This window comes from Pipistrellus hanaki (genome assembly GCF_964339955.1).
Source record: "Pipistrellus hanaki genome assembly, chromosome: 11".
In the NCBI taxonomy this organism is placed as follows: Eukaryota; Metazoa; Chordata; class Mammalia; order Chiroptera; family Vespertilionidae; genus Pipistrellus; species Pipistrellus hanaki.
In genome coordinates, this window is record NC_140513.1 from 70331641 (window position 1) to 70401800 (window position 70160).

The 70160-nt window shown below is 51.4% G+C and overlaps 1 protein-coding gene across 3 annotated transcripts; it reads left to right on the forward strand.

The window, feature by feature from the left end:
- Positions 1-4604: 4604 nt before the first annotated feature.
- On the forward strand, positions 4605-37023 carry DIRAS2 (DIRAS family GTPase 2). Of its 3 annotated transcripts, XM_084899052.1 has the most exons (4): positions 4605-5049; positions 24122-24291; positions 24458-24610; positions 33651-37023. In XM_084899052.1, the coding sequence occupies exon 4, from the start codon at positions 33682-33684 to the stop codon at positions 34279-34281; it is 600 nt and encodes a 199-aa protein (XP_084755178.1). In that variant the 5' UTR covers positions 4605-5049; positions 24122-24291; positions 24458-24610; positions 33651-33681; the 3' UTR covers positions 34282-37023. The 3 variants fall into 3 exon arrangements, with proteins under 3 accessions (XP_084755178.1, XP_084755179.1, XP_084755177.1); XM_084899053.1 differs by lacking the exon at positions 24458-24610; XM_084899051.1 differs by lacking the exons at positions 24122-24291; positions 24458-24610 and having other exon boundaries at positions 4609-5049.
- Positions 37024-70160: the final 33137 nt, after the last annotated feature.

Here is a 70160-nt window from a genome sequence, read left to right on the forward strand (position 1 = left end):
AGGAACAGAGGTGAGGCAGAGGCGTGGAATGAGCGTGGCCGATGAGCCACAGAGCCGAGGGGAGCACAGCGGAGGAAGCGCTGGTGCACTCAGGGAACCGAGAGAAGGCTAGTCCGGCCGGCTCCTGGGAGCAGAGGGCAGAGGGCGGAGATGGAACAAGAGACACTGCCAGCTGCCACGTCACGAGAGCCCCGTGAGCCAGCACGGAGGCTGGCAGGGTGCTGAGAGCTCTGGGGCGGGACGGAGAAGAGGAGGAAGCGGGCATCTGAAGGGGCGCTCTATCCGCGGGAGAGGACCTCCAGACCCGAAGGATCGGAGGTGGCAGGTGACCCAAAGATGGCAAGATGAAAGTGTTACCCTAATGGCAAGCCGGAGTCCTTATTCCGGGATCTTCTCCCACAAAGTTGAAGAATAAAAATCATGGACTAGAAGATTTTAGGCAAAAGCTTGGACTTTTATTGCAAGCATACACAAACCCCCGCCCAGGGAGGGGCCCCAAATGGTAACCTGTGAAGTCTCTTTGTCTCGGGTTTATAAATGCTGCCGCCTCTTTGTCTGCTCATGCTGCTTTCTGATTGGCCCCTTTCTCGTTTTGTGTCCCCTCGTGCTTTTCCCAATTGGCCGATTTCCCCCTTCCTGCCTGGCGTCAGTTTCAAAGCGTCAAAGCTTCTAGGCCTGCCCAGCACTTCCCCTTTCCTCCCCTGTAGCGTTCTGCTCCTCTGTGCCGGCGAGATAAACATTCTGGTGGTTTGGCGCTGGCTCTGCCCCTCAGGGACCCATTCCTTTCCCAGGGACCTGCCCTCACTGCCTCTCTCATCTCTCAATCCTCTCGGAAAGAAGAACGCGCTGCAAGCCAGCAGGAAGCAGGATGTGTAGCCAGCGGGGAAGGCCTGTCTCAGAAGGGCCAGCTCATTGAGCGGAGGAGTTGGAGGGGCATGAGATGGAAGTCTGCGTGAGATGCTCCCGGAGAAGGAAGGACTGCAGAGGCGGCAGCTTTGCATGTGGCACAAGTGGCGGAGTCTTGCACAAAGAGTCTGGGGCTGAGAGGAAGGTGAAGACAGGCGCGTGTCCCACAGGGCACAGGATGTTTGGGTCTGCGGGGCGGGACCCGGGGCCTGCAGAGCAGAAAGAGCTCACCAAGTTGCATCATAGGGATACAGCACCTGTCTGCATTTGTCCATGTTTTAGTAGAGCAAGGGAACTAGGTCAAGCTTAGATAAAACAGGGATAACATACCTCTCAGATGACAGAAAGCAGCTGGCAGCTCTAGCATCTGTGCGGGCTGCTGAGCTGGAAGATTAAAAGCAGACAGACAGTGTGGCACCCCATCTTTGCGGGGTGCACATGGCATCAAGGATGGGGAGGGAGAAGAGGCACGCCTCTCGGGGCAGCGGGAAGGCCTGAGGGGGGATTTGATGTGCAGAGTCAGAGTCAGAACCAGCGGAGTAACACTCAGCCTGTGTTCTCGCAGGAAGGCCTGCTCTCAGAGTCTTCACTCACGTCAGTCTGATGCCATTCTCTACCAGTCGTCCTCGGCTACTGAGGTGGGTGGGGGGAGCGCTGCACACGGACACGCGTGGGCTGAGTCGCGTGCCCAGTGGCCGTGGCGTTGCTGCTGAAGGCTCTCAGCAGGTGCCCGTCCTGGGCGTGGCACTCAGAGGGCCTGGGGACGGCACCCAGTGGGCGGGCCTGGTGCTGCTCGCAGGCTGGGCATCTCCGAACGCCCAGAACGCCCACCGAACCACAGAGCTCTGATGTGGGGCCAGTGAGCTCGGGGACAAAACCCAAAGACAGACTGCATTTTCTTCTTCCCTTTTGTGGGGGCCCTCTGTTCTGGGGGCTGGGCTTTCTTTTCTCCCAGCAGATGTGAAAGCTTCTTGCATTTCAGGGCCAAGATCTTAGTCTGGAGGGTCTGGCCACCCAGCAATTAGACTAGAGTAGCTCCATGGGGAGAAGACAGAGGCGGGAAGCAGAAGGTCATGGCCAGTCCTGGACATCCTGCTGACAAGACTGCTGGGAAATGGGGTGTCCCCACCGCCGTATGTGATAACTCTAAGAATTTGATTGAATAGACAAGTACTAAGGATGAGAAGCATCTGGTTCACCCTCCCTTGAGCAAATTTTTAAGATGACTCAGCCTTGCACTAATCTCTAGGGAGATACGGTGACATGCATTTGTTAAAAATGAATCTTAAAAAACTAACTTCAATGCAGGGGGTCTTGAGCTCCTTAGCATCACCTAGATTTTTGCTAAAACACAGCTTGCTGAGTCCCTCCTTGAGTTTCTGATTATATAAATCCCAGTGCGATGAGGTTTGCATTTCTAACGACCATCCAGGAGGTGCCGAACCTGCCGGTGCCCACACTCCTGTCTCAGAGGAAACAGACAAAAGGGCGACAGTGAGGCCGGAGGAGATGGGCCCAGGGCGTCTTTCCTGGGCATCTACCCGCTCAGCAGCCGAGCAGGGCTCTCCTGCTTCCTCCGCTCCTGGCCTGGAGGTGGAGTCCCTCTGCCTGTCCCTGGGTGGTGTTGCGGCTCTGGGCCCAGGCGGAGCTGCTGGCTCTCACATGGACCATGCGGACCCGGGAGGAGCAGGGCTGGGTGCTTGGTGATGCCCTTGTGTAACACTCAGGGGTGACCAGCAGAGGGTGACAGAGGGGCGGGTTCCGCAGGTGCCCTCTCACCCGGCTGACCTGGAGGGGCAGTGTCTGACCCAAGAGAGTTCTTTGTACAAAGGGCCCTCTGACCCTCAGACAGGCTCTGGCTTGAGGGGGAGAGAGAGTGATGGGGTTCACCCAAGAGGGTCCTTTTTCTAATTTGCACAGAGACCATGTGTAAGCTTGCAGAACCCTAGGTCACGAGAGCAAAGTGGGAATGCAGGTGAGAGGCTCCTTTTATGGTCTCCCCCCAAGATTGTGGGCACATGTGTGAGTCTGAGAAGGACACAGCCTCTTCGGAATGAAGGACGCCGGACTGGCTGAGTCCGGTGCAGTCGGCTTTGGAATATACAGGAATGCTGTGCCCCTCCCCGCTCACGTTAGCCCAGGAGCCAGTCTGCACCCGGTGGCCAGCTCAGTGCCGCCGCGGCAGCCTCAGCAGGACCTCGGCCGGAGTGTGACAAGCCGGCGGGTGGTTCTGCATCAGGGCAGAGTGTGAGGCTGGCCTGGAGCGTCTCACCCCGCAGGCCTCGGCATGTCCTGGGGTCTTACTCACTCACCTGACGATGTGGTCTCGGAAGCACTCTGCTCCTCTGGCCGATGCAGTCAGGGCTGGGGCAGGCAGTCAGACAGCTCAGTCCATCGCTCCTGTAAATGGGCCCTGGGCTCTGCTTCTCTTTCTAGAACAAATACTCCTCATATTGGCAAAACACAGGCTTCTCCCGCAACGTGTAATTTGCAGAATCGAACTGGTGCCCTTCTCCCGCTCCAGATTCTTGCTCCCTCCTAGATCTGGGCTAGACCTGGCTTTTTGCCTTCGATGTGTTTATTACTTTTTATGTTGTTGAACATTTAACATATTTTTATTGTTGATCATATTATAGATATCTCCATTCTCCCTCTCCCCGCTCCTCCCAGCTCCTTCCCACCCCCCAGCTCAATACTTTTAGCTCTTTAAGCTTTTCACCCTTCTCTGGTTAGTCCTCAACCTCCACTTGGTCATTTAACTGGATAACCTATGTTTTGGGTTGTCACGATGAACATCCTGATTTGTTAGTCTGGACGGTGCTTTCAGAGTCCAGAAATGGCGGCAGGGAGCCCAGAGCCCTCCCAGTGTGCAGACCCTGCTCCGGACGCTTTCCCAGGGCCACCCCGCCCCGGAGAGGAAGAGGAGATGGGCAGGAGAGGCCCCTGCCCCCGGCAGCATCCATGGCTTCGCTGCTGGTGGTCTCAGAGGACAGACAGACGGTGACCTCTTTTCCTCCCGAGGCCCCAGCCACCAGCCAGCACTGGTGAGTCAGTAGCAACATAAAGCTCCTGGTTACTAGTTCCCAGAGTGAGATTTCAAAGACAAGCATTTCCTCCGAGTAACAGGGCAGAAATGTACTTTGGAAATTAACATCAAAGGACAATGCTATTTGTAATGATACAGAAATCCAAAAAACAGTTTTAGAACAGGTAAATGGGCTTTGATGAGCTAAGTCTAATATAAAATCAATAAAATATTAAATATTGCTCAACCCTTAGCAAATTTGGTAGTATTAAAAATAACAAGTTATAACAGGGAGGAAATATTTCCTCAAACCTGTCGTTTACATTTACGGATTAGTGTTACAGGCAAGCATCTTTAAAATGCCGGCACAGAACTGTTAGTCATAAATCTCATTTCTTGCTGATTCACCTGTTTTTGACCAATACTTCTTGGACAAAATTGTTTACCAATGTCGGAAAATAAACGCGGTTATTTCCTTGAAACAGCCATGTGAGACTGCTCAGGGAGAGGGGGATTCTGGCCCGAGGGCCAGTGGCTGTGGCTCCCTCCCGTACAGTTACAACGCCCATTGCACCGCGGCCCGGTGTCCGGTGCCTGGTGTCCGGTGCCCGGTGCCCGGGCGGGCCGGGAAGAAGGGCTTCGCGGTCCGGTGTGGCCGGGAGGGAGGAGAGGCCTCTGGGTGATGGTGATGACGGTAGGGAACTGGAACCGCCTAAAGCGGATCACCTGGCTCACTGTCACTGAAAGCGCAATCCATTGAGACCCGGAGGAGCCAGCCCCGCCGCCATCCCAGCGGCGGGCGGCAGGCGGCGCCGGGGAGCCTCTGGAGGGAGCCTTCGCCATTGACCAGACCAACCTGGCAGCACCGGGACCGGCCTGGCAGCACCGGGACCGGGCGCAGAACCGGGATCTCGGGGGAGGAGGCCGGGCGGGGCGGGACCGCCGCTGGTGGGCGGCGCCGGGGCGCGGGGCGCGGAGAGGGGCCGGGAGCAGCGGACCGGCGTCACGGCTGCGGGGGCGGAGGCCCGCCCGCCCGCCCGGAGGAGCGGATCGCAGGAGCGGGTCGAGGAGCTGCCGGGGAGGCGAGCGGAGCAGCGGAGGGAGCACCCGCTGGTCAGGTAAGGGCTCCCGCGGCGGGGCTCGGGGTGGCCCGGGGTCTCGGGGGGTGGCTCGGGGCGGGTCAGCGGACCCGGGCGGAGGGGCCGGCGCCCTCGGCGGGAGCGCTCTGATACCAGGTTTAAACACGTTCTTTAAAACCCTGCCGTTTCTGGAATTTCTCCCCAGCCGGAGCTGGTGTGGGGGAAAGCCGGCCTGGCTCTGGGGACGCAGTGATTAGGGGTCTATCCAGCCCCGGGAGGACGTGGTCCCCGTGGGAGAAGCGGGCTGGTGGCCGCGGGGTCGCGCTCTCTCCCGGCCGCAGCCTCCGGGCTCGGCGTGGCCGCCTGTGCGTCCTCTCCGGGGAGCCCCCCGCCTGTGCCCCCGCCTGTGCCCCCGCCTGTGCCCCGCCTGTGCCCCCGCCTGTCCCTCCGCTGGCCCAGGTCCCCCCGCTGCCCGCTGTCCCCCTGATGCCCGCCATCCCCCCGCTGCCCGCCTGTGCGTCCTCTCCTGGGGAGCCCCCAGCCTGTGCCCCCGCCCGTCCCCCCGCTGGCCCAGGTCCCCCCCGCTGCCCGCTGTCCCCCTGATGCCCGCCGTCCCCCCGCTGCCCGCCTGTGCGTTCTCTCCTGGGGAGCCCCCCGCTGCTGTCCCCGCTGCCCGTCCCCCCGCTGGCCCTGGTCCCCCCGCTGCCCGCCGGTCCCGGGAGCAGAATGCACTCCCTGTGCAGCCTCCAACCTCCAGCTGGTGGCTGTGGTCCCCCAAGATTCCACAGCTGCTCCTCTAGCCCAGCGCCCAGCTCCCCACTCAGCTCCAAGCTCCCAGCTCCCAGCTCCCAGCTCCCAGCTCAGCTCCCAGCTCCCCACTCAGATTCCAGCTCCCAGCTCAGCTCCCAGCTCCCAGCTCCCAGCTCAGCTCCCAGCTCCCAGCTCCCAGCTCAGCTCCCAGCTCCCAGCTCCCAGCTCAGCTCCCAGCTCCCCACTCAGATTCCAGCTCCCAGCTCAGCTCCCAGCTCCCAGCTTAGCTCCCAGCTCCCAGCTCAGCTCCCAGCTCCCAGCTCCCAGCTCCCAGCTCCCAGCTCCCATCTCCCAGCTCAGCTCCCAGCTCCCAGCTCCCAGCTCCCAGCTCCCAGCTCCCAGCCCAGCTCAGCTCCCAGCTCAGCTCCCAGCTCCCAGCTCCCAGCTCCCAGCTCAGCTCCCAGCTCCCAGCTCCCAGCTCCCCACTCAGCTCCCAGCTCCCAGCTCCCAGCTCCCAGCTCAGCTCAGCTCCCAGCTCCCAGCTCCCAGCTCAGCTCCCAGCTCCCAGCTCCCAGCTCCCCACTCAGCTCCCAGCTCCCAGCTCCCAGCTCCCAGCTCCCAGCTCAGCTCCCAGCTCCCAGCTCCCAGCTCAGCTCCCAGCTCCCCACTCAGCTCCCAGCTCCCAGCTCTCAGGCTCCTTGCAGAGCATCTCGGGCTTCTCCTGGTGGGAGCAGGCCTGAGACCCCGGAAAATGCTGCTTCCCCTTTAAAACTCCAGTTCCCATTCTGCGGGGCTGGGGAGACTTGAACGGGGAGCTCAGTGGACAAGTAGTTCCACCCATTGAGGTGCCAGAGCACCTCAGTGGGACCCCTCAGGGTGCTCAGCTCCCTCCTTAGGAATCGGCATTGTGCGTCCCTGTCAGCCTGTGAACAGCCCGTGCCCTGGGGAAGGTGGAGAGAGCACAGGAAGTCCCTTCTGCTTGGAGCTGAAAACTTAAAATTTTCATGAAGATGCTCTAGATAACAGTCCAGGACCGAGCATGCACATTCCAGATCAATCAAGTGCACTTCGCTCCACGCTCTTGGCTTCCAAGAGGGGGAGGGGAAGAAGGAGGGGAAGGGAGAATAACATTAGAAAAAACTGACCAGATCTGTGGGGTGATGCTGTTCTGTTGGTTGTTGTCTGAAATTGCACATTGTCAACGATTCTGTCACTGGGCAGCGGAGGCCCACAGCCCGTCTTACAGGAATAGAAGCTCGCAGGCCAGGAGGCCCTTCATCCTATCCGACAGCCCTCATGTGTGGTGGGGACAGTGGTCCCGCCTGAAATGGGGGGAGCACAGGGCTCAGCCTCGCTGGTGAGCCTCAGTCCTCTCTGCAGACGGCAATTCTATGAGCATGGTGACTAGAAGCCTCCAGAACCTTTCTTTCTTAGAGCCTCGATAGAGTTGTTACTAAGAAAAGATACAGAGGCCACCTCCGTCAGTGCCCGCTGCGGTGTCCCTCTGAGCTGTGCCGGCAGGCCGGCGCCCTCGGCGTGGGCAGTGGTGCACGGGCCTCCTCACGGATGTCACGTGTGCACACCCTGAAGCCGAGTGTCCAGGGTGGACGCTGCCCCGGCGCTGAGGCTTGACAGCTCACTGAGAAATCAAATTGCAAAAAATGGAGGTTCTTTTCTTAAAAGGAGAGTGAATCCGAGAAAATAAAAACAGTGTACAGTCTTCTGATTTTGTGGCCATCGTTGGTAAATTAGTATGTTGGAAATTAACCTATTGATTTAGACAAAAATAATCATTTACCCCCAAAATAAATAGAGTAAACTTTTGCACTATAAGAATTTCTTGGTTACAGAGAGGAACATTTGGTTGTCTGTGGCGAGATGGCGGCTTGTCAGCTGTTTTAAGTTAAAAAAGCATCCGGTGCCCATCTGTAACTTCCAATTCCGATAAGCGCTGCGCCCATGCTCACGTTTACTGGGTCTCCGTCATCTCTCTATGCACCTGTGCTCTGTCTATGGACCTACCCATCTCTCTGTCTGTCTGGTGTGTGTATTTGCAATGGGCAGATGTCTCTTTAAAAGCTGAACTGATTTCTAGGACATTAGTTATTTTTGGTTATGGTTTTTCGTGGAAAATAGCTGCTTTTCATCAAAAGGGAAGATGATAGTTGTCATGTTGTCACAATTCCTAATGTTCTCTAGCAAGGTAAATGTAGGCATGCACATATATAAGTATTGACTTTATTTTTTAATTGGTTTCAAACAATTCTAGTTTTTATTATGTGGTTTGCAAGTGTCTCCTTTATTGATGAGGAAAGGCTCAGAACAAATGCCTCCTCCTCTGCTCTTGCCACTGGCCAGTTCAGGAAAGAAAGATTCCTTGCTACTCTCTGCTCAGTGCAGTTAAGTCTTTTCCCATAAGTTAGTATCTCCAAGAGAAATAGAATGTGTGAACAACACACATAATTTAAATGTCCCAGTAGTCACATTAGACAAGTAAAATTAATTTTTATATGTTTCCTTTAACCCAATATATAAAAAATGACTGTGTAAAGATATAATCACAAAATTTGTGCATTCAGGGGGGAGAGGAGTTGTCTCTCAGGCCAGTCTGCACCCTTTTCAATCTGAGACCCCTCAGGGGATGTTCGACTGACTGGGTCTAAACCGGCAGTCAGATATCCCCCTCACAATCCGGGACTGCTGGCTCTCAACTGCTCGCCTGCCTGCCTGCTTGCCCCTAACCACTTCCACCTGCCAGTCTGATCATCCCCTAACCACTCCCCTGCCAGCCTGAATGACACTTAACTGCTCCCCTGCTGGCCTTATTGCCTCTAACTGTCCTCCCCTGCAGGCCTGGTTGCTCCCAACTGCCCTCCCCTGCAGGCCTAGTCCCTCCAAACTGCCCCCCTTGTAGGCCTGGTCCCCCCAACTGCCCTCCCCTGGTGGCCTGATTGTCCACAACTGCCCTCCCCTGCCAGCCACCTTGTGTTGGCCATCTTGTGTCCACATGGGGGTGGCCATCTTGTGTGTTGGAGTGATGGTCAATTTGCATATTCCCTCTTTATTATATAGGAAGATACCAAGTACTAATAAGATATATAAGTTTTTCATGCTAAGTCTTACAGAATATCTCAATTTTGATTAGCCACATTTCAAGAGTTCAGTAACCCACATGACTAGTGGCCAGTGTATTGGCCAGCACAACTATAGATTTTTAACCTTTTGACAAAGCAATTTAAAAGCTGAAATATTAAGGGCCATTACATTAAACCAATTGAACACCATCAAAAGTAAATTTACATACAATCTCAAATTGCTCTAATAGTATGATCTTGAACTTTTTATTTACTTCTTTATCAGTAAACAAGAGGGTTGGTCAGGTTCATCCCTGGTTGTACAGACTGTAACCAGTGGACAGACTGGTGGACGGGGCGTTGCGGGCAGCTGCGGTCTGCTGTGCGGAAGCAGGGGCAGGCCTCTGTGTGCAGGGCCCTAGTGCTGTGGGACTAGTTTGCTTCGGGCCAGTCCCTGATCTCAGTATCAGCAGGGAGACCCAGTCCCATAGGGGCCAGCCGGTGTGGCTGTGTCCATCCCTCTCCTGGGCCCTCAGCCGCAGCCCCTGGGAGCAGGCACAGCCTTCGGAGGGATAAGGAGCTTAGGGTCGTATCCTTCGCTGTGAGGCGTGTTTTCACACTTTTGATGTTTGTGTCTGTGTGTGTCCACCATTAGATGAAGCTGGTGACATGTGAATGCGGTATGACCTACCGGGAATACTACTCCTGAAACACGGAGGGACTCCCGCCTTGTGATGGTGCGGTCTCAGCCGGGCGCCTCCTGCTGGTGCTGCCGCAGGGCTCTCGTCCCAGAAACCCGGAGGTGGAGGGACCAGCACTTAGTGTGGAGGAGTTTGTACAGCGTTTTCTGAAGCTGATTCATGTTTGGAAAGTGATTGTTTTTCTGAGAAAGGGAACACACTTTGTAGCAGGCCTTAGTGCGCACGCGCACACACGCACGTGCACACCAGTCCCCTCTCTCTTTCTCCTCCCTTCACCTCTGAAGCGGGGCCCCACCCTCCCCACAGCTGGGTGAGGAGTCCTCGGAGGGCAGCTCTCCTTCGATGGCATCTTTCAGTCTGTTTACTGACAACAGGAAATACAAGGGCCACGGTCACACTATTAGAGCAATGTGAAATCTTGTGTAAGTTTATTTTTGGCGGTGTTTAATGTATCTACCTGTGACTTCCGAGTTTGGAGTTTATCCTCAGATGGGACTGAGCAGGGGGAAAGGAACGTGTCCCGGTCTCTGGACCGGCCCACAGCCAGGCGCTCTCAGTCCTCCGTGGACCCGGCAGCCAGGTGGCGGCATGTTCCTTTTGTGTGCACTTAGCCTCCTCTTCTCAGTCCACCACAGTCCCCCCTCTGGCCACTGCTCACAGGAGGCCCAGGCAGTCCCTGCCTCCTGGCCTGGGAGGGTGCCTGGCTGACAGAAAGAGCGCTCCTCTTTCCAGCCCCTTTGGTCTTCATTGGGTTCTTGACCACAAGAACGAGGGACCACAGAATGCTAACGGGCCTCGCTGTCTTAGGTCCGCCAGCAAAGGAGGGGAGGCTGAATGCTAGAAACGACTGGCAACCTAGATTTGGAAAAGCACCTAAATTTCCCAGGAATCATGACAACCAGTGTCAGTATATTTTTTATTCTCTCCGGTGGGTTTGCAGATGACACTGCATCTCCTGTTTAGTTCTTCCATCTTTTCAATGTTTAAATTTGTAAAAATATACCAACAATTTCAACATGCAGAAATAAATCAGATTAGGATAGCAAATATTTAAACATAAAGAATGAAAATGGAAACAGGAGAATTTTTAATAATCTCAGAGGAGAAAACAATTTTCTAAAGATGATCCCAAACTGGGATACTAAATGGGAGAAGTTTGTTAAATTTGACTGCATAGAAATTTTAAATTTCTGTCCAGAAAAAATAAACAGCATCATCATGAGACAAATGACAGCTGGGAAGGAATATTAGCCACATCTTTTTGATGAGGCTACTTTCCTGAACACAGTGGGACTCAGCTTCTGTGAATGTCTGAATCACACGATGAGCGTGTTAATCCCGGGATGCGGGCTCCAGCCACAGAGAGGGAGTCACATACTGCCGCCTCCGCACCGGGCAAGGCCATCTGCGCAAGCTGATAGGAGCTGAGAGCACGAGCACCAGGCCTCAGCACACAAACACAACGCTTTCCCATGAAAAGATGCTCCGTGTCCTGCAAACTAAACAGCTGCAATTAGATCAATAATGGGAAACGGATTTCTCTCCCCACTGGAGAGGAGTAAAGCATTTGCTAAGACACTGGACTAGGAAAGGTATGAGGAGCCAGCACTCAGACACATTGGGCGCACAATGGTGCCGATTTTCGGGGACAGTTGGCAATCTTTACCATCATTAAAATGCACACACCCTTTGACCCAGCAGTTCCACTTATAAGAGTATATTCTACACATAGTCTGATAAACCAAGATGAGATGTTTGTTTAAGGCTGTTCACTGAGCAAAAAAACATTCAGTGAGAAACAGGTTGGTAAGGGATGCAGTCCTCGCAGTGTTACAAAGCACGGGGTGCACTTCCGCTGGCAATGTGGACAGGTCTGCAGGGAACACTGGGAGACAGTGCTTCTCTCTCTCTCTCTCTCTCTCTCTCTCTCTCTCTCTCTCTCTCTCTCTCTCTTCTCTCTCTCTCTCTCTCTCTTTCTCGTTGACCTGGCACCGTTTTTGTTAACACCTGCTTCCACTCACCTGTGGCTTGGCTTACATGCTCAATGTCTCCTTACCCACCTTCCTTTCCATCTGATTTGTGTTCTTGACTATTACTGGCAATTGAAACAGAAATCACATTAGTCGCTGCTGTGAGTTTATGTGAAAAGTGAGCTCAGTCAAGTCAATGCATCGGAAAGGTATATGAAATGTGGATTTTTGCATTGGTAATTGTTTTGTACTGTTTTCATTCTTACGTGAACATTCTGAGACTTTTTCTCAAAAGATTATCTTTTAGGTCAATTCCAAATTCCATGAAGTCTTCCCACTTCCATTATAGAAACACGGACCCTGTTTGGGGGCTGGGATCTTGCCCTACGGCCCAGAGACAGCCGCTGTCTCTAACACCTAAATTGTAGGATCTGTGCTCGTTTGGAACGTCACTAGTGAGAAATTGTACGTGAGGAACTTTGAGTCTTTATTTTCACTGAACAGTGAAAGGTATGTGAATCCTAACCATTTTCATGTCCTCTGCCTTCTGGGACACGCGAAGATCACAGAGTCACCTTGACTCTGCCTCTGGCCCTGCAGCCGGGGCCCTGGCTGCTCAGCTTGGCATCAGGGTTAGGTGGAAACACTGTTTAAATAGCCAGGGCATTAGTTTATCCCATGTTTCCAGGTGTGTGTTACGATGGCTCAGAGTTCAGCTTTTTTAAAGGCACCTATGGCTTTTTGATGAGTCAGAAAACATACACAGTCACCCATTATTAGCTGCCTAATATCACTATTACATTTTAAAGATAAATTGTAGACACTCTGAAAGTTGCTTGGTAATAGGACATGTTGGTGTAAAGAAAACTTCTCAGCATTGTGGAGGCTGGAGCTCCTTATCCAGCTTTTAGGAATTGGGATTGGCTGAGCTTGCACTGGATCTGCTAACCTTCAGTAGAAGTGCAGGTGCGGCCCCTTAAGAGCTGAGCAATGTGCTGCTACTTAGCCATCTAGACCGGGGGTGGGGAACCCTTTTTCTGCCCAGGGCCGTTCGGATATTTATAACATCACTAAAGGCTCGATGCACGAAGATTCGTGCAAGAATGGGCCTTCCTTTCCCTGGCTGCCGCCTTCGCTTTGTCTGGAGCTTCCTTTCTGCCTTGGCTCCGGCCCAGAACCGCCTTTTTGCCTTACCATGATGCCCAGAGGCCCGGAGCAGCTGGGGCAGTGTGGAACCTCTGCATCATCACCATGGCAATGACGCAAGCATCCCTCCTCTGGCCCCTCAGTGCCTTTGTATGCAATATAACCTGCCAGCTTTGTTGGGTTAATTTGCATACTCATTCCTGATTGGCTGGTGGGTGTCGCAAAGGTATGGCCAATTTGCATCTTTCTCTTTTAGCAGTGTAGATTCACTGGTCTACAAAAGTATCAACTTAAAAATTAGCCTGCTATGTTTAGTCACACATTTAATTAAGTCTCCCCTAATACAGGACCAGACCAAATGATTTCACATTATGTGACCTGAGGGTGGGATGTTCCCAGGCTGAGCTAGAGTCTCAGTTCCCTTATCTGTAAAATGGGGCTGCTAACCCCTAAATCAGAGGGGTTTTGAGGTCAGGCTTGTACAGGACCTCTGGACACTTGCGTGGTGGTCAGCGTTCCTAGGCGCCTGCCGTGCTGTCTGACCAGAACCGGTGGTTCCTCTCGCTCACTGTCTGGGTTTCTCCTTCCCCTTCACAGCCTGGCTTGGGGCTTCTATCTCATAGTTTCATGTTGATTCTGGGTGGGATGCTGGCCACCAGCATCAGCCTTTTCTAGTTCACCCAACCTCTAAATCACCTGGAACAGTGATTTCCCCTCACAGCATCCTCTGAGCCAGCCTCTGGGACCCCATCTTGTGTCTGGGGAGATCCGGTTCCCTCCTCCATCAGCACTTGCCCCTGTGCCTGGACTGACTCACCTCCTCCCGGGCAGTTCTGGCTTTGCCTGAGTGCCCTGAGGGTGAGGACATCCCCTGGGGACTGTTGTTACCCCAGCCTTGAGCCAGAATGCAGTGCACAGGGGCCTGGCTGGGCTGGCAGCCTCCGAGGACGGGGTGCAGGTGCCTGCCGGTGGCTGCCTGGCCCCGGGCACCCAGCAGCTCAGCTGAGCGCGGTTCACTGGCCTGGTGGCTGTCGAGCAGCACAGGAAACGGCCAGCCATCGCTGGCTGCCTTCTCCCTCCGTAGCTGCTGGCCTGACTGTCCTTGTTCGCTCATCAGGGCGTTGGCTGGTGCAGTCTTCTTTCTTCCCCGTCCTCAGATGCCCGGGGTGTGTGTGTGTGTGTGTGTGTGTGTGTGTGTGTGTGTGTGTGAGAGAGAGAGAGAGAGAGAGAGAGAGAGAGAGAGAGAAAGAGAGAAAGAGAGTTCCCTCCACTCCTCCGCTCCACACCTGCCATCCCGGGAACCCTGCCCCTCTGGAAACTCCCTCCCGGGAACCGGGACCCTGTCCCCCAGGCCCGGTGCAGCACGCCTGCCCGCTTCTCCGCGCCTCCCAGAGCTCACACTTCACCTCTACGTCCAGTCACAGTCACACACGTTCCTGCCTCTGTGTTTTAACTTTAATTAAAAAGAAGCTTTAAACTTTCAAAACAGAGGCCCCTCAGCCACCAATTCACAAGCTTCCCCCCAACTCCCACCCACGTCCTGGGAGCTGTCTGCGCGGCCGGGCCCACGTCTGCGCCTCAGGCCCCCTCCTGGCTCCGCGGCCTCGGGAGCTCCTCCGGTGGCTCTCTGCGGGGACTCCCAGCCTCCCGCCCAGGGCTCCCACGGCTCCCTCCTCCGGCTCCGGCCCCAGTGCACGCGGGGAGCCCTCCTGTTTGGGAGCCCTCACTCCTCGGCCTCCATCACAGGGCCCTTCCGTGCAGCTGCTTCTTCCTTAGGCCCGGCTTTTAACCGCAGGCTCACTGCCTCTCAGACCGCCCGCACCCCGGCCTGCGTGAGCCTCGGCTCCTGTCCTCTCGGCCGCTCCCCCACACGCGGGCTGCAGCCCTGCACTGAGGAGCCGCCGTGCGCCCCATCTCCGCTGCCAGGGGCCGGGACGCGGTGCCCACCTGCCCCCGCTGTGAGCCTCCGCTGCCCGGACACGGGGCTCCACAGGCCGAAACCAAGCCCAGTCTCCCTCCCCAGCGGCTTCGCCCACACTCTCCGCCATGGAAAAGTCTCTGGGCTACCCATCGGAGGCCCGGGAGCTTTCTGGACACTCTCCTCTCCACGTCCTAACTCCTTCCCGCCAACTGTCACCGACGGAGTTCCACCAGCCCTGCTGTGGCTCCAGCCTGACCCACCCGCATGGGCTGGTGTGCTCTGACCGGTGTGCCGTCCACTTCCTGTGCTGGCAGACCCCTTGTGGCTGCCCCGGACCCTCTCAGGCCGTGGCCGTGGCAGCCCTTCCCAGCCTCGCCTTACTACATTCTCCGTCGGTGACCGTGGGGCCCTGCCGCCCTCCTGCTCCTGGAGGGCGCGCCCCACAGGCCGGGCCTGTCTGCTGGGTCAGTGCTCCCTCCCGCAGGCCGTGTGCGGCCAGCAGCAGCCCGCCCTGTCCCTGAAGTGGGGCATGGTCCCCACGGGTCCTGGCTGTGGCAGTATGGAAGCCACGTCTGAGAGCCACTGGGCCCGCCTGTGTGGACAGGACCGCAGGGGAGGGCCCAGTGGTCAGCTCCCCCTGCCTCTGTCCCTAACCTCAGCCCGGCCTCCCGTCTGTTCACTGAAGTCAGTGCAGACAGACACGCAGCATCCACCAGCAAGGGAGACACAGTGAGCGGGACGGTAAAAAGCGCAGAGCTTGTGATGTAGTGGAATTGAGCACAGGCTTTAAACTGGAAGATGGATAGTGTGTCGGAAAGGAAGCTGTGCTATAGAGCAAGCCAGCAGGAAGAGGTTACAGCGGCGGGGATGGGGGTGGTAGTGTACATTCAGGGAAGTGCCTGCCGAGTGGGATATGTGAACATCGTCCATGGAGGCGGGGAAGGGCAGACGGGTGCCGGGAACAGCGGGTGCGAAGGCTCGGAGGCAGGAGCGCAGGCAGGTGTCCAAGCGGCACCGAGACGAGTGTGGCGGATCGTATCGGAGGGGAAACAGGACGCAAGGGTGCGGTGCCAGCGGGCAGAGCCCCGAGCTGTTACCCGCAGGGGCGGGGGCAGGGTTTGCCAGGAGCAATGTGGTCCGTGCGGGCCCGAAGCAGACGGCACTCAGGCCGCACAGAGGTCGGGGAAGAGGCCCGGGCGTCCGGGAGCCCGGGAACCAGGGAGGCTGTTACAGGTAGGGGTTAGGGGTTTGGTCTGGACACGTTTTGAAGATACCGCTTGCCCACATGGCTGGTGGGTTGGATGTGAGGGAGAGAAAACAAGAGGGACTCAAGAGGACTCCTTGGTGCAGCTGGCCTGGGTGGAGGCTGCCGGGCTGAGAGAGGAGGGGAGCTCAGCATTGCTCGCGTTGCCTTGGGGTGTCTCCATGGCACATGAGTGGCAGCACCAGGAGAGGGCGGCCCTGAGCACCCGCACTTCGGGCCAGAGGCCTGGCCGTGGGCACGCCTGGCAGATGGCCATGGGCATATGGTTGATACCAAAGCCATGGAACCAGGTGACATCACTGGGGGCGAGTTTGGCAGGGAGGGGAGCGAACCAAGGACGAGGTGTTTGGCCGTCTGCCTGAGCGAACCGGGGGCAGTGGCATCCCCACCTTTCCTGCCGACACCCCACCCGCCGGCCCTCCCGAGGGGTCTGCTGCCCCCACTCCTGTCCCTCTGAGTCCTCGGGAGGCTCCAGCGCAGCAGGTGTCAGCCCGCCCTCCTCCCCTCAGAACCGTGGCCCTCCTCCTCCTCAGTGAGAGCGCCTCCCCACGCCCCCACTGCCCCTGCCATGGCACCGCTGCCTCATCGCTCTTCCTGCTGCACTCGGAGCCTCCGTGTTCCTAGAGCAACCACAGGAGCCCTGCCCCTGGGTCTTCTTCCCCCCACCCTCTTACCACCCTCCGTCCCCCCGGAACCCGCACCAGCTTTCACACAGCGCTCCAGCTCTGCCGGAATGGCCGCTCTCCGGCGAGGCCCTGGCCTCCTGCCGCCGGAGGCCCGGTCACTGGGAAGGGAACTGAAGGAAATGGCATAGATGTGTTTGCCAACGTACCCATCCGGTGAGACCCTTTAGTGGGAGACCTTTACAATGAAAAAGAATCGACTCTCAAGCTTAGTTGTGCAGATCAGATAGGAAAGCCTTTGCTTTGCTTCTGGAAAAGTCATGGTGGAAGAATTTTTATGCATATTTTTTTCAAAATGCTTTCTCCGTAAGCAGCTGTCTTTCCAAAGCAGACCATGTCCCCGCTCACATTTAAACGTCGCCTTTACATCCAGGGCCGGAGGAAAGGCGCTTGGTTTTTGAAAAATTCCTCCTAGATGGCAAACTACTAAAACCACCGGAAATGCATTCAGAACAGTTGCTTTTTTGTAAAAAACAACCACACACACCCCTCGTGCCCTTTAGTTCTGAGCACATATTTTCTTTGTCACAGGTAACGAGTGAGCCAGCAGGGGGTAGAACTGTTTGTGTTGCTCCTTATCCAGGCCGTAACGAGCCTGTCTGCCCTGGGCTTTCCTCCGAACAGAAGCAGGTGGACCGCCCAGGCCGGTGCCCAGTGGCCCGCACTCCGCTGCCCGGTGTGGCTGCAGCAAGGCGGTCAATGATGCTCAGCTCCTCCTCTGCCTGGCGTGTGCCACATGTCCTTCTGTCATTTCTGTTTCCCTTGGCCTGCCCTGCTGCGAGTGGTTTTCATACGCAGATTTTCCAGAACTGCACTCTGGGCCTTTTAGAGCACACGTATCTTCCCTGCCGCAGTCTTCCTCGGTCTCCCCGGCGAGCTGGGCAGCAGAGGAAGCGGTCAGCGAGCTCGCCGTGCTGATCTGGGTGGGTTCAGTGCCCTAACGGCGGGCGCATGAGTCCTTCCCTCGGGCACGGATCCCCGGAGGCGGAGGGAGAAAGTGCCAGCGCCCACGTACCCACGGCCAGCCGGGTGCCAGAGCCTGTTATTACGGAGGGAGTCACGCCAGCAAATGACAGTGGGTTTGACTCACTCGCACTTTTGCTCAACTGTTAGCCAACCCCTGCCCCGTGAGACCTGTCATACTGCTTTGCTCAAACCCTCAGCACTGTTTTCTATTGATTTCCATATGGAATTCAGAGGAAGGTTTGCATTTCAGTCATCACCCTGCCATTCGCTGTTTTATTTTCTATATTTTACCACAGCAGGAAAATAAGTCTTTTTCGGTGGTTTGTGGCTTCTTGCCCTGCAATGTCAATAAGAAGAGGATTTAAGCATTTTAAAAAATCAAGTTTAATTAAGTTTTGTAATATATTAGATTAAATATGATATGTTGTTAAATTTTGCTCAAAAAGCCTGGAGGTTTGTTTTTCATTTTTAAAAAAAAATATATATTTAATTGATTTTTTAAAGAGAGGAAGGGTGAGGGATAGAGAGCCAGAAACATCGATGTGAGAGAATCATTGATCAGCTGTCTTTTGCACACCTCTTACTGGGGATGTGCCCTCAACCAAGGTACATGCCCTTGACCAGAATCGAACCCGGGACCCTCCAGACCACAGGCCGACGCTCTATCCATTGAGCCAAACCGGTGTGAGCTGGAGTTTTGTTTTTATGTTGTAAATCAGTGCAGACCAGTAAATACATAATCTTAGTCACGTGTCATTTTCATTTTCTAGTAATAGCATTTAAAAGTGAAAAGACACCCCCAAAGTTAATTTAAATGTTTGACATTACCCAATGTATATGCATATTATTATTTCTCCTTGTAATTAATATCAAAATTGTGAGAGAGATATTTAACATTCTTTTTACTTTTTATTTTCCATCACCATTTACCCCTCTGAGCCCCCTCTGCCTCCTGTTGTCCATGCAGTGAGTTCTGTCCTTTCCTCTGTGCTCAATCTCCCCTCCCCCCAACACCCCCTTACCCACCATGCTGTCTGCATGGTCTCTGTCTATGAGTCTGCCTCTGATTTGCTTGGTAGTTCAATTCATCAAATTCCACATAAAAGTGAAATCATGTGACATTTATCTTTCTCTGGCTGCTAATTTTGCTTAGCATATGTTTGTTCTCCAGGTCCCTCCATGCTGTTGCACGGAGCAAAATCTCCTTCCTTTTCATTTTCCTCCTTTGAAAGCTGTGTAGATGCACCGCGGCTCTCTCACCCTCGCCCGGCGGGCGCATGGGAGACCTTGCTCTCCGGACGCGGTGCCTGAGCCTGGCTCAGGCCCTGCTCTGCTTCGCCAGGTGCGGCGGCTGCAGGCGCAGCGCGGGCCGCTGTGAGTGTACGTGCTCTGGCTAATCTAAGCTTCACATCACCGTGAATGCAGGTGCAAATTTCAATTAGTCTTTTCAGGAAATTAGATAGTTTTGGTTTTGTCAGATCAGATTACAGCTCATTGCTTGTTCTGTATAATGTGATGCTAACTGTGCTCACATTTATTGTTACTTACAATCACATATTTTTACAAAATATACAGAACTTAGCATTTACATCTTATTCATTGCGAAGTGTACAGGTGCCGGGCTTTAAGCACATTGTGCAGCCGTCACCGCCCTCCACCTCCAGAACCTTCACCAGGCAAAACCGAACTGCTGTCCCCGTGGAGCAATAGCGCCCTCCCAGCCCTGTCACCCAGCACTCTGTGCTCCGTCTCTATGTTTTAACTGCTCTCGGGACCGCACCGCAGTGGCCCAGACCTATCTGTCCTTGGTGACTGGTGCACTTCAGTGCACGTGCTGTCTGCATCGTAGCGTTGGTCAGAGCTGTCTTCCCCTTGAAGGCTGATCAGTGTTCCGTTGCGTGTAGACCGCATTTTGTTTATCCAGATTGGTGGGCACTTGGCTTGCTCCCACCTCTTAATTATTGTGAGCAGTGCTGTTCTGAACATGAATGTGCAAATATCCCTTCAGTTATGCCAGTACGAGAGGCCTGGCACACAGATTGGTGCAGGCTGGGCTGGCAGGGAGAGGGGTCGAGGGCAGTTGGTGGGCTGACACCGCCCCCTGGTCAAACTCCTGGTTGAGGGGACAGTTTGCACAGTAGCCTTTTATCATATAGGAATATGTCACTTACACACTGTTTAAGTCACTTTGGAAGTACACCTGGAAGTAGATGCTGGTAATTCTGTTTCACTGTTTTCAGAGAGGCTACACCATTTCAGATTTCTACCAGCATTTCTCCACATCTTCCATGACATTGTTTCCCACTCGTGTTTGTTTTTATGTTTTTAAATGGTAGCCATCCTACTGGGTGTGAGGTGGCAGAGCTGTGGCTTTGACCAGCGTTTCCTGATGACTAATAATGGGCGTGTCGGCCATGTGTGTATCTTTTTTGAAGAAATGTCTATTCAAGCTCTTTGTTCATTTTTTATTTGTTTTTCTTTTTGTTATTCAGTTGTGAGAGTTTTCTATATATCTTAGGTACTAGATCCTTATCATGTATATCTATTTTCTCCCATTGTGGAGGTTCTCAATTAGCTTTCTTGATAATGTCCTTTGTTGCATAAAGTGTTTAATTTTGATTAAGTCTAGTTTAGTTATTTGTTTAGTTTGTCAGATCAGATTACAGCTTGTTGCTTGTTCTGTATAGTGTGATGTTAACTGTGCTCACATTTATTGTTAGTTACAGTCACACAGAGTTACTGTGTGATTTACGGAGGGAGGAAGTACACGGTGAGGTACGGCCCAGGATGGACACAGGGACCAATGGAGTGGAACTGAGCACAGAAGCCAACGCGCCCGTTTATACTTAATTGATCCGGACAAGAGTCAGGACTATTCAGGGAACAACTGGATTTCCACGTCAAGGGATCACTTGGGCCCTTGCTACGCCATATGCAAACATGGAGACAGCGTGTTTTCTTCTCACTCATAGAAGAAAACAGAGGGATAACTCTTCATGAACTTGGCTTGGGCAATGGGTTCTTGGATTCCAAGAGTTGAGTGACAAAATAGTTGGTGATTGTTGGAAGGAATCTTTCTCACCACTTGCCAGTCTGTATTCCTTAGCCATGTAGCCGCCTTTCATTTGGCTAAAACTAGAAGCCGTCCACTCAGCAGGCGCAGGCGCACAGTGTGTGGTCGGATGTGCGGTCCGCGGCAGCATGAAGCCGTGGTGCCTGGCACCTCACACGTTCTCCTGGGCACAGCTTCTGCGTGACAGTCACCCTCCTCCTCCCGTGTTTACTTCCCTGCAGGGCTCTGTGCTGCACTGGACACGTGGGTCAAACTGGGTGACGTGTGCTGTGACCTAGCTGGTAGCCTTGCTTATCATTGCAATGATTTCCCTTTATTTTCCCTCACCCTCGTGCGGGCAACGGGCAGAAGCAGAGAGGGCCCCGTGCGGTCAGGCGCTGGGCAGTCTGAACGTGTTTCTCAGGGCATTTTTTTCTGGCTCTTTGGGGTTCCTGCCCATCATGGTTCTCCAAATGGAGTCGCTTCAGACAAGCATCAGGGAACCTTATTGCTATGCGTAAGCTGTGGGCTTATTTGCCTTTTGCTAATGAAACTGAGAGAATCGTTTATTCTGCCCCTTGCATCCCAAGAAATGCTCGATTTCTCTCCATGAATTGCATTCGCGCAGACAATAGAGTCTGGCACTGAGCTCCTGAGGCCCTTTCTTGCAGCCTGGCGTGGGGCTGCCTGCTTGGCGCGGGGTGGCGCCTGCCCAGCACCTGCTCTCACGTGGCCTCGCTGGGTTTCTCCATCGCACGGGGAGACCAGGTTCCTGAAAAGAGGATGCTGCTGCTTTCATTTTTAAATGTAAAAAGGATTTTTATTAATTTCAGAGAGAGGAAAGGAGAGGGAGAGATAGAAACATCAATGAAGGGAGGGAATCACAGATCGGCTGCCTCTCGCAGGCCCCCCACTGAGGATTGAGCCACAGCCCGGGCCTGTGCCCTGACCGGGAACCCGTGGGCTGACTAACTGCTGGGCCAGGCCGCCGGGCGCTCTGCTTCTGGAGAAAGACGAGCTGTGAAGGTCTAACTTCCTTACAATCGGGCATGTGTTTGCCTCTGAGAAACACATCTCGTTTTTTAGGTTCAGCAATGAAGGCACCTGGAATGAATTTTGTTAAATTGAGATTCTAACATTATGTAAAAGTAGCCGTTCTTGCCTAGAGAAGTATGCGCTGCTGGCACGGTTTCTTGGTTTCCTTCAGGGCACCTGACGGGTGTGCTTAGTGATATCCTTATTTCTACCTACAGGGCCCACTTACCTTCTGGAAGTCATAGTTTCACATGTAGACTCTCAAGTTCCAGCCGTAAGGGTGGAGTTTGCCTAAAGTTAATAAAGTTTAATGTTATAATAAAGACAAATGTATTTCAGAAGAGGGCCTTGCAGAGAAGCAAGCAAACGCGGAGCGGATGAGCGTGTGCCCTCGAGGGTTGCCCTTGCCCCGGGCTGTGGGGGTGGGCAGCGAGGATAGCCGCTGTCGGACTTCCAAGCTTTACTTTGAAGGAGTGGAACTTTTTCAGTCATTGTTCTCCATTTTATGTATTTGTTTTTGGAAATGGGCTCAATCCAGATCTAATAGATGCAAAGCTTGGTTTAGCTAAGATGCTTCTTTCATGTCATTCGCCAGAATCTAGTTGCTCCCGGGTGGAGACTTCTGTGACTCAGGAAGTCAAATTCCTTTTCCTGGAACTCAGGCCTTAATGACGAGGAGAGCCGGGCTGAGGCTCATTTGAATGCTGCATTCCAGGACGTACATTGTTAGGTTTTGTGCCTCTTTGCTGAGATGAACGGGCCACACCCTTTCCTTGCTCCTTCCCCGTGCATCTGTCTGTGTAGCCGAAGCTTCACGTACAAGTGACTGTAGAGACACTTCAGTCCAAACAAGTTCAAGAAAAGGGAAGCAGAGGGTGGAGGGACAGTCCGCAGGGTGAGGGGGACAGGCTGCGCTTTACCAGAGAAGCCTCCCCAGAGGAGGACTGACTCCTCCATAAACCAGGAGGCCGCCGAGACCTGCGGCCATTGGGTGAGACCAACAGCTTGGAGAGAACAATAAACAAACAGAACGGAGATCTTCAGATAAATAAGAACACAAGGCCAGCAGCAACAAACCTCAGGTAGCAGTCTTGTTGAAATCCAGTGCTGTATCGCCTTTCCTAAAACAAGGAAGTGCTTCTGTGGAAACAGAAAAGTCCGACCACAGGAAGGCTATGGAAGCATAGGGAGAGTCCACAGAAGGCACAGCCAGGGAGAGGGCCCATCGTACGACACAAGTTCCAGGAAGATACGGGGATTGGGATGATGTACTTTTTAGAAATAGAAGAAAATGTCTCTAAGCTGCAGAAAGGATAAGGTTTTAACCCTTTCTCACCCCCAAAGACCCCGCACTTGAAAAGCAGCTCTGGACATTTCCTCTCAAAACGTCCCAGAATGGAGACAGTGCCCTGACTCCCCCAAAGAGAGGGGAACACGCAGCTTCCTACAAAGACGGGGGCGCACTGACTGCAGCTTTCCCATCACCAACGCTGGATCGTAAAGTTAAACTTACATCATCCTTAAAGCCGAAGAACCAAGTGAGAGCATGGCCTCGGAAATGTTCATGCCATATGGAAGAATTTACCAGTAATGGCTGATGAAAGTGCAAAATGGATGAAAGGAAGGTGATAAAGTACACATATTGGCAGCTGAGTGTCACGTAGGCAAAAAACAAACAATGCTAAAAAAAATAGTAAGAGCTAAATGCTGCTGACGCAGAAATCCCGCCCTACTGAGCCAGGCTGCTGCGGGGTCCGGCCCCCGGGCTCCTTCCACAGCAAGAGCCTTCACAGTCCTCCCAGAGCTGTGGGCCGATGGGCTCAGACACAGCCCGCGAGAAAAGCATAGGAGACAATCTAAAACGTGGAACGAGCTGTAAGTATTGCATCTGGAAAGCTGAAATGCCGGTAAGTGACCAAAAGCACAGCCCCTGACGGGCCCACAGCCGCGGAGGAAGGTCACGCGGATTTGCAGGGAGATGTGGCCCAGAGTCACTCGTCAAGTCATCGAGTGCCAGGGTGACCGCCTCATGGGTCATACACGTCTGTCACCACGTGTGCACCTAAAACTAACAACAGTGTATGCCAGCTGTGGTTGGAAAATAAAAAGACGTTAAGTTCCATCATGAAAGCAGTGAATGAATTCTTTAAGATTATCACGGTGAGCACCAGGAGATGACAACGGAGCCTCGTTTTTTCTGGAAAGGGGACGGGGACTGTCAAAGAGGGGCTCGTGTGTGTGAATTGAAGAGAATTCTACAATCTTCTTCTTATTATTATTTTTAATATATTTTATTGATTTTTTTACAGAGAGGAAGGGAGAGAGATAGAGAGCCAGAAATGTCAATGAGAGGGAAACATCAACCAGCTGCCTCCTGCACACCCCCTACCGGGGATGTGCCCGCAACCAACGTACATGCCCCTGACCGAAATCGAACCTGGGACCTTTCGGTCTGCAGACCGACGCTCTATCACTGAGCCAAACCGGTTTCAGCTACAATCTTATTTCTTAAAGACATGCCTGACACCACTCCCACTGGCTGTTTGCAGTGTTTAGGCCGGACAGAGGCTGGGCTGGATTGTGCCGTCCCAGCAGGCATCCCGTGTCTCCGCTCCATCCTTCTCTCCCTGAAGACCATCCTGCTCACACAGCTTGGCTCCCGGTCGCCCTGCTTCCTCCTGATTCGCTCCGCTGGGCAGGCATCTCCGGGCCTCTGCAGGTAACCTCCTCCACTCCTCTAACCTACATCACCGGACTCCAATTGCCCCTCCCCTCCCTTAGCCCCCAGATATCTCTACGGAGAAATCTACACTCGTCCTTCTAGTCATCCGGTCAGTCCCATCACTCTCCAGCCTGGTGCGAAATGACATCCGCTCTCCCCACAGCCCACGTACCCCGTACCTGCTGCGTGGCAGCCTGCCCGACCTCCGAGGGCAAAGCCTTCCTTCCCGTTCCTGCTGTGCGGCACCTAACAAGAGGGTTTTTACTGGGACCTGAGAGGGATTCCTACGGAGGACCCAGTTTCTGATGACTTTAAGGTTTGGTATTTCATTTCCATAATTGAAAAAGAATGAAATTATTCATAGCAATCTGTACAACCGCATGAACAGCTCTGTAGCCACCACCCACATGGAGGAGAGAGACAACGTTTCTCGTGCCTCCAGTGTCTGCACTGTCAGCTTCACCAGGTGTCCACAGGCTTCGTCTCTGCACCGCATCCTCTTCCTGTGGGAATATGTTGGTTCCATGGTATGGGTATCCATTGTTTGCTTGTCATCTCTGTGGTGACACGTGGACTCTCTTGGTGCCTGGCTGTGAGGAGCAATGCCAGCTGTCACCTGTAACACCTTCTCCACCAAGGTCCGGGAACCTCTCCTCGCAGGTGGTGACTCAGTTGTAGAAGAAGCAGATAATGGCAGCACACACAGTGGATTCCTGCCCTCCCGATGTCTTCCGATGTCTTCTGGGTATTTTTATTTTGTGTGTGTGTGTGCTTTTTTTTAAATAACAACTTTTTTTTAAATGAAAATAAAGGAAATTTATTACCTGTGTACGGTAGTACGGTAGTTGTCAACACAAACCAGACAAACTGTGAATCCTACAGTATCAAGAATTTACTCTTTTATTCAATGACAATCATGTCATCATCTTCTGGAACATCATCATAACAATCCAATTCCTGAATTTCCTGGTGAATTTCTTGTGACTCCATTTCTTTCAGAATCAGTGGACCAAATCTCTCATGTTTAGCAAAAGCACTGTCTTTAAATGAGTACTTCTTGTCAAGGTAGCCTGCTCGCAGTACATTTGCAATGCAACTGTCAGTGATTTTCTCCCATGAATTCTTCACCCAAGTCACAACTTTTTGCAGTTTAGGTTTCACAAAGTTTCCACTCTGATTTCTCTCCATTCTATTTTCAATGTAGTCATTAATTTCCATGCTCAAATTGTCTTTGAATGGCTTATTTATTGCAATATCAAGAGTGTGCAAAAAAATCAATAAAATATATTAAAAAAAAAAAAAAGAGTGTGCAGATAGGCCGTCATTCCTGCGGGAATCATTATCTGATCTATTTTTCTTTCGTAAAGAAATGTCTTCATGTCTTTAGCGCAGTGAATGCTGGCTGCATCCCAGACTAGCAGACCTCTTTGGCTCCCTTGCATAACAAGCAGCAGCATTAAATCGACCCACTTCCTTATAACTGGTTGTGTGGCCCAGGCTTTTTCAGTTTCAAGAATAAAAATGCCCAAAACACATTCAATCTTTTCCTTCTTGCCCTTAGAAATGATTAAAGGTGGGATTTTAGTTGCATCCAGACAAATTGCCAAAATACAGGAAACACATGCACTTTTGTAAGCAGTGGAGGGAATGTACACTAAGGAGGCACCCCACTGTTTAATTGTATAACAACTTTTTTTTAAATAAAGTCACCCGGTTAAAATATACAATTCAGGCCCTTACAGAAAGGCAGAGGGCATTAACACATTGCCAGTTGATCAGGCAGACGTTGACATCTATGCTATTGAGCGTTCTCTGAATGGCACTCCAAGAAGAGTCCAGCTACAAGGCTAGAGGCCCACGTCGAACAACCCGATATAGAGACACAACTGCAGCAAGTTGTGTGGCCCTCCCTCTGGCTGGAGCAGAACTTCCTCCCGCAGATCCACATTTTCCCGCCTCCGCACGGGCCTGTTCCGGCACCTCTCACGGACCCCAGAGGGCACTCTGTGTTATGCCCAGACTTCGTGATCCCCCAAGGACCACCAGGGAGCCAAGTCCGATGCAATAAACAAAAGAGCCTTCACCATGCTAGCATGGGCCCTTCCCACCAACGCCGGCAACATGGCGGAAGAGAGCGAATTTCTCCCAGTCCAGGGGTTTTGAGGGCCAGGGATAACTCCGCCCTGCGGGGTGGAGTCGGGAGCTCATCCTTGCCCCGCCCTGCCCTCTCACTGGGCCGGGCAGCCCCAGAGCCTGTCCCCAGCCACATCCTTGTCTTCTCATGTAAATGAATTTATACAAGAGGACTTGACTGCGGTGTGAAAAGCCAATTTATTAAACAATTAAAGCATGCATCTTTATTGAAAAAAGCAAAGCAAGCAAACCTATGCATCTGGCTTATGAGTGGACTCTCTCAGCTAACCTGAAGGGCAGGATGGGTGGGGGTCTAGGCATTGTATACCCTCCGGACTACAGGCTTCAAAACCCCTCTGCCGACTATTTTGGGACAAATTCATTGTCAAGGTCTTTATTTTTAACACACGAGAGGCACCTGGCAACGCCATCTTGTCCAGCCCGAGACTGCGGGCTTCTCCGCTTAGGGAGGAAAGCTGCCCTTTCCCGCCCCTCCCACGCTGCCTTCTTTCCTGCATTCTCTAATTCTCTTCACCATGTGCTGTGCCTGGGCTGGGGAAGAAAATGGCTTTTAGTTACAAGCTGGCTGCAAATGGCCCACCCTGTGTGGCCTTGTCTTAACTTTCCTGCCTCAGTTTCCCTAGTCCTCCTGCCCTGGAATCCTGTCCCAGATCCAACAGCTTTTACAGAATCCTCCTGTTGCCATGACCCTATTCTCTGGGAACATGCCACGGTGGATATCCCTGATTCTGAAAAGTTAGGTCCTGAACCAAGCGTGGGTCTCAAAGAGCTGTGTCGAAGACTGAAGGGTCAAGACCAGGCAGCATCAGACTGAATTCGATATTATGGCTGAAGATATTGGTGAATTACCGAAGATCAAACTACAGCTGTGGCCAACATTGCACAATACATAAGGAAACTCATGGGCCTTCCCCACAGAACCTACAGAACCTAATCAAACAGGAGGTTCAGTGCAGGAGTGGGTATGCCATTCGAGCTGATGAAGAGCAGCTGCGTGTTCAGCTAGATACAATTCAGTGTGAACTAGCTGCACCTACTCAGGTTAAGGGTTGGCTGAGTGAAGCCATGTCCAAATCAGGATGCAGAGTCATTCTGAGCATCAAATCTGAAGAAAGACATTACATAGATGCAGAACCGTCACAGGAAACCAAGCAGCATCTGAAACAACAGGAGGGCGTTAGCCATTGGTTAGCGTCGTAAAGATGACTTAGAAGATACAAAGTGGGTAGAACATGGTGGAAGGAAGCCACCCCTATCAGAGGAGGGGTCTTCCTTGGACAGACGGCAAACTTGTGTTGTTTTGTGAAGTGTGTCTTCTTGCCTCGTCAGGCCCCTAAGCATGACGCAGACCACCTGGAGAACAAAAGAGAGGAAATCCTCTCCTGGCTTGGTTTTGGGGAAGGTTACCGACAAAATATTGTTCTTCAGATTTGAAATAAGTCGCTCACAGCTCCTCAAAGACAGCTTTGTCCATTGAGCCTGTGCTCTGCTTTCCATAGCAAAGACATGCAACAGCGACTTTGCACATAAACGTATGACTGTGGTGGTGGGGCTTTGTATTTTATAATATAAATGTGCATTGATTTTTATATTTGTGAATTCATCTGTGGGAGAAGTGTTATACTGTACATCAGAAGACGCCTTAATTGATAAGCCAAATTTATTTGGAGTCTTTTTCATTTCGCTAGCGCTAGCTGGCCCAGAGGAATTCTGGGCCCCAAGGAGAGGAAGTCTTTCCTATTTATATCTTTTTCAGTTCTTTGTTTTCCAAATTTGGAATGAGACTTCCAGACCTTCTGAGAAAGAGGTCCTGTGTGCTGGGACAGGTTCGTGAGACTGTATCTCAAGGCCTGGCCTGGCGCCAGCACTGACAACTCTGTCTGAGCCATAGTTTATGGCCTCTCTGGAATGGGAGTAGTCTTATTTCCCCTATTATTTAAGCAAGCAAATGTTTATAAAAGCCAGAATAGCAGGGTTAAAATTTTAAACAGCAGTTTTTACCCAAAATGGAGGTTACTATGTTTCAGAAGTAAAGAAAATCCAAGACTATTTAATCATTAATGTGTTTTTCTCTTCATTCTATAAAGATTGAAAATATGTTCTTATATTATTTTACTTATTTGGAATTGATAGAACATACTAAGCAATTCTATTAGGATACAACAAAATTAAATTTTATTACCTTTACAACCTTTTGTTTCTTTTTCTCTTTTTCTTTTTTTTTTTCAGGCTCAGAAAATTATTCATCCATTTATTTCTATATATTTATCATCTACAACAATTACTCTGTCAGAACTATTTAATCTTTGTATTTTTAAAACTCATTCAATCCTACATTAGATACAAGTTATTTAGAGTCCATGCCCTAAAAAAATAGATTTGAGATAACTAATTCATATACGTATTCATTTAAGATATTCAGTATTTCAATATTTTCATATTTATTGATTTGAGACAGAGAGAGAGACATCAATTTGTTGTTCACTTATATATGTATTTATTGGTTCATGGGTGACCTTCTGGTTCATAGGTCCATGCTCAACCACTGAGATACTCTGGCCAGGCTCACAAGATTATTATATAGCTTAATCATTCCTTCAAATCCATAGGGTCCCTACTAGGTAGAGAGTCATGCTCTCTCCTCATATTTTCTTTCTTTCTTTATTTTTATTATTATTATTTAATTTTATTGATTATGGTATCACATAATTGTCCTCATCCCCCTATTCCCATCCCAAACCCCTCCCCAAATATGCCCCCACCCCCCTGTTGTCCATGGCCACTGGCTAGGCACATATGCATGCACACAAGTCCTTTGATTGATCTCTGCCCCTTACCCCCACCTTCCCCTACTTTCCCTCTAAGGTTTGAGAGTCTAACCTTTTGTTTCTTAATACTTTTCATCTCCAAAAAAGATAAAGACAAATTCTTGATTGTGATTACTTTATATAATTCTGATTGGTGTTTTATTTGGTTCTGGGAGAATGACCATTCATGTCTACACAAGTATTAAATTGTAATTACAATTAAAAAAAGGGGGAACTGTAAGAGTGAACACTAATCTTTCCTAATCGTAGGGAGAGAATATTGTTACATATTATTTGAGCTCTGGGTTTTAAATTATAAGCCCTTTATTTAATTAAGGAAGTTACCTTTTATTCCCTTATTACTCACAACAAGTTGCTGCAGTTGTGTTTTCATATTGGTTTGCTCAAAATGGTTTAAGGTTTATTCATTTTTTTTTTTTCACGATTGGGTGCTGAATTTTGTCAGTTTTTTGTATCTACTAAAACTATCATAGCTTTTGTCTTTTGTCTCTTATCAATATAAGGTGTGCTGTATTAATTTTTGGATGTTAAAACAACTTTGCATACTAGCATATATCCTACTTGTTTATGCTGTATAATCCTTTTATACATTGATGAATTTAATATGCTGGTATTTTTCTGAGAATTTTTGTATCTATAAGATTTTTCTAAATTTTTTTACTAGTATAAGACATTCTGGTTTGTAGTTTTCTTGTGATATCTTTGTCTGGTGTTGGTATCAGGTAATGCTAGATTCAGAAACAGTGAGAAGTATTTTCTTCTAGTCATTTTTCTGAGAGCATTTGTGAGGAACTGTTATCAATTCTTCTTTAAATGAATGCTCCATGGAGCCCTGTAGACCTTGGCTTTTCTTTGTGGATAATTTTTGATTACTAATTTAATATCTTTACCTGTTACAGGTCTATTTATATTTTTATTTCTTCCAGAGTCAGCTTTGGTAGTTTGTTTCATCTAAGTTATATTACTTGTTGGCATACAGTTAATCATAGGAGTCTCTTATAATCTATTATTTCTGTAAAGTCAGTAGTAATGTCTCCTCTTTCATTCCTGATTTTAGTAATTTGAGTCTTTTCACCTTTTTTTTTTTTTCTTGGTCAGTTTAACAAAATGTTTGATAATTTTGTAGATATTTTTAAAGAACCTCTCTGGTTTTATTAGTTCATCCTTCCTGTGTTTATATTTATTGTTTTGCTAATTTTTACTATAATCTATTTTTTTCTTTCTTTGAGTTTAGTTTGCTGCTTTTCTCTAATAAGGTAGAAGATTGCATTACTGATTTGAGACCTTTGTTTTCATTTAATGCCAGAGTTTGTAGCTATGAAGTTCCCTCTGTGCACTGCTTTAGCTGCACACCCTCCACGTCTTCTTGACAGAATCTGCCCCTTCACATTCTGTCATCGTCTCTCCAGTTTTCCCCATGCTCCTCACTGCTCCTTGTGACCCTTTACTGGCTGGTCCTTGCTGAAAATAGGCAGAGCCCTTTACCCTGGCAGCTGTGTTGGATGTTTGACCTTGTGTTGTCTCACTGAATGCCACAGCTCTGCGAAGGTAAGGTGTTACCGTCTGACTGTGTGGCTCAGTGATTGAGCATCGATCTATGAACAAGGAGATTGTGGTTCGACTCCTAGTCAAAGCACATGTCAATGGTTGTGGGCTCAATCCCGGTGGGTCTGGGAATGGGGTGTGTGCAGGAGGCAGTCAATCCATGATTCTCTATCATCATTGATGTTTCTTGTTTAGAAAAGATTAATTTTTTATATTATTAAATTGGGGTGGTTCTCCCTTCTTCTCTGAAATTATATATATGATGAGATGTTACTCCATCATCTTACAACTCAGGCAACTCAAGTGCAGCAAGTTCAAGTAAAGGGCATGCCAAGTTGTCTTGTTAGTCTGGGTGGCTGTGGCATTCCATCCTCTCCCCTCATGCCGCGTGCCTTCTCCCTGGTTCTAACCCGTTGCAGTGCCGTTTGCTTCCGCGTGGTTCTCCGGAGTGCTGGCCCTGATCCTGCTCTCGCTCCACTCGGGGGTCTTTCCTCTGGTGGCACATGTGCTCTCTTTGCCTCACTCCCCCTCACTCCCTCACCTCCCCGCCCCCCCCCCCCCCCCAGCCCTCTGCGAAACCTTCCCTGAGGGCGCGACAGGACAGGCGCTGCGGGTTCTCCGCCTGCCTTTGTTTATGCCTCTGCCCGCACCTGCCCGGTGGGTATCACGCACCCTCCCGTGCTTGTCTTCTACGCCCTGCGCTTCTGTCGGGGAAGCACCATGTTTGCATATTATGCGGAGGGTTTTGTCTTCTTTAATAAATGCTTGTAGGATGATGACTCTGAGGTGGGAGAATGAGGTTGGGGGGGAAACTGTTGGAGAGTTGGAGATGAGGATGGCGTTATTGCCCCAGACCTCTCATGAACCCAGTGACCTTTCACCTTTCACCTGCCTCTTCCTGCTGCCATGCCAACTGCTTGGGGGAGTTGGTCCCCTACCCTGGCTGGGTAGGCTCCTCCAAACCTCTCCTGTGCAGCCCCGCCATGATGTGATTTATTAAATCTTAGTGACATGGAGTTTCTGCTTCACTTGATCCCAAGTTCTTCAAGGTCAGAGCCCCTGGCTGAGGGCTGTGCTCTGACAGCTGTTTGCTGGCCCAGAGCCGGCCTTTAGAGGAAGTTCAATAGATATTTCTTGGATCCATGAATGACAGTAGCTACAAATGCTTCTTGTCTTATGCTCTATCTTTGTTTTCTTGTCTTGGGTGCCAGTTAATAATGGAGACATGTTAGGTTGGCCGGGAATAGTCATCACACACTGAATGGCTGTGAGCTGCAGACCGAGAGGTTCGGGGCACAGAGCTGCTGAGCCCGCGGCCTCCCTCTGGTGGAGAGCAGCCGTGAGGACACGCTGCCCACACGCCAGGGCCCGGTGGGTGCGGAGAGGGTGGGCGCCAGAGCCACAGGCCGCCGCGTTGTCACAGCAGAGCAGCTCCCCACAGTCTGTGCTTGTGCAGTGACCGCAGGGACCTTATGGACATTCCATGGAGCAGTCATGCTCCTGGGCAGGCTTTCACAGGCTTCTCTGCCCGTGAACTTCCTGGCATCTTCCCGCATCCTCTCAGCACTGATGCTTCTTAGCTTCTCGAGGGGGGGGGAGAGGTTGGGATTCCAAAGTGCGCGGAGCACGCCCGGGGTCTGAGCCGCGTGGAGGCCCGCGTGCGGGATGCACGGTCCTCGTCTGTGATGTCCTCCCTCTGCGGGCCGCAGCCACGCCCTCCGTGGGAACCACGCTCAGTAGCTGCTCTGCCTCTGAAATGGCTGTCACTGTTGTCCTACGTTCCTCTAAGGTTTGAGCAGTGGGAGCACAGCGGTGTCTGAGGAATGGCTTCGTGTTTCACGGTATTCTGTGATTGTAGACTGCAGCTGAAGCAAAGCCTCGGGCTGCCTCCTTTTCCGCTTGGTGGGTGTTTGCTGACCTTTCTCACCCAGGAAGGGCGGGGTGACAGGTGGCAGGTATTGGTATGGAGTTTGCAATGAAGAAAATCCCCATTCTGCTCCATGTTAGCAGCTGTTATAGCGGTTTATACCCTCTCTTGGTGATGCTCAGCGCCTCTGACTCACAAACGTGAGGCACCTGTGCCGTCGGAATGCTGATGAGTGAAAGTGCTCTCCCAGCTTTGTTAACTGTCCCCTATTCTGCCGACGACGGCTGCCAGCTGAGTCGTGGCCCCGCACGGCGCCTGCACTGCTCCGTCTGTGCCCCGCTGCCCCCTGCAGTCTGCGGAGGGCCAGGGCCGGTGCTCTGGCTGGCATTTCAGCCTCGCCTCCCACTAGCGCTGCCCGCGGGGACCGGCACTCCCAGGCCCCTCTGTGTTCCCAGAGTCTCACTGCCACACCAGCTCTGGAAGGCGGTGGGATTTCCTGAGTTAGTTGGATGGAGAATGAAGATAATAGCCTTTCCTCCTTACTGCCCCCTCCCCTGCCTGAAAAATGTCCCATGTTATGAGTAGAGTATTGGGTGTTTATTTTCAGAACTTGAGGTAAAACGTGTGTGTTGGGGTGTGAAACGCCATCTCTCTGTGAGCTCTCCTGGGCGGACGGGCACCTTCCTCTGGTGGACGGCGCGTCTGTGGGCAGGATGCTCGGGGCTCCGTCCCGTCAGAAGCAGGCTGCCCAGCTGGCCACCCGGCAGACTGTCTGCCTCTTTAGAAGTTGAGGACTGACTATACTTATTGGATTTAGAACTGCAGGATTTTTTAAATGAAATTTGAATGTTGAGAAAGCAAAGGCAAACTGTATCTCCCCCGTCTCTTTAAGCCATCAGAGAGGGTCAGGCACCCCGGTGACCTCCCACTGACTCTCTCTGACTCTCCCTCTGTCCCCGCAGGCGCTGTGGCTGAGAGGCAGCCTCAGGCAACATGCCGGAGCAGAGCAACGACTACCGCGTGGCCGTGTTCGGGGCGGGCGGCGTGGGCAAGAGCTCGCTGGTGCTGCGGTTCGTGAAGGGCACCTTCCGCGAGAGCTACATCCCCACCGTGGAGGACACCTACCGGCAGGTCATCAGCTGCGACAAGAGCATCTGCACGCTGCAGATCACGGACACCACGGGCAGCCACCAGTTCCCCGCCATGCAGCGCCTGTCCATCTCCAAGGGCCACGCCTTCATCCTCGTGTACTCCATCACCAGCCGCCAGTCCCTGGAGGAGCTCAAGCCCATCTACGAGCAGATCTGCGAGATCAAGGGCGACGTGGAGAGCATCCCCATCATGCTGGTGGGCAACAAGTGCGACGAGAGCGCGGGCCGCGAGGTGCAGAGCGGCGAGGCGGAGGCGCTGGCGCGCCGCTGGAAGTGCGCCTTCATGGAGACCTCGGCCAAGCTCAACCACAACGTCAAGGAGCTCTTCCAGGAGCTGCTCACCCTGGAGAAGCGCAGGACCGTGAGCCTCCAGATCGACGGCAAGAAGAGCAAGCAGCAGAAGAGGAAAGAGAAGCTCAAGGGCAAGTGCGTGGTCATGTAGGCCCTCCCGCGCCCCTGCCCCCTCCCACCCCCTTCCCCGTGAAGCCCGCCACAGGCCGCATGTAAGATGCCCACACGTTAACTCTCATTTGGACCGAGACTTGCCCTGTCGTCCTCAAGAGGGAGGGCATCCACACCACCAACAATGAGCCCCTCTCCAAACCAGGAGCTGCCAGACAGTCCAGCGAAAACCCGCGTGCCGGCGGGGCAGGGGGCCGAGTGCCCGCAGCCTCTGTGGCCTGTGTGTGTGTGTGTGTCTGTGTGTGTGTGCCGCCAGGAGTGGAGCGAGGGAGGGAGTGCCCCTGCATGTGTGTCCAAGCATGTTCACCCGGGCTGCAGGTCCACCACAGACCAGCCCTCCTCCGCCTGGGGGGGGCGGGGCCGGGGAAGCGGGAGAAGCCAGGCCAGAGCTGCTTTCCTCCCGGTTCTTTAGCTGGATTGGAACCACAGCCGCCCCAGAGGTGCTCCCTCCGCTGGCCTGTGAGCCCGGGGTGCCCTCCCCTGGGCCGCCTTCCGAAGGCTTTCTGTTCTCCAGCGGTCGGGTTCCGGATGCCCCCCTGTGAGCGCTGCGGGCGTGAGCATGGGCACCTCGGGTACGAGCCCTGCACTGGCACCCAGAGGGTTTCCCCGTGAGGTTTCCTCCTCTAGCCCAGGAGGTGCGCCCGCCGCAGCCTCAGATTGTAAACACAAGCGACAATGGCTGTCTTCCTCGTCCTGTTCTCTGGCCGCGAGGCTGTCCCCTGCCCGGCAGGCCTGACCTGCGGGCAGCCGGGAGGCCGGGAGGCCGTGGAGCACCTGCCCTCCAGGGGCCGCGGCGGGAGGGCCCCCCCCCCCCCCCCCCCCGGCGCACTGAAGGGCAGTGGTCGCTGTCTCCTGCCCTTGGGCACTGCACTCCGGGAAACACTCCGGTCTCCGGTGCCCTCAGAAACGCCGCCTGAGAGCAGGCAGGGCGGGGCCCCTCTTTTCCTGATGATCTGCCTGCACCCTAGTCCTGCAGCCCGATCAAAGCCATGCTGGTCCCTGCCCGGCGGGCGCACGGGCGGGCTGTGGGCCAAGGCCGCCGGTCTAATTCTCTGCTGTCCAGTGTCCGGTTTGGCTCTGCTTCCCGAAAATTCCCACTGACGGAGCCCAAGTTCTCCCTTTTGTTCCCGACTCCGGAATCTCCTCTTGGCGGTCCTCCTGAGCCCGCCTGGCAGCCGACGTGGCCCAGGCCACCTGCCGTGGCAGCAGCCGGCAGAAGTGTCGCCTGTGGGGCGGCTGCACCTCCTCGGCCCTCTCCCGGCACCTGCCCGGCAGTGGCGCTCCCACTCTAGATGCCAACAAACCCTGTCAGCCTTCCGGGGACCTTCCTGCCATTGTCTCACCCTCTGTTCCAATGCCTCCCCTCCCCGCCCCGCCCCCCTCCCTAAGGTCAGTGTGTGGGAGGTGCTGGCCACCCACCTGAGCTGGGAGGGGGTGGGAGGCCCGGTGTCAGCGGCCGAGGCGGCCAGGCCTCGTGGTGTCCTCACGGACGCCCCCTGCGGGCTGTCCGCTCCGGACTGTCCACTGCCGTCAGGGAGAGCTAATGGCTGGATTTTTAGGACAGTTGTCTTTCAACTTGTGTCTACCTGTTTCCTCTTTCTATTCTTAGAGAAATGTGTCGGTTTTTGATCTGGCTCTGGGTCAGGTGGGAAAGAAGCAGGACGTCCTGGCCAGAGGGCCCGGGGCCCGGGTGGGTCTGTGCTGGTGGTAAGCTGGTGTCGCCGCACTGGCCTGTCCCAGGCCCCAGGGTGAGCCTCCCGCCAGCGTCCTCCTGACGGCAGAGTGCTGCTGGCGCCAGGCCAGGCCGTGGTTTGAGTGCTCAGAGCTGCAGGGAGTGAGGGTCCATACTGCAGAAACTGGTCACAGGAAGCTAGTGAAGCTCCAACGCAGCCTGAGGTGCCTCTCGGGGCAGGAAACTGACAGTGTGGACCCTGTGGCCGAGGTCTCGGGGCCCGTGGCTCAGGCAGAGGGGTCTCTCCCAGGGGAGCAGTGGTGGCCGCGGGATGGGGAGCTGGTTCTGAGGATGCACCTCAGTGTGTGTGGGCGGGTTTGACGCATGGAAAGCCGAAGGCCCGGAGCACTCGGCCGGCTTCTGGAAACAGCACGGGCTCCTGCTCCCTGTCCCGCCCCCGGCCCTCCTCCATCAGCGACAAGCCATGGCGTGCCCCGGGCATGCATGCAATACCGCAGGACCAACCAGAGCAATACTGAATTGTCATCAGATCTAAATTACATATATATTAACACACATACTTTATCTTCCTGCATTTTTGAAACAAAGTAGTGCGTTGTACATATTCATAATCTACTATATTTATTTCACTGTTTGTAATATTTCAGAAGTGCTCATTCTTTGTAGAATAAACATATGTTAAATATTTTAAAAGTTGCTTTGTGATAATTTTTTTCTAAGTCTGTAATGTGTGGCTTTTACGTAAGTTCTCGGGAAACATCCACAGCTCCCGGTCGCGGAGGCTCTCGGCTCCGCCCAGGGGTGCAGTGCCCGCAGCACCGGGCGCCGAGCACGCAGAGCGGCTGTTAGGCCTGGGGGTTGTCTGTGCGTGTATTTATAGTTAAGGTGTTTTACTGTTCCAATTCCATTATCTGTCAGATTTTAATTACTCTTCAATTACAGAAATCACCCTTGCATTCTGGCTCCCAGCTGCCAGTGATGTTCTGGAAACAATGAACCATTAAATAAAGCTTTCGTTCTGACACCCTGCCGGAGACCTGGTTTCTCGTTCTTCAGCGCAGCCGCCCTCGGTGGCCGTGACCTGGTTCCCGCGGCCGCTCCTCTGTGACTGGGCTGCCGAGAAGCCTGCCTGGCTCTGGGCAGCCTGGGGCGGCCCGCAGCGGCCCGCACTGTTCCCAGCGTGTGCCCGCCCGGCCCCTGCCACTGGGCTGGCGGATGCTCCAGCCTGGCTCCAAATAGGAGCGCCCGCCTCCCACCGGGCCCACACTCCTCCGTGGGCTGGCCCCAGAAGCCCAGGCCGCTCCGGGCTCCGCTTCTGCTGGCCGCCTTGTTCTTTCTCCCCTGGCTGGCACAGGAAGACAATGATAAGCAAAGCAAACTCCTTCCTGGGCGGTGGGATAGCAAGGTGACTGTGGGCAGGATCCTAACCTCCCTGGGCTGAGAAAGAGGATTGTTAGCGTCTGTTCCTGGACAGCCCTGGCCAGTAATTAACCTTTGTCTGCCATGAGCGTCTACAGGAGCTTTTTCAATTCAATTCACACCATCATGGCGTGTGGGGATGGTGCCCGTTTTGGACCAGCGGCAGTTAACTGGTCAGTGACCAGCCGAAGCCCTGGGAGCTGTCCTGTGGGGTGGGCAGTGCGGGGGAGTGAACCAGTGCAGATGCAGCAGCAGCCAGACACTTCCCGGCTCTGCGAGCTTCTTGAGTGGCTCCCAGCCTGCTCTCAGCAGCGGCCCAACCCCCACCGGGTCATCACTGCCCGGCACTCTGCTGCTCCGTTTGGCAGCCACGTCAATCCCAGGCCCATTAGGGCCCATTAAAGGGCGTCCTGCTGGTGCTCCTCAGCGCTAATGTGCAAACAAGGCACTTGAGGACCTTGTGCTCAGCAGGGCCCGAGCCAGAGGGCTGGCGGGCCTGGGAGCCTGCATTTCCAGTGGCTCCGGAGATGCTAATGCTGTGCTCCATGGGCCGCGCCTGGAGGAGCAAGGCTGTAGTCTAGTGCACCAGCTGCCGCCATGGCAATGCCTGGTGGAGCCCCGGAACCTACTGCTCTCCGGGCTCCGCCCAGAAATCATGACAGCAGGTCCACAATGTGGCTTTGGCTTCAGGGTATTTTAAAGGAACATTTCATGTGGAATAAACTTTGAGTACAGATGCTATTAGCCAAGTTAATATGGAATGCCAGCCAGCTCCCTAAATCTCCTGCTGGGGGGGTGGGTTATTAATTGGGGCTCCCCTTTAATAAATGTTTCCCAGGCAGCAAACTGGTGTGAGGGGTCCTGGCCCTCTGTGTACAGCATCTTCCAGTATCGATGTGCAGAGAAAAGTACAGCAGAGCTGCTGCCGCCACACCACTCCGTGTATGGGGTGACCTCACTGGTCTTAGGTCTAACCCCCAAACTGTCTGGAATGTTCCGTCCTTACCTGGCCCAATTCCAGCATGGCCCATGCACCATCCTGGGCTCTTAAGCTTGCTGTTGCCCTGGATTCCAAGAATGAGGGTCAGATGTGACCTGAGGCAGTTGCTTTGTCCTGCCACCATCCTGCTTCAGACAGGGCAGGACCTGCCTTCCTATATTCCCAGCATGGCATTGCTCTCAGTCCCTTTCCCATCCCATTACCGTTTCTGAGCTAAAAGAGGTCTCTACCCACCCCAGAGAGGCAGACATCTATATAACTTCTACAGTTATAAGGTTAAGTTATTATCATTGTTTTATTGGTTAGCTCTTATAATTCCTCACACACCCTTTGCCTCAAGCAAATGGAAGGGTTTAGCCTGGGGGCAGGAACACGAGGAAACCCCAGTTTTCACGGAACTTCTATAAGGTGGGAGGTCTGAGGGTCCTGAAAAACTGCAGAGGTGGGTCCAGTCATAATGAATTTGGCATCAGCCTTCTGCAGGTTTTTATTAGGGACAACAAAAGGGAGGAAAGGTTTATTGCTTTTGGGTCCAAGTCAGGATTATATTCTTTGCTATCTATCCCATAACAAGGACACATTGACTTTCATGGGGTCCCTCTTGAAAGTATCAAGTACCAAGCGCTTGTCAGCACCATGCATGCATGTGTGCAGATGCATGAAGCACCCGTCAGACACCACACAGGACCTTTAACAGCCCATGTGACAGCCGCCAGTTAGTATCAGGAGCTCAGGAGAACAAGGAAATGGGCTTGGTTTAAGTTGCCATTGTCACTGTAAAACTGGCATCATACTGGACATCCGGCCAAGATGGCGGCGGCACAGGTCAAGACGGTGCTTGCCTCCTCCCACAACCACATCAAAATTACAACTTAACTACAGAACAACTATCAGTAAGGACCACCTGGAATCTGGCTGAGTGGAAGTCCCACAGCTGAGAATTAAAGAAGCAGGACATCAAGACTGATAGGAGGGATGGAGGGGTGGAATGGGCTGGTCCCACACCCACATGTGGCAGATAAAAATCAGGAGGGATACCTCAGCTGCAGAAGTCTCTTCTGAGGAGCGCGGGGTCCCAGACCTACACCAGGCACCTTAGCCCAGGGTTCCCATGCCAGAAAGAGAAGTCCCGGTCACTTTGGGCTATAAAAACCAGTGGGGATTGTGGCTGCGTCACAGGGAGGCTGCTGGAGTCCCAGGCAGTTCCTCTTAAAGAGTCCACACATGGACTTACTCAGACTCATTCCCTCCGAACGCCAGCACTGGGACAACAGCTTGAAAGACAATGGAGACATATGGGGAGAAACTGAATTGTTTAGCATCAGGGCAAGAGCTGGAGAGGCAGCTTTCTCCCAGACGTAAGTGCTGGCAGAGGCCACTGTTCCTTTGATGAGAACTTCCCCCATACAGCCAGCAGACAGGAGTCAACTTGAGATTTGAAACTTCATCAACTTGATTCTTACTGTTTGCCCCACCCTGATGACTCCCTGAGACCCACCCAACCAACTTTTGAGCCTACCCAAGCTGTTTCCAGTGGCTTTACCATAGGAATAGCCCTTCTTGGCTTATGCTTCAGGTTTTCCTATAATCTCTGACCAAGCAGCATATGGCTTCAGGGAGCCTGTACCTCTCACTAAGTGGCTTTAGGCCCCACATTGGCAGCATCTGACCTTGGTTCACAGTTTGGCCTTGCCTGGGTACCTCCAAGCCAAGCACAGGAAGCAGCTATCTGCACATTGCTTTGTGGCTTATTCCAGGTGGTCCCCAGTAGAACAAAAGTGGTAGCTGATATTGGCCTGCACCTCCCAGGAGGTCCTAGAGCCAGACCACATCTAAGTGACATTTTCAAGGGGTGGTCTCAGTGAGCACTAGAGCCTTGCTGAAGTAAGTCCTGCTGTGTGCTGTGGGTGGTTGGAAGTAGGTGGTTGGAAGTAGGTGGTCAGTGGTCACAGCCAATCCTTATAGCCGATTGGCCTGGGTAAATCCCTCCCATTGATGTGCTAATAGTAATCAAGACACACTACAATAGGAGGTTATGCAGCCCACACATGTGCACACCTCAAGTGCCCAGCAGGAGTGATCAGGGAGACTGTGCCACTGGGCCCTACAAGGACACCTATATTACATTAGGCCATGCTACCAAATCTGGGAGATATAGTAGCTCTACCTAATACACAGAAACAAGCACAGGGAGGTGGCCAAAATGAGGAGACAAAGAAATGTGGTCCAAGTGAAACAATACAATAAAACTCCAGAAAAAGAACTAAGCAAAATGGAAATAAGCAATTTACTAGATGCAATATTCAAAACACTGATTATAAGGATAATCAAAGAACTTAGTGAGGACCTCAATAGCATAAAAAGAACCAGTTAGAAATGAAGGCTACACTAACGGAAATAAAGAATAATTTACAGGGAATCAACAGTAGAATAAATGAAGCTGAAAATCAAATCTGTGATTTGGAATATAAGGAAACAAATAAACAAAACAAAACAAAACAAAAACAAAAACCCACTTAATCAGAATAGCAAAAAGAAAAATGAATTAAAAAAAAAGTGTAAGGAGCATCTGGGACAACTTCAAGTGTATCAACATTCATATCATGGGGGTGCCAGAAGGAGAAGAGAGAGAGCAAAAAATTGAAAACCTATTTGAAAAAATAATGGCATGAAAAACTTCTTTAGCCTGGTGAAGGACATTGACATATAAGTCCAGGAAGTACAGAGAGCCCAAGATGAACCCAAAGAGAAGGACACTAAGACACATTATAATTAAAATGCAAATGATTAGAGACAAATAGAGAATCTTAAAAGCAGCAAGGGAAAAGTAGTTAGGAACCTACAAAGGAACTCCCATATGACTGTCAACTGATTTCTCAACAGAAACTTTGCAGGACAGAAAGAAATGCAAGAAATATTTAAAGTGATGAAAAGCAATGGCCTATAAGCAAGATTACCCAGTGAAGCTATCATTCAGAATTGAAGGTCAGATAAAGAGCTTCACAGATAAGAAAAAGCTAAAGGAGTTCATCAGTACTAAACCAGTATTATGTAAAATGTTAAGGGTCTTCTTAAAGAAGAAGAAAAGAAGATAAAGATTATGAACAATAAAATGGCAATAAATACATATTTATCAATAATTGAATCAACAAACAAAATGTATAAGCAGAACAGAAACAGACTCATAGATACAGAGAATTTTTTTGTTGGTTACCAGGTGGGAGAGGGGGTGGGGAGTGGACAAAGAAGGTGAAAGGATTAAGAAGCACAAATTAGTTGTTAGAGAATAGTCATGGAGAGGTAAAGTACAGCATAGGGAATACAGTCAATAACATCTTAATAACTATGTGCGGTGCTGGATGAGTGCAAGATTTATTGGGTTAATCACATATTAAGTTATGCAATGTCTGGCCACTGGGTGTACAAAATATAAAATATAATAATAATAATAATAATAATAATAATAATACAGCACTATGCAACTATTAAGTTGGAATGTTGAAAGCCACGACTTTGGCCTGCTGCTTCCTCTACTCAGAAATCTCTTCAGTCTGTCTCCCTATCTCATTCCTGCTGATCAGAACATTTTCCTATGTTAGGGCTGCCATCCAGTGAGCTCCTCTCTAAGGCCTTCCTGGGCATTTGAATCAAAAGAATTCTCACCGTGTTCAGGATTCCTCTTGATTCCTGTTTTTCCTGTGCTTTATGGCTCCTCCAACATGTTTCATTTTGCTAGCATGCTTCTTGCTTATGTGCTGATTTGCTGCATACTGTTTACCGGAAGTCATTGCCGAGCCCTTGGCACTTTGGACAGTAAGTACCCGGTAAACACTTGTTAGAATGAGCAGTGAACCCACCTACACACTCATGGTGGGGTTCAGTGCAGCCCCCACAGCACAGAGCGGGGTCACACTTCCTGGCACCCTCACTGTGGAGTCGGATCTGACCTCTGGCCGAGGAGCATGAGTGGAAGACAACATTTCATTGCCAACAGGCCGCCAGGGTCCTCCTCCCCTCCACAGCAGCAGTGCTCCAGACAGTGGTGGCTCCAGTTAACACGCGTCTCCGAGCAAGGAGGAGGGTGCGGGCGGGCAGAGCTTCCTGGGGCTGGCAGTGGACATGTAGCCCGAGGGAGAAATACCTGTGTTGCTTGGTGCATTTGGTGTGGTAATGTAATCCACTTTATCTTAACCAATAGGTTATCTTGGTTTGTAATCTCAAAGATTAGCATTTTTTCCATCACTGTTCTTCTCTTAAAATAACAAATAAAATATGTACAATACAAATAAATACAGTGCTACTCAAGAACTTATCCCTTATAGTAGCACTGTATTTTTGTAAATTATTTCTGTAAATTTTTGTAAATTATTTTTTATCCTTTTTTGTAAATTATTTTTTATCCTTTTTGACAAGTTATTTTTAACTTATCCCTTATAGTAGCACTGTATTTTTGTAAATTATTTCTGTAAATTTTTGTAAATTATTTTTTATCCTTTTTGACAGTTATTTTTTAAGCATTTTCAAATTTAGGCTGAGTGTCAATTAACCATGAATTAGATTACAGAAAATATGCAATAACCTTTCTAACCGTATTAGAAAATGTTCTGATCAGCAGGAATGAGATAGGGAGACAGACTGAAGAGATTTCTGAGCCAAGGAAGCAGCAGGCCAAAGTCGTGGCTTTCAACATATCAGCTTTATAGTTGCATAGTGCTGAATAATAATAATAATAATAATTATTATTATTATTATTATATTTTATATTTTGTATACCCAGTGGCCAGACATTACATAACTTAATACCTGATTATCCCAATAATTGGCTAATTGGCTGACAATTCTCCCAGCATTCTGGGACATCTTGCCTTTGCCCAAAAGGTCAGCATGGTTCAAGATGTAGCTGGTTGAGTTGTGTAGGCAGTTTCTGTTTTCAAGTGTTGACATAAAAAACATTCAAATCTGTAAAGAATTTTGTGAGATTATTTGAGCCAAACCTTCAACAATTGCAGGGAAGCAGAATCTCAATGAATGAAGATAGTGCTGCGGAGATGGCGGTTTGTCATTACAATCCCTTTTGATACATTATAATCAAAGGAGGAGACCTAGGTGGGTTTGTGATAGATTAGGGAGGTGGGAGAAAGCAAGTTGGGGGAAACTCTGGGATTGGATGAAAAGTTAAATGATAGACATATGCTTCTTTTGCTTAGGTGGGTGCAGACAACAATTAACATGATAACAATAACAATGAGGGCATTTGTGGTCTCTGTCCTGGCATCCTGGTGCTTTTGGTTGTGCCCTGAGGGATGTGGAGAAAGGAAAGTCAGAGTATGATCATTTTTGAAGACAGAAATCTCTTTTAAACAAGGAAACAGATGTTTGGGGATCAGATGAAAATGTCTTACGGTGTGATCTGAGTCTGGACTCCTGTCAGCGAGTGGTTCTTTGAGAAAGCTTACCAATTCACCCGCCTTTCACCATCACTAGTAAGCCAGGGAAGTCTCCTTCTTTGGCTTTAAGTGTAAAATGAATGAAATGCTGTTAAAGAAAAGAAATAAACCACAAATTCTATATATTTTGTTGCAGAAAGAGACACAAGTCATACCATCACACAGAAACCAGTAAGACCAAACTCGAAGCTTATTGCAGATGTCCTCAGAGAGGAAGCACAATTGGCTTTTGGTTAAATCCCTTTATTGTGGAACAGCAGTGTGTTCATGTTTTCTGAGTCTGTGTCACACCTGAATAAGCTCAATACATGCTGGTGGCACGTGTGAGGGGTCAGCAGAGAACCCACGCTAGAGGGGATGTTTGAACCTTGTCACCTGTTTAACATGTGACAGTTTTGTATAGGTGATATGCTCTGCAGAGGGTGCTCTGGGCTGCCCTGGAGTGCTGATGGGGACTGGTGATGGCTGGCACGGGAAGGGGAAGGTTTTATGAATGAAAAATCATGTCCTATTCTATTCTCCAGAGCAGCAGGTGGTTAACAATATGTCTCTTACTGTATATTTTTAAAAATATATATTATTATTGATTTTTAGAGAGATAGAGGAAGGGAGAGGGATAGATAGGAACATCGATGAGAGAAAAACAGCATCGATTGGCTGCCTCCTGCACACCCCCTACTAGGGATCAGGCCTGCAACCCAAGCGTGTGGCCTGATAGGAAAACGTGACCCCTTGGTTCACGCTGGCTGGGCCTGCTTCTTAACCTGGATCTGTGGTTCAAGAAAACAGTGAAAATTGTAAGTATAACCCCATCCAAGCCAGCAGTACTTAGTCTTCTGTGCCCAGAAAAAGTGGAGGAGCAGGATATTGAACATGCTGGTTTTCAGCACTCGAGTATGTTGACAATTGACAGGAAATGCTCCTAACAAGTTTTTGACATTAAAGATAAGTTAAACTACTTTTTTTTCCCTTTTTTTAAATTTTATTTTTTATTTTATTTTTTTATTTTTTAAATAAATCTTTATTGTTCATATTATTACAAATGTTCCTCATTTTTTCCCCCTCCATTGCTCCCCTCCACCAGGTTCCTACCCCACCCTCTGCCCTTTCCCCCCCTTCATTGTCCTCATCCATAGGTGCACAATTTTTGTTCAGGCTCTTCTCGCACCCCCCCCACTCCCCTTTTCCCCGAGAATCATCAGTTCACTACCCTTCTATACCTTTGATTCTATTATATTCACCAGTTAATATTGTTCATCAGATTTTTTATTGTAATTCCCTTGGCTTTTATCTTCACTTGTTGATAGTTACATATTTATTGATCATAATTTTTATCTATATCTTCTTCCTCTTCCTAAAGAACCCCTTTCAGCAATTCATATAATTCTGGTTTGGCGGTGATGAATTCCTTTAGCTTTTTATTTATTTATTTATTTATTTATTTATTTATTTATTTATTTATTTATTTTTTATTGAAGCTCTTTATCTGGCCTTCAATTCTGAGTGGTAGCTTTGCTGGGTAGAGTATTTTTGGCTGTAGGTTCTTGCTACTCATCGCCTTGAATGTTTCTTGCCATTCCCTTCTGGCCTGCATGGTTTCTGTTGAGAAATCAGCTGACAATCGTATGGGTGCTCCTTATAGTTAACTACCTGCTTTGCTCTTGCTGCTTTTAATATTCTCTCTTTGTCTTTTGCTCTTGGAATTTTAATTATGATGTGTCTTGGTGTGGTCCTCTTTGGATTCCTTTTGTTTGGGGTTCTGTGTGCTTCCTGGACTTGTAAATCTAATTCTTTCACCAGGTGGGGGAAGTTTTCTGTCACTATTTCTTCCAGTATTCTTTCGCTACCTTGCTCTCTCTCTTCTTCTGGGACCCTCATAATTCTGATGTTGGTTCATTTGAAATTGTCCTAGAGGTTTCTTACCCTATCTTCAACTTTCTGGATTCTCTTATATTCTTGCTTCTGTGGAGGAGTGTCCTCTGGCTCTTTGTGTTCCAAATCTTTGACTTGATTCTTGCGATCTTCCATTCTGCTTTTAGGACTCTGTATAATATTTTTTATTTCAGACAATGTATTCTTTATTTCTAGTTTATCCCTTTTCATATCCTCGTAGGTCTCGTTTATTTTATCGGTCTTTTCTAGGAAATTCTTGAAAAATCTTATAAGAGTGGTTTTGAACTCTATATCCAGTCACTTCTTTTCCTCCATTTCTTTTGTTTGTGATCTGTTTCCGGCATTTTCACAGCTTCCCTGAGTTGGTAGGGTGACTTTGTGTGCTAAGGTGTCCTAAATGGTTGAGTGGGTCAGCCTCCCAGTTACCTGAGGTGGACAGTCTTGGTGTAGCCCTTTGTGGGCTGTGTGCAGTCTTATTGTTAAGCCTTGCTTGTTGCTGGTATCACTGGGAAGCATTGATCTCTAAGCCAATTGGCTATGAGGATCAGAAGTGTCTCAGCTAGGAGGGTTTCTGTATTCTGCTTGAATGGGGCAGAGTCTCAGGGTGGCACAGACAAGCTTTGTTGAATCCTGCACAATTGGTTGCAGGCATGCGCACCTCTTTGGTATAGGTGCAGACAAGCTTTAGATTCCTGTCTGTCACTCCCTAGGAGAGTCCCATTTCTGCGAATGAGAAAGCTAGCCACTGGAAGGGCTTCTGTGCTCCGCTTGGATGGGGCGGAGTCTTGGGTGGTACAGACAAGCTTTATTCAGCTCCTCCTTATGAGGGTCTGGTTTCTGAGTCCTGCAGTAATGGCCGCTGGCTTCACACACCTCCGAGAGATCTCTGTCCACTGCCTGACAGTCTGGCCTCTCCCTGTCTGGAGCCGTCTATCAGCGCAATAGGGTGGTTCTGTTTTCCTCCTGAACAAGAAAGCCAGCCACGCATTAGCTGTCTGCCCTCTGCACACAGGGAGTAAGCCAGCAGAGAACTCAGCCCGCCCTCTCCGCGCTCTGCAAGTAAGCTGGCAGCAAAGTTGGACGGCCACCTTTTCACACACACAGTTCTTTGTACCTTCACAGTTCCTGAGGTTCAGTGTGCCTTCTCTCTCCTTCCCAGATGGCAGAGCCTCCTCTCAGCCAGCCGTCTGGCACTTCAGGCCAATGTTTCCCCTGTTTTTCAGTTCTAAATTCAAATTTGTTGTGGTAGGCTGCATTCGGGTGTCTGCCCTATGCTGCCACCTTGTTTTCTCCTCCTTTTTTTTTTTTTTTTTTTTTTTTAAATTTTAATTGATTTCAGAGAGGAAGGGAAAGAGAGAGAGAGAAACATCAATGATGAGAGGGAATCACAAATTGACTGCCTCCTGCACACCACCTACTGGGGATTGAGCCCACAACCTGGGCAGGTGTCCTGACCAGGAATTGAGCAGTTACCACCTGGTTCATAGGTTGATGCTCAAGTACTGAGTCCCACTGGCTGGGGTATTTTTTTTTTTTTAATGATGTCAGTAGCAGTGATCAAGTGCATATTTTTGGGACACATTGAGTACCTCAACAGGCTTGAACCCATGACTTCAGGCCAGGATAGTATAATTATTTTTTTACTTTAAGGATAGTGTATTATGTGAGCTTATTTTACTGAATACAACTGCAAAATTTCAAATAATAGTTACTTAGATAACATAGATTTTTATTCTCTGTCACATGAAAAGGGTTCATTGGCTTTATGAAATCACAAGAGATCCACATTCATTAGATGATTTTGCTCTACTTCCCTAGGACATGGGATGCATCCTCATGGCTCACAATGGCTGCTGGAGCTCCAGCCATCAAATCCTCTGCATGGTGGTAGTAAGAGGATGGGGATGGATACTCCAAAGCATGTCTGTGGAGCCCTCATGACAGCTTATCTATGTTACTGCTGCTAGGACCAGGGAGACTTAGAAAAGACTCTCTTCTTGCCTGTGACACGATGTGCTTATCTAGAAGCTGGATCTGTTATTAAGAAGGGGAAATAGGTATTGAGAGGCATCTAATTTTAAAAGGTAGGTTTTATTATTAATTATTCAGATATGGTGAGACCCGAAGGTCAGGAGATGACTGCCATGGAAAGGTGGTTTGTTAGACTTGTAGATTTTAAGAGGAGGTTCACGCCACACCATGGGGGGGCACATGAGGAAGCACAGGGGGCAGAGGGGAAGGATCCTGTGAGCAGGCACCGCTAGTGTGATTTTTGTGGGAGGGAATGAGCATGAGGCAGGGTGGGCAGACTCCGGATTGGCCGGAGTAAGTTATTTCAGCGGCTCTGGACACAGGGCCAGCCTTGGTCATCCAGGCCCTCGCCCTGGGTAAGGAGGGCAGGGGATAGTGAGCCCGAGGGTGAGAGCCCCGGAGAGGAGGGACTGGGAGTGGGCTGTGCACTGGTTGGTCTGCATCTGCCGGCATGCTCCTCGGTGAGTGTCTGATGTCTGAGGAGTTGTCTGGCCCTCAGAGGAAGGGTCACTCCAGGACCAGCAAGTTCCCAGATGTCCAATAATCAGAAACAGAGAAGAGGAGACCATGGTCGGACACTGTCACGGAATGGCTCAGCTATCAGCAGCTTCCCGGTATTTCCTGTGTTTCTAAATTTGTTAAGGAAATAAAGCAGTGTCATAGTATGAGTAATTTAAAACTATATCCAAATGCTGAAAAGGAGCATGAAGAAACACTTTCTAGAGCGAAGTGAAATAGCAATTAAATTAAGATTCCATTTGCTGTGATCTCTCCATTGAAACTTCTGACCTATGGCTTTGATTATTACGTTCTGCTTTGCCAAAACCAGATAAAGCCCTGAAAACAGTGTCCGTTGAGAAATATCCTCTCATTTCTGGGTCCATTTTCAATCTGAGTACTTAGTACTGTCTGCCATGTAATCAACTACTTTCTGTCACTCAGAATGAGTTATGATTACTTTGAGTAAGGAATAGATGGCCAATAGAGAGATGACTATGTATGAGATACGATGCACAGTTCAAGGCCTTTGTTGTCAGTTCAGATTGAACAAGACCTTGTGCAGGTACCAGGGGAAGTGGCCGATGGGGGCTCTGCTTCCATAAGGAACAGCGCCTCTCGCAGGGCTGTGCCCCGGTGCCACGGTCCAGGGGCACGTGTATCTGGCCCACACAGGGCACTCAGGTACGCCACGCTGTGCTTGGGGTCCCTGTAAGTGTCCAGAACTGTTGGTGGCTAGTCTTACCCTGCAGTATGGAAAAGGGCGTGACCTCCCAGGCCCAAGTTCCTGCCCTTACTGTTCCTCCCGAGGTCCCTGTCGCCCCTGTCAGTGATGTGCTGGGCCAGCTCCCACCGTGTCACAAGAGCCCAGTTGGCCCATTTGCCTGACCCTGGGCCAAGGGAGTTGAAGTTGACCCCGTGACAAACACCGCAAACGGGGACCTGTCTCTTTTCCTGTCTGGAGAACTGGCCGCTGAGAAATGCCAGGACACAGGGCTTCCCGCGGAGGCGGGCTGCTTCTGTCCCTCCGAGACCTTCCTGGGCTCCCTCCTCTCGTGGCTAAGCCTTACCCCTCTCCCCTGAGAGCAGTGCCCACAGCTCTGCCAGCCGTCAGTTACCAGCTTCCTGTTACATTCATCCCGAGCAATGACACTCTGTAACTGCTCCAAAAGTTATAATGCCGAGTGCTGCCGATGGCGTGGTGAGAACCGGGTGGCATTTTGTAAGCACTCTGGAAGCATTCAAAGAACTATAAAGTATGTGATAACCCAGATGAGCTAACATTTCACGTCAGGCGTATCTGAAGCTAATTTGAAATATAAAAGGAAAACAGTTTGTGCCTAGAGATGTTCTTTTCAGTTTTAATTAGTGGAAGATTGGACAAAAACTAAGAATCTGTGGTGTGTACGCCCTTAAATGCTGAGAAGCGATTTCAGAACAGTCAGCCGAGATGTGTCAATTCCAGTAAATTATCAGACAATTAAATCGGGTTCACTAAGGCCAGAGGGCAGTCTCACACACTTTGGGGAAACATGTTTTAAAGGAAGGATTTTGGCTGGTGCTCAATGCACAGGAAATTCAGTTACCTGGGTCGGTGGCTAATGGGAGTCTCTCTCTCTCTCTCTCTCTCTCTCTCTCTCTCTCTCTCTCCTCTCTCCTCTCTCCTCTCTCCTCTCTCCTCTCTCCTCTCTCCTCTCTCTCTCCTTTCCTGCAGGTTTTATGGTCAGGTTTACAAGGAGAAGCTCTGCAGAGCCTGTAGTCAGGCTGTCCGGGGCGCTCCCGCCTGAGCTTGGCCACGCAGACCGGTGCCCCCAGTCCTCACCTGAGCCTGGGAGCTTCGGTGGGGGGGCGGGGGTGTGTGTGTCTTCTAGAATTAACAAGACCACAGAGGAGAAGACCTGGCACAAAGCTGTCACTCCGAATGCCACCGCGAGCTGTGTCTGGCAGACAGAGAGAAGGAGTGAGGCTCCATCCTCCATGTCTCCCTCTCTTTCCTAATCGCCAGGCAGTGCTTCCTACTGACCAGCTGACTTGCACCAGAGCCGCGGTGATTTCATGCTGTGCTGCCACCCTGTCCTCTGGGCTGCATTTCCCACTTCCTTCCTGCTTCCTCTGTCTCAGATCCGAGTTCTGCCGCCACAGGCCCTCCCTCAGACAGCTGCTCTCAGGACGTGCTGGAGCTGGTGACCCTCCGTCCAACATCCCTGTCCCCATGGGAAGAGAGGGTGCGGGGTGGGGGCTCCCTTTTCTGATGTGGACCCCGGCCTCCCACCGAGCCTCCTCCTCCAGCTGCCAGGCGGGCACCAGTGCCCTCACGGAGGGGAAGTCTTGAGGTTGGGGCTGCTGCTTCCCTACCCCATTCCCCGCCATCAGCAGGGCTGTGGGGCCAGACCTGCGCTCAGCTGTGTGATCAGCCCCCAGGGAGAGTGGCTTCTCGGGATCATCCTCTTCGCAATCAGGAGCCCTGAACGGCCGCACCAGGGCCCTGGGGCTGCTCCTGTCTCCATCCTGGTGACATCCATGGCTCCACCCCAGGCAGGGAGCAGAGAGGCAGGGGAGCAGTGGCTGAGCCAGCCTCTCAGAGGGAGCTCCAGAAGGCCCGCCTCATAGCCTGTTCGTACACTTTGCTGCCAGCACTGTCTGGACGGTCAGCCCCACAGGGGAGTGAGAGGGCTGTTGGGAGACCGGGCACTGCCACCCAGGTGACGTGTGTCCGGAGGAAGAGGGCACGCCTGCCTCATCCTTCATTCTCCCCGTCAGCTGCGCGCTGCCTTGTCTGCCAGCCGTCCCGTCCTGCAGAGCAGGCTCCCCCGAGGGGCACACACACTGAGCAGCCTCCTTCCCAGCCCAGCGCTGCTCCTGGTGGTCAGCAGTCCCCCCAGGGCAGGGCCTCTTCCCCCCATCACACACCCCTCCCCGCCGCGGGCACTCACTGCTGACCTCAGCAGAGACCCGGGGCCTCATTATTCTTCCCGACCTCCAGCGCTCCTCTGACCCAGTGGTGACCTCCAGCTCCTCTGACCCAGTGGTGACCTCCAGCTCCCCTGACTCAGTGATGACCTCAGGCGCTCCTCTGACCCAGTGGTGACCTCCAGCTCCTCTTAGAGGGAGCTCCTGACTCAGAAGTACAGGTACTTCAGAAGTGTCTCTGACCTCAGAGAAGACAGGTACATGACTCAGTGGTGACGGTGACTTGGAAAGAGAAGATCTGGGGCCTCTGGGCAGTGACCTGCACTTCGCTGCTGCTGGCTGCGGGAAAATGAAGAACTTGGTTAAACTTCTTAAGCTCATGGGTTCTCAGGCATCTTTAAAACTAAAACCACATTTTTATAGCAATTTCAAGCAAAACTAAGCAATCATCAAAATCAAATGAGCCTGATTGACGTAGCGGGAAGCTGCTCTTCTCAGCGTCTGCTCTCCGCTGGCCCTGCGGCAGGCCTCCCTCACTGCCGCTCTCCGGTCCCTGCAAAAGCCGGGCCTTCATCGCGCACCCGGAGCCATCTGGCCTCCGTTCCTTTCCTGCTAATGATCAACAGAGTTCATCTCCTCGGTACCGAGGGCATCAAAGATGTGAGTGAGGTTTCAAGGCAGAGGTCATATCAGGCGATCCTCCAAGGGTTGCAGCCATGGCAACAATCAACCATTTCTCCCTCTGCTTCCCATCACAGTGCGCCTCCAGGCCTCTGCCTGGAAGAGGAAACTTCCTCGGAGCACGAGAGAGAACTCGGAAGGGGAAATGGTTGCTCCTAAGAGTTTAATTACAACTCAGGCAAGTTCTGTCCCCAACGAGGAGGGGTGAGGTGGGAGCATGTGACCACAGGCTCTGTCCCCAGCACCGAGATGCCTGGCAGGTCCTTTAAAGGAAGACCAGCTTCATGGGGGTCCCGCTGCCCTGGCCTCGGCCTCAGCTCCTCCCCCCGGTGAGAAGAGTGAGGGGAGCACTGCAGGGGTGGGTGAGAAGAGCGAGGGGAGCACTGTAGGCGTGGGTGAGAAGAGTGAGGGGAGCACTGCAGGGGCGGGTGAGAAGAGTGAGGGGAGCACTGCAGGCGTGGGTGAGAAGAGTGAGGGGAGCATTGCAGGGGCAGGTGAGAAGAGCGAGGGGAGCACTGCAGGCGTGGGTGAGAAGAGTGAGGGGAGCACTGCAGGCGTGGGTGAGAAGAGTGAGGGGAGCACTGCAGGTGTGGGTGAGAAGAGCGAGGGGAGCATTGCAGGGGTGGGTGAGAAGAGCGAGGGGAGCACTGCGGGGGTGGGTGAGAAGAGCGAGGGGAGCACTGCGGGGGTGGGTGAGAAGAGTGAGGGGAGCACTGCAGGCGTGGGTGGGGCAGAGCCCCAGCAGAGGAAGGCCAGCTTGGCCCCTCGGTGGGAAGGGAAGTGCTTCTGCTCTCTGCTTTGTGATCTCTCTGTGTACTTTAACACCAGAATTTCTTGACTCAATTCCCTGAGACAGCAATGAGCACACACGATTGCTTATTTTATGAGTTGAGATCTCCACAGTAAAGGCGGTGGGGGAAATGTTGTAGACGGCATTTCAGAACCACTGTGTTTTTAAAAAACTATTTACTGTTGTATTCCATGTCTCCTTTCCCCCTCCCATTGACCTCTAGCTCACCCTGCCCTTTCTCCCCCTCCCCAGAAGAATGGCCCGGCTAAGGTCACTGGCTGGGCCCAGGGGTGCCCCTAGGCCACTGGGTGCTGACAGCCATCACTCACCTATTGTTTACATCAGCATTGAGTGTGACTTGAGTAACTTTCCTCTTCTGGCCCCTCTTCTGCCCATTGAACTAAACCAACGCTTTGCCTGGTGTCAGCAAGCAGCTGCGGGGTGAGTCCGCCTAGCTCTGAGGAGCTCCCCTTCCTAAGGCACAGTCAGGGTGGGCCAGGTTACGTGGCGATAACAAACAGCCCAGAAGGCTGGTGCTTTCAGCAGCAAGCCCTGCTTCTCCTGCCCGTGCTCTGCCCTGCGCTGGCGAGCCTCCGACAGGGCCGGGATGCAGCCGTCACTGACATCCCGCGGCCACGGAGAGCGCGCGGAGGGTCTGAGGCCATTGGGTGCTCAGAGTAAATGCGACGCACGTTACTCCTGCCCGTACCCCATTGGCCAGAATTAGTCCTACGTCCCGGCTCAAACTTAAAGGAGCCAGGAAACAGATCCTCCCTGCCTGGGGGGAGCCGCCGAGGGGGACCGGGGCAGCGCGCTGGGCAGCCTGGGCCTCACGCTCGTGTGTGAGGCTCCCCACCCGAAAGCGGCGGGCGCCCCAGAACCCGGGCCTGCTGCGGCTGGCGGTCCAGTCCTCCCTGGAACACACGTTTACCAAAGAGGATGCGGAAACCTCACAGCTGTGGGTGTGAGGAGGGATGAGGCGCAGGAGGAAGGTGGTGTCTGCCTGGCCAATGTGGCCTACCATTGTGGTATGCATGGATCACTGATCCTGTTCCAGTGATTTCCAGTTTGGGGGCAATACCCACCTGGCTATGGACTGAGACCAAGGCTGGGGTACAGTCTCCTCAGGGAGCCTGCTGAAGGGGTGCTGTTGAGCAAGGCGTGGGGCCGGGAAGAGCCCTGCAAGATGACAGAGGAAAGGTACAACCACCCCGGCCCTGAGCACCACGGAGGTGGGGAAGGTGACGCCGTGGTTCTGATGGGCCCACGGGAGCAGCCAGGCCCGGCGACTCTTCCTACGGCTTGATAGTGAACTGTAGGCATTGGAAACGGTTGCCAAGCAATGGGCTGGAAGCAGGAGGATCATTTTTAAGAGGAAAATTCCAGATCGTCTGAAGGAGGAGAGGCACTTGGGCCCAGCGCTCCAATGCTGCACAGACACCACGTTCAGTTCCCATTGAGATCGGCTGCGTACATCCGCTTTGTTAAGCACCTTCGAGAGAAAAGCACGAGATGCCGCTGCAGCCATGGCAACCACAGCAGCATCGGACAGTGACTGCGTTTCTTTCTCTTCCTCCCTCAACAACGCCAGGGGAAATGGAAACGCAGCCGGTCAGATATAAACTACGAGGAACGGTGCTAATGGTGTTTGTACAGAATCTTTTCTATGTGCCCCCGAAGCGCATGAGCACAGAAACTGCCCTTGGTCTTCCTGAGCGTCCCCTGCGCTGAAGGGACTGGTAAGTTGACGCATCTAAACCATCTGCCCGTGGAAAGGGGGCAGGATGAACTTCTGACTGAAAATTCCACGTTCATTCTCCTCCTCTGGAAAACAGGTGACATTTTGTGCAATAGGAATTGGTTATTTCATTGAGAAATGTGCTGTTTGCAATGAAGCTGCAGAGTCAGCATTCACATTGTAGTCCAGAGCACACGCTGCACAGGCGAGCAGCGAGCTCCGGCCGCAGCAGCCAGAGCGGCCATCGGGTGACCACGCCGGCAGCTGGTGGCACATGCTCTCCGTCACCCACAGGGGTGCCTATGAGGCTGCTTCCACAACGTGCGTGGCAATGAAAATAGTACCAAGGAGAAGCAACACGTGGGCAAATAGGGACCTCAAGCAAGCGGAGGGGCAGCGTGAGCTTTGCACCCTCCAGATCCTGTGGGTCTATCGTGGGGCAGGCGAGGGTGAGAGAAACCAGGGCTCTGCAGAGAGGAAGAGGAGGGGCGTGGAGGGCGAGGACAGAGGCCCGAGTCCGCCCAGGGACTGAGGACTGGGGGTCCCTCTGGGTTCTGGACACCAGGCCTGCCCACAAGGAACCGGAGGAGGCCGGTTCAAAGGATGAGAGCAAGTGTCCTGCTGTTTGAAATTTCACAGTAAGCCACGTTGCTGTTCCGAGATTCCGACCCTAGAAGGTGCTTTCGCTAATCTGTGGAGATCTTAGAAGGATTCTCACATTTATGAAAAACGGAGAAAAGCGAAGAGGGGGTCAGGGTCTGTTTTGCAGAAGCTGCTCCAGAGGCAGCAGAGGCCAGCCGCTCAGCGCCAGTCCAGTGATGGCGGGCCCTCAATGACCGCGGGCCCTCAGTGACCACACGCCCTCAGTGACCACACGCCCTCAGTGACCACACGCCCTCAGTGACCGCGGGCCCTCAGTGACCACAAGCCCTCAGTGACCACACGCCCTCAGTGACCGCGGGCCCTCAGTGACCACACGCCCTCAGTGACCACACGCCCTCAGTGACCACACGCCCTCAGTGACCACACGCCCTCAGTGACCGCGGGCCCTCAGTGACCGCGGGCCCTCAGTGATCGCGGGCCCTCAGTGACCACACGCCCTCAGAGACCGGGGGCCCTCAGTGACCACGGACCCTCAGTGACCGCGGGCCCTCAGTGACCACACGCCCTCAGTGACCACGGACCCTCAGTGACCGCGGGCCCTCAGTGACCCTCAGTGACCGCGGGCCCTCAGTGACCACGGGCCCTCCACCTGCAGGGAGGCCGTGAGGTTTCCTTCCTGCTGAGAGCCCGGGCGGGGCACCTCTCCCATGGTTTCTGAGAGGGCGCTCTGCCCTCGTACCAGAGGGGGAGGATTTTCTCCCTCGCGGTCTTTCTTATCCCCCTGTAATGGTAGACTTGTGGAGGGAGTAGGACATCTCAGGAGAGACTGTGGACAGATGCAAACCCCTGTTTCATACAAGGGCCAGCTTGCATGCTAAACAGAGACCTCTCTGCGGGTTTAAGGGGTTATACAAAAGGGGCTTCGTGAAGAGTTGGTGAACATTTCCAAGGAGCATTTCCTCTAGCAGACAAAGATGAAGTGACTGCCCTGGCAGGTGTGTTCAGTGGTTAGAGTGTCCACCTCAGCACTGAAGGGTCAAGGATTTGATTCCCAGTCAAGGGCACATACATGGGTTGCAGGTTCCAGCCCAGGTCCCTGTCAGGAGGCAACCAATCAATGTGTGTGTGTGTGTGTGTGTGTGTGTGCCTCCACCCTTCCACCCTCCCTCTAAAAAAAGAACATGATATATCTTACTCACTTACCCAAAGAACCAGCAATTGCTCTCTTTGGCATTTCTTCCAGAGAAATTAAAATTTATTTTATGCAGAAATTTATCCATGAATGTTTATAGCAGCTTCATTTGTAATAGCTCAAAACAGAATTATCTAATGCCCATCGGTGGGTGAGTGGTTAACCAAACTGTGGTACATCTGTGCCAGGGAGCATTACTCAGCTATGAATGTGAATAAACTATTGATAGACATCACAATTTGGATGGACCTTGAAAATTATACAGAGTGAAAAAAGCCAATCTCAAAAGATACGTACTGGACAATTCCTTTTCTATAACATTCATAGCGTAATTATAGAGCTGGAGAGCAGCTTGGTGCTGCCAGTGAGGATGGAGGAGAGTTATGTAAAGGAAGCATGACAGAGTCCTGTGCTCCTGGTTCAGTTGAGCATCTTGGTGGTGACGGCCACGTGACTCTACCTATTGCCTTCCCTCTCCCACACACCCTGAGGACACACATCTCACATGAGCTCCGCGTGAGGTATGTGGGAGGTGCCAGTGGTGGGCCCTGTGTGGATATTGCTCTATGGCTGTGGAAGAGGGAAGGCTAGCTAAAACATGTGTGGAACATCCTGAGCATGTCTTTGAACTTCCTGTGAATCTGAAATTATTTAAAAATTAAAAAGTTACAGCAAAGACAATATGTAGCTAAGTAATCCCATTTTTCCCTCTTCTCTGTTGCTGTATTTCAATACTTGTCCATTGTGATGTCTGTCCTTTCTAACTGTAAAATAAATATCTTAGAGTGCACTCATTGGATGAATATATCATCTGTATATAACATCAAAAAACAATGATGATAGCCCTGCTGGTGTGGCTCAATAGTTGAACATTGACCCATGAACTAGGAGGTCCCTGGTTCAATTCCCAGTCAGGGCACATGCTTGGGTTGTAAGCTTGATCCCCAGTGTGGAGTGTGCAGGAGGAAGCCAATCAATGGATGTTTCTCTCTCATTGATGCTTGTATCTCTCTATCCCTCTCCCTTCCTCTCTCTCTAAAGTCAATGAAAACATATTTAAAAAAACAATTATGATAGAAAATGTAACAGGTATATAATGTCAACCAGTCACTGTTAGCAAAGCTTTTGGGGATCCACTCTTCTCCAATAAACTCAGGATTAAAAGCAGCTCCTACTGGTACCAAGTGCACATTAAAATAAGAACAAATAAGATTCAATTCAAACAAGTGTGAGTAGTTTAGGATATGTTGTAGACTCATTTCTTTACTAATATAAACATTTAATGCTGTAAATTTCCCTCTAAGAACTGCTCTTGCTGCACGCCACAAATTTTGACCTGTTGTATTGTGATCTTCATTTTATTAAACACATATTTATATTTATGCTTTAGTAATTTTTCTAAGGATTGGAAAACTAATTTGCTAACTGTGGTCGGCTGAAAACTGCCCCCACACCTCAATGTCTACAGCCGAATCCTCGGAGCCTGTGAACATGCTACCTTTACATGGCAGAGGGGGCTTCACAGGTGTGCTGAAGTTGAGGATCTTGAGATGGGAGGTGAGCCTGCATTTCCCTGTGGGCCCAGAGCCACCACAAGGCCCCTTTAAAAGGAGGCAGGAGAGCCTCCAGCAGAAAGGAGAGTGACGGCAGTAGCAGAGGCTTGAGTGATGCACGTTGAAGGTGGTGGAAAAAATGAAGAACCAAGGAAGGCTGGAAAGGGCAGTTTCTTCCAGAGTCTCCAGAAGAGTCCTGCAGACACCTTGATTTTAGCCCTTAATACCCAGTTTGAATTGGTCTCCAGAACTATCTATCTATCTATCTATCTATCTATCATATATCTATCTATAAAAGCCTAAACCAGTGGTCAGCAAACTCATTAGTCAACAGAACCAACAATACAATGATTAAAATTTCTTTTGAGAGCCAAATTTTTTAAACTTAAACTTCTTCTAATACCACTTCTTCCAAATAGACTCACCCAGGCTATGGTATTTTGTGGAAGAGCCACACTCAAGGGGCCAAAGAGCCTCATGTGGCTTGGGAGCCGCAGTTTGCAGACGACGAACCCATTAGAAATAAGAAGAAAATAAAGTTAATTTTGATATGCTTAATTGAACCTGAGGATAATGATGATCTGTGGGAGAACATTGATTCAAGGGGCCTCAAAAAAGCATTTACTCAATTTTGAAATTCTCTTTATTCATCATATGCCTGTTTTCCTGTATGCTAAATATAACTGGCAGCTTCTAGAACGGTCCCATGCCTGACCTGCTGGTGTTCACCACCTGGGTGATCCCTCCCTGAGTGGGCTGGACCCAGTAACTGGCTTCTAACCAATGGAACGTAACAAAGGGGATGGATGTAGCTGCTGAGAGCGGAGGCAGAGACTCTCCTGTGCGGCTCACCCTCTCTCTGCAGCTCCTTCTCTTGCTCACATTGAAGAACCCACACCCACTGTCCTAAGGAGAGCTCCCATGGCGAGGGACTGAGAGATGCTTCTAGCCAGGAAAGACTGTGTCCTGCCCACGGCCGAGCAGCGGGGTAGGACAGAACCTCTGCTGGTCAGGCCTTGAGATGATTGCGCTTTATGAGAAGCCCTGGGTGAGGGGGCCTCGTTGGGTCCTGACCCAAGGAAGCGGAGATGATAAACGATGCTTCAATCTACTACATGCTGGAGAACTTGTCATATGGTCACAGATAACCAATACCAGCCAGTCGTTAATCGATGACATATTCAACAATGTGTAGACTTAACTTTAGTTCATGCGCATGTTTTCCAAACAATAAAGGTGTGTTTTTTAATCTAAAAAGAAAAATCTTACTAGGTATGACAATATTTTTAATATGTGAAAAATGGTATAAATCCAGAATATCTTCTTGTGCTTCATTGCCATAGATGTGGAGTATATAATTCCTAACTTTGGAAACACAGGCCTGTGATTTATTTCTATATTTGGGGAAGTGTTAGCCGTGGTTGCCTCGGTTTAGGCTGACAGTCAAATTCCGCATGGCATTCTCACAGGGTGGCTGGGAGGGCTCTCGCCCCACTCGCTTTAGAAATGGGTGGCTGTTCATTTTGAACCAAGGAGTCCGTGACTGACTTTTTAAATGAGGCCAGCAGGAGAGGAGACTTTCTCTGGGAAACATCCAATTGCTACCTACAGCAAAAATCCAATTACAAACAAAAAGCTTCATAATGTGAGAATGTTCTAAAGAGCTTAAGTGAGTTGCTCATCAGGATAATGACTGCCTTGCACGACATCGTCTGGACCCATGAGGGTTCCGGGGTAAGTATTGTAGAAAACTAAGATTTCATCCAATGCTCGCAGTGGGAAACCACCAACTAGCCATTTAATTACAACTTTATAACTTACCATTCAATTTGGTTCCTACAGCGGTAATGTTCCCTCAGGGAATGCACACGGTGATGTTCTAAGGAAGTACCCTTACCCATCAAGGACAGGAGGGCAGCCCGTCTCCTGGTCCCCCGCCCTGGTGGGCGGAGAGGCATCCTCCTGCTGCCCGCCAGTGCAGCTCCCGCCCCTGTGCTGCTCTATTAAATGATAGACATTTTCCAAATATTTATATTTCAAGAAAAAGGAAATAAAACCTCAAAAGATGAAACAGGGTAAAGGTTATTTTGACTTCAAAACATTTACATTTGTGTTGGAACACAAACTTCTTGGGCTAAACACACTTTGTTTCGAGGTTGGAAACAACCGCACGCGGTCAGTGTAACCCAGTCATTAATGGGTGCAATGCTGAACACAAGGTTTGTCCTCTTGTCTCTAGCCCACCTCTTGTTTCCCTGAGCATCTCTCAGAGCACTTTGGTTCTCATGCCTTCTCGTTCTCCCCTCCCCTAAACAGCCTCACAGTCATGGAGATGTTTTTACCTTTATCTTGTGGCCCGGTGCCTCTGGGTTCACCCCAGGGTTTGGTGCCAGGTGTTCAGTTGGCGCGTGGTGTCTGAGCATTGAGATCCGCACACGGAGGACGTTTGGAGTCACTACTGGGACAAGCTCATCCCTCTGCACACAGCCACCACCCCGCAGCAGCGGCCCATGTGCGGGTACGTGTTCATTGCTTAGATCCGGTGTTGGATCTGCTCTTACATTTATTTTGTAAATGAGGCGACAATGATCACCGACTGCATGGATAGTAAACTGAAAAAGCAGGACAGAATTACTTGCCTATGGACAGATGGTTCTCACAGGACCTGGGTCCACCAGGGGAAGCATGAAGACCCAAAGACCCTGTGGCTGCCAGTGCCCAGTGATGGGAAGCAAACCAACTCCCGCTGGTTCCACCATCTTGCTGCTCCAGGCCACGCCAGCACCACGGACAGCGCAGGCCCAAACCCTTTCACTCCTGAGTTCAACAGGAAGAGCAGCTTCCTAGGCGTTTTCCGGGGGTGGGATTCGGGAGAAAAGCAGGATTGCATATTTTTTAGAATGTCATTGAGACAGAGACTCAATGAGTTTATGGCTGCTTGACTCTAGTGAAAACATGAACAACGTTTAACCAGGAAGCACAGGGTGAAATCTGAGGAGAGCAGTCAAGGCCATGGTGAGTCCCTCCTCCCTCCCTGCTGAGCCCTCCTCGGGGCCAGGCAGGTAGAGGCCAGCACACAGAGAGGCAGCAGGCCCTGGCGACAAGGACATTCCCAGGAGCAGGGGAGAAAACGCACACAATTTTAATGACAACGAAAGAAAGAACAGGCCTCTAAGGCAGATTCGTGCAGGTTGGGAGCCCAGGTTGGGAGCCCATTGTGTCTGTGTCTGTCTCCTCACACCCTCCTGCCCTGTCACCATGAGAAGAGCCAATGGAGTCAGGCAAGGGCGTGATGACCTTGGTCCTGGGCCACAGGGTGCCACTTCCCGCCCGGGAGAGATGAAGACAGAAGGCGGCAGAGAAAGCAGCCCGCACCTGCCTCCCAGTGAGGACTTAGAGAGGGGTCCAGTGGCTGTGTCGGGGGCCTCAACTGCCTCACTCCCCCCCCCACCCCACCACCTGCTTCTGAGGGAGCAAAGGAAGTGCTGGAGGGGCCTCCAGGCCTCATTGGGCTCCCAGCACCTTCTCCTCTGCAGTGGCATCTTGCTCATGGACACAACAGCCTCTGCCTGCAGGGTGGAAGGGCCCAGGTGGCTAAGTGCCGTCTCTTAACTGAAAGTAGCAACTTGTACAGCTGAACACTTTAGACAAAACTGAGGCCACCGAAACCAGATCCAGCTAACCCAAGTGGATGAATAGTTGTAAACATTCTCCCAGGAACCACACACACACACACACACACACACACACGCAGACTTGAAATTGGCAAAGAAACAGGAGAAAGTGCAAGAGACAGGAGGCTTTTAGTCTATAAAGTTCTGTACCAAAAACTTGGAACAGAGCAGACAGGGAGGTAGGAGGAAAATGAGCGTTAGATGAACCTAAGTCCAAGTTCCCTTCACTGTCACGGCTGGCCTGCTGCGCACGCGCTGCTGGTCAGGGATGATCGTGCGGATGGAGGAGCCCGGAGGGGGTTGTCCACAAACATCATGGTAGGCAGAGTGAGACTCCATAGAGACTGTGTCATTTTCAGGTTTAAAATAGGAAACATTGAAAAAATGTTCACATTAGAGAAAGCTATTAGGAAAAAAATCTCTAACAAAAAGTTCTTGCTTGAGGAAATAAATAATCCAAGAAAATTGGAAAGAACACTTTACTAATTTGAACATTTCAGAGAGATTTGATATGTCTAGTATTAGTTTTAAAATAAGAAAAGGTTGCCAAACCGGTTTGGCTCAGTGGATAGAGCGTTGGCCTGGGGACTGAAAGGTCCCAGGTTCGATTCCAGTCAAGGGCATGTACCTTGGTTGCGGGCACATTCCTCGTAGGGGTTGTGCAGGAGGCAGCTGGTCAATGTTCCTCTATCATTGATGTTTCTAGCTCTCTGTCCCTCTCTTTTCCTCTCTGTAAAAAAAACCAAACACAATATAATATATTTTTTAAAAATAAGAAAAGATTGTCTTGAAAAGGGAACAGTAGGGTAATAGCTTTTTGGAATTTGAAATATTGCCAGATTGAAAATGTAAGATGGCTGAATGATGAAAAGAAATCAGCCAAATATGGTATTAATAATCTGAAAGATGATGGGAAACTCTCCAAAGGCATCGAAGAAAAAAGGAAGAATGAACAAATAAGAGAAAAAAAACTAGCAACGTGGATACCCTCATGCAGGAATCCCAGTGTTCATCCAGTAATCTTTCTAGAAGGAAAAAATGAGTTTAGAAAAACATCAAAAAAGAATAGTAAGGATGGATAATAACAATGTTAAGGAAGAAAGTTCAGTACTCCCACATTCACATTGAAATGACCCCAGTGTGTGTTGGAAGAGATAAAGTAATAAAAATAGGAAAAACACTCACCTGGACATTTTTTTTACAGTCCAGTGCACAGAGCTAATTGGAGGAGCTGCCCCAGGCAGGGAAACACTGGTAACCCCTTGGATTACAGACTTCTCATTAGTACATTTTATAAAGTAACATAATGAGAGATCTCTGCCAAACAAATCACAAAACCAACATCAAAACTAAGTATCTGACCTGTAAAAATAACGACTCCACCTGTGAACCCTATATGAATAAAAATTGTTGAGAGTGTATTCAAGGGGAAAGATAAGAGAATCTGAACAATATGACAGAATAAGATACAAGATTCTGTAGAAAAAGAAGTAGAAGAGCAAGGAGGAAATGTTTTAAAGGATTAGCTTAATTAGAAAGGGACAAAGGAGCACTTTGCTTCCAGATGCCTCTGAACATGTATGTGGTTTTACAAACAGGTTTTCCAATAATAACACTGTGATCAGTTTATAGGCAAATCTTTAAAAAATGTAAAAAAGTATAATTTAGAAATAGAACATATATGTTATAATCCATAAAACATAATAAAAGATAAAATCAACAAAAATTAGGGTGTGAGAGAGAGAAGAAAAAATTATAAGCTCAAAGGAAATTACCTAAATGCAGTAAAAAGGTAATCATAAATATGTTGATATCTATATATATAAAAGCCTAAACGACCGGCCACCCAGCTGGTAGCAATGATGCGCAAAGACTACCAAGGGGCAGATGCTCAATGCACAGGCATGGGAACATGGAACAGACTGATGAATCTCAGAGGGAAGCAGAGAGAGGGGAGGATGGGAAGAGATTAACCAAAGATCTTATATGCATAATGGAGGCCCAGTGCATGAATTCATGCATCAGTGGGGTCTCTTGGCTGGCCTGGGGGGATTGGGCTAAAACCGTCTCTCTGACATTCCCTGAGGGGTGCAGGATTGGGAAAGGGTGTACCATGCACAGGGCCTCTAGTATAATATATACAGATATACTATACAGGTAATTTAGTTTTTAAGTAAGTATTTTTATAATTTGTAAATTTTAGAACATTTTTTAGATGTAGAGAAAAACTACCAAGATAGTGAGAAAAGCTCCTATGTATCACACCCCTCCCTCCCTTGTTGCTAACGTCTTACATTGGTTCAGTGTGTTTGTTTTGACTAATGGACCAGAGTTGGTACAATATCGTTAACTACACAGGCTCTTCTTGGCTGTGACAGCTTTCCAGACTTTCCTTGTTTGTAATGACCGGGGGAGCATTGAAGAGGAGACAGATGAGTGGGGACATTACAATACCCTGGAGTCAGGAAGTAGGAATAACAATGGAGGGGACAGTTTTTCTAAAGAAGCAGAGTCTGTATTCCCACAGGGTGGTGAGAGGAGCCCAGATGAGCACGGTGACCTGGCCAGTGAGCATGCAGCCCTCATGAAAGCGGGAACATTGGACACTCAGCGGGTGTGAGGGTGCAGGGCGGTCTAAGGGACTTGAGTTTTAGGTACGTAACATGTGGTTCCTGAGGTCACCCTAAGCGAGCGTGGCTGCCTGCCCTGTGGACCTGGGCTTAGTGGCCAGCGCTGACCAGAGACATTCAAGCACTCAGAGTTACAGGAAGGACACATGTGTGTTCGCTTCCTATGGCTGCGGGAACACATGCCCACACATTTTTGTGGCTTCAACCACACACATTTTTTCTCCTACAAATCTAGAGAAGGGACACCCACGGGGTTCCTGGGGCTAAAACCCACTCGTGTGCAGGACTGCTTTCCTTAGGAGGCTGGGGAGAACCTGCCTCCTGGCCTTTCCCAACTCCAGAGCCACCACATGCCCTGCCCGGGACCCCACATCACTGTCCTGCACCTCTTCCGACTCCCCTCCTTCTCCAGCGACCCGACACCCTGCCTCTTTCTCACAGGGACTTCTCTGATGACCTGGGATCCCTAACAGCCCCGGATAATCTCCCACCTCAAGCTCCTGTCCCAGGCAGCCAGTCACATCTGTCACCATGTAAACCAGCACATTCCTGGATCTAAGGACTAGGACATCCTTGAGGCCAGCCCTGCCCCCACGGGACAGAATTTAACAACACAACATGTAGGCTGGTGCCCAGCGCCTCCACTTCATCACTGGGATGGCACTGAACTTCAGGACCTTCTGTCCTGTCCCCCCAGGAAGGTCCTTCTGTCCTGTCCCCCCAGGAAGGTCCTTCTGTCCTGTCCCCCCAGGAAGGTCCTTCTGTCCTGTCCCCCCATGAAGGTCATTCTGTCCTGTCCCCCTGAGAATGTCCTTCTGTCCTGTCCCCACAGAAAGGTCCTTCTGTGCTGTCCCCCCAGGAAGGTCCTTCTGTCCTGTCCCCCCAGTAAGGTCCCTCTGTCCTGTCCCCTCAGTAAGGTCCTTCAGTCCTGTCCCCCCAGGAATATCCTTCTGTCCTGTCCTCCTGAGAATGTCCTTCTGTCCTGTCTCCCTAGGAAGGTCCATCTGTCCTGTCCCCCTGAGAATGTCCTTCTGTCCTGTCCACCCAGGAAGGTCCTTCTGTTCTGTCCCTCTGAGAAGGTCCTTCTGTCCTTTCCGCCCAGGAAGGTCCTTCTGCCCTGTCCCCACAGGAAGGTCCTTCTGTCCTGTCCCCGCAGGAAGGTCCTTCTGTCCTGTCCCCCTGAGAAGGTCCTTCTGTCCTGTCCCCACAGGAAGGTCTTTCTGTCCTGTCCCCCTGAGAATGTCCTTCTGTCCTATCCCCCCAGGAAGGCCCTACTGTCCTGTCCCCCCAAGAAGGTCCTTCTGTCCTGTCCCCACAGGAAGGTGCTTCTGTCCTGTTCCCACAGGAAGGTCCTTCTGTTCTGTCCCCCAGGAAGGTCCTTCTGTCCTGTCCCCACAGGAAGGTCATTCTGTGCTGTCCCCCCAGGAAGGTCCTTCTGTCCTGTCCCCCCAGTAAGGTCCTTCTGTCCTGTCCCCCCATGAAGGTCCTTCTGTCCTGTCCCCCCAGGAAGGTCCTTCTGTGCTGTCCCCACAGGAAGGTCCTTCTGTCCTTTCCCCCCTGAGAATGTCCTTCTGTCCTGTCCTTCCAGGAAGGTCCTTCTGTGCTGTCCTCCCAGGAAGGTCCTTCTGTCCTGTCCCCCCAGTAAGGTCCTTCTGTCCTGTCCCCCCAGGAAGGTCCTTCTGTCCTGTCCCCCCAGGAAGGTCCTTCTGTCCTGTCCTCCTGAGAATGTCCTTCTGTCCAGTCTCCCCAGGAAGGTCCTTCTGTCCTGTCCCCCTGAGAATGTCCTTCTGTCCTGTACACCCAGGAAGGTCCTTCTGACCTGTCGCCACAGAAAGGTCCTTCTGTCCTGTCCCCACAGGAAGGTCCTTCTGTCCTGTCCCCACAGGAAGGTCCTTCTGTTCTGTTCCCCTGAGAATGTCCTTCTGTCCTGTCCCCCCAGGAAGGTCTTTCTGTCCTGTCCCCAGAGGAAGGTCCTTCTGTCCTGTCCCCGCAGGAAGGTCCTTCTGTCCTGTCCCACCAGGAAGGTCCTTCTGTCCTGTCCCCCTGAGAATGTCCTTCTGTCCTGTACACCCAGGAAGGTCCTTCTGACCTGTCGCCACAGAAAGGTCCTTCTGTCCTGTCCCCACAGGAAGGTCCTTCTGTCCTGTCCCCCCAGAAAGGTCCTTCTGTTCTGTCCCCACAGGAAGGTCCTTCTGTCCTGTCCCCCCAGAAAGGTCTTTCTGTCCTGTCTCCCGAGGAAGGTCCTTCTGTCCTGTTCCCCCAGTAAGAGCCTTCTGTCCTGTCCCCCCAGGAAGGTCCTTCTGTCCTGTCCTCCTGAGAATGTCCTTCTGTCCTGTCTCCCCAGGAAGGTCCTTCTGTCCTGTCCCTCTGAGAAGGTCCTTCTGTTCTGTCCCAACGAGAAGGTCCTTCTGTCCTGTCCCCCCAGGAAGGTCCTTCTGTCCTGTCCCCCCAGGAAGGTCCTTCTGTCCTGTCCTCCTGAGAATATCCCTCTGTCCTGTCTCCCCAGGAAGGTCCTTCTGTCCTGTCCCCCTGAGAATGTCCTTCTGTCCTGTCCCCACAGGAAGGTCCTTCTGTCCTGTCCCCCCGAGAAGGTCCTTCTGTCCTGTCCCCCCAGGAAGGTCCTTCTGTCCTGTCCCCCTGAGAATGTCCTTCTGTCCTGTCCCCACAGGAAGGTCCTTCTGTCCTATCCCTCTGAGAAGGTCCTTCTGTCCTGTCCCCCAAGGAAGGTCCTTCTGTCCTGTCCCCCTGAGAAGGTCCTTCTGTTCTGTCCCCCCGAGAAGGTCCTTCTGTCCTGTCCCCCCAGGAAGGTCCTTCTGTCCTGTCCCCCCAGGAAGGTCCTTCTGTCCTGTCCTCCTGAGAATATCCCTCTGTCCTGTCTCCCGAGGAAGGTCCTTCTGTCCTGTCCCCCTGAGAATGTCCTTCTGTCCTGTCCCCACAGGAAGGTCCTTCTGTCCTATCCCCCTGAGAAGGTCCTTCTGTCCTGTCCCCCCAGGAAGGTCCTTCTGTCCTGTCCCCCTGAGAATGTCCTTCTGTCCAGTCTCCCCAGGAAGGTCCTTCTGTCCTGTCCCCCTGAGAAGGTCCATCTGTTCTGTCCCCCTGAGAAGGTCCTTCTGTCCTGTCCCCCGAGGAAGGTCCTTCTGTCCTGTCCCCCCAGGAAGGTCCTTCTGTCCTATCCCCCAGAGAATGTGCTTCTGTCTTGTCCCCCCAGGAAGCTTCTTCTGTCCTGTCCTCCCAGGAAGGTCCTTCTGTCCTGTCCCCCCAGGAAGGTCCTTCTGTCCTGTCCCCCTGAGAATGTCCTTCTGTCCTGTCTCCCCAGGAAGGTCCTTCGGTCCTGTCCCCCTGAGAATGTCCTTCTGTCCTGTCCCCCCAGGAAGGTCATTCTGTCCTGTCCCCCCAGGAAGGTCCTTCTGTCCTGTCCCCCAAGGAAGGTCCTTCTGTCCTGTCCCCCCAGGAAGGTCCTTCTGTCCTGTCCCCCTGAGAAGGTCCTTCTGTTCTGTCCCCCTGAGAAGGTCCTTTTGTCCTGGCCCCCCAGGAAGGTCCTTCTGTCTTGTCCCCACAGGAAGGTCCTTCTGTCCTGACCCCACAGGAAGGTCCCTCTGTCCTGTCCTCCTGAGAATGTCCTTCTGTCCTGTCTCCCCAGGAAGGTCCTTCTGTCCTGTCCCCACAGGAAGGTCCTTCTGTCCTGTCCCCCCAGGAAGCTCCTTCTGTTCTGTCCCCCCAGGAAGGTCCTTCTGTCCTGTCCCCCCAGGAAGGTCTTTCTGTCCTGTCCCCAGAGGAAGGTCCTTCTGTCCTTTCCCCGCAGGAAGGTCCTTCTGTCCTGTCCCACCAGGAAGGTCCTTCTGTCCTGTCCCCCTGAGAAGGTCCTTCTTTCCTGTCCTCCTGAGAATGTCCTTCTGTCCTGTCCCCCCAGAAAGGTCCTTCTGTTCTGTCCCCACAGGAAGGTCCTTCTGTCCTGTCCCCCCAGGAAGGTCTTTCTGTCCTGTCTCCCCAGGAAGGTCCTTCTGTCCTGTTCCCCCAGTAAGGGCCTTCTGTCCTGTCTCCCCAGGAAGGTCCTTCTGTCCTGTCCCTCTGAGAAGGTCCTTCTGTTCTGTCCCAACGAGAAGGTCCTTCTGTCCTGTCCCCCCAGGAAGGTCCTTCTGTCCTGTCCCCCCAGGAAGGTCCTTCTATCCTGTCCTCCTGAGAATATCCCTCTGTCCTGTCTCCCCAGGAAGGTCCTTCTGTCCTGTCCCCCTGAGAATGTCCTTCTGTCCTATCCCCACAGGAAGGTCCTTCTGTCCTGTCTCCCTGAGAAGGTCCTTCTGTCCTGTCCCCCCAGGAAGGTCCTTCTGTCCTGTCCCCCTGAGAATGTCCTTCTGTCCTGTCCCCACAGGAAGGTCCTTCTGTCCTGTCCCCCTGAGAAGGTCCTTCTGTCCTGTCCCCCCAGGAAGGTCCTTCTGTCCTGTCCCCTTGAGAAGGTCCTTCTGTTCTGTCCCCACGAGAAGGTCCTTCTGTCCTGTCCCCCCAGGAAGATCCTTCTGTCCTGTCCCCCCAGGAAGGTCCTTCTCTCCTGTCCTCCTGAGAATATCCCTCTGTCCTGTCTCCCAAGGAAGGTCCTTCTGTCCTGTCCCCCTGAGAATGTCCTTCTGTCCTGTCCCCCCAGGAAGGTCCTTCTGTCCTATCCCCCTGAGAAGGTCCTTCTGTCCTGTCCCCCCAGGAAGGTCCTTCTGTCCTGTCCCCCTGAGAATGTCCTTCTGTCCAGTCTCCCCAGGAAGGTCCTTCTGTCCTGTCGCCCTGAGAAGGTCCTTCTGTTCTGTCCCCCTGAGAAGGTCCTTCTGTCCTGTCCCCCCAGGAAGGTCCTTCTGTCCTGTCCCCCCAGGAAGGTCCTTCTGTCCTATCCTCCAGAGAATGTCCTTCTGTCTTGTCCCCCCAGGAAGCTTCTTCTGTCCTGTCCTCCCAGGAAGGTCCTTCTGTCCTGTCCCCCCAGGAAGGTCCTTCTGTCCTGTCCCCCTGAGAATGTCCTTCTGTCCTGTCTCCCCAGGAAGGTCCTTCGGTCCTGTCCCCCTGAGAATGTCCTTCTGTCCTGTCCCCCCAGGAAGGTCATTCTGTCCTGTCCCCCCAGGAAGGTCCTTCTGTCCTGTCCCCCCAGGAAGGTCCTTCTGTCCTGTCCCCCCAGGAAGGTCCTTCTGTCCTGTCCCCCTGAGAAGGTCCTTCTGTTCTGTCCCCCTGAGAAGGTCCTTCTGTCCTGTCCCCCCAGGAAGGTCCTTCTGTCTTGTCCCCACAGGGAGGTCCTTCTGTCCTGTCCCCACAGGAAGGTCCCTCTGTCCTGTCCCCCTGAGAAGGTCCTTCTGTCCTGTCCCCCCAGGAAGGTCCTTCTGTCTTGTCCCCACAGGGAGGTCCTTCTGTCCTGTCCCCACAGGAAGGTCCCTCTGTCCTGTCCTCCTGAGAATGTCCTTCTGTCCTGTCTCCCCAGGAAGGTCCTTCTGTCCTGTCCCCCTGAGAAGGTCCTTCTGTCCTGTCCCCCCAGGAAGGTCCTTCTGTCCTGTCCCCCTGAGAATGTCCTTCTGTCCAGTCTCCCCAGGATGGTCCTTCTGTCCCGTCCCACTGAGAAGGTCCTTCTGTCCTGTCCCCACAGGAAGGTCCTTTTGTCCAGTCCCACCAGGAAGGTCCTTCTGTCCTGTCCTCCTGAGTAGGTCCTTCTGTCCTGCCCCCTGAGAAGGTCCTTCTGTTCAGTCCCCCCAGGAAGGTCCTTCTGTCTTGTCCCCCCAGGAAGCTTCTTCTGTCCTGTAACCCCCAGGAAGGTCCTTCTGTCCTGTCCTCCCAGGAAGGTCCTTCTGTCCTGTCCCCCCAGGAAGGTCCTTCTGTCCTGTCCCCCTAAGAATGTCCTTCTGTCCTGTCTCCCCAGGAAGGTCCTTCGGTCCTATCCCCCTGAGAAGCCCTTCTGTCCTGACCCCCCAGGAAGTTCCTTCTGTCCTGTCCCCCTGAGAAGGTCCTTCTGTCCTCTCCCCCCAGGAAGGTCCCTCTGTCCTGTCCCCTCAGTAAGGTCCTTCTGTCCTGTCTCCCCAGGAAGGTCCTTCTGTCCTGTCCCCCTGAGAAGGTCCTACTGTTCTGTCCCCTTGAGAAGGTCCTTC

What these genes read in the sequence shown, in the direction of transcription:
- DIRAS2 (XM_084899052.1), top strand. Translation starts at nt 33,682, where the DNA reads ATGCCGGAGCAGAGCAACGACTACCGCGTGGCCGTGTTCGGGGCGGGC.